Source organism: Staurois parvus, unplaced genomic scaffold (assembly GCF_062004578.1).
Source record: "Staurois parvus isolate SC_StPar_1 unplaced genomic scaffold, SC_StPar_1.0 ptg001236l, whole genome shotgun sequence".
Taxonomy (NCBI): Eukaryota; Metazoa; Chordata; class Amphibia; order Anura; family Ranidae; genus Staurois; species Staurois parvus.
The window spans coordinates 29,521-101,609 of NW_028319032.1; the positions used below are offsets into that span (position 1 = coordinate 29,521).

The 72,089-nt window shown below is 48.1% G+C and overlaps 2 protein-coding genes and 1 pseudogene across 2 annotated transcripts in view; 2 read left to right on the plus strand and 1 right to left on the minus strand.

The window, feature by feature from the left end:
- The first annotated feature begins 8,395 nt into the window (after positions 1–8,395).
- On the plus strand, positions 8,396–37,081 carry MTHFS (methenyltetrahydrofolate synthetase). The gene is made up of 3 exons (XM_089660391.1): positions 8,396–8,542; positions 21,908–22,169; positions 36,481–37,081. Exons 1-3 carry the CDS (start codon positions 8,396–8,398, stop codon positions 36,720–36,722), a joined length of 651 nt encoding a protein of 216 aa, XP_089516517.1. The 3' UTR covers positions 36,723–37,081.
- On the plus strand, positions 27,820–27,937 carry LOC149437967 (U2 spliceosomal RNA; annotated as a pseudogene).
- A 22,103-nt stretch (positions 37,082–59,184) lies between the features above and the next one.
- MINAR1 (membrane integral NOTCH2 associated receptor 1) overlaps positions 59,185–72,089 on the minus strand; it is a 15,675-nt gene continuing 2,770 nt past the window's right edge. The window contains exons 2-3 of the mRNA XM_089660392.1: positions 70,511–70,765; positions 59,185–66,869 (exon numbers count right to left, since the gene is read on the minus strand). Coding sequence (XP_089516518.1) covers positions 66,672–66,869; positions 70,511–70,765 — 453 coding nt within the window. The 3' untranslated portion in view covers positions 59,185–66,671. The remainder of the gene's footprint in view (positions 66,870–70,510; positions 70,766–72,089) is intronic.

The window sequence follows — 72,089 nt, forward strand, 5'->3', positions numbered from 1 at the left end:
GTCCTCTTCTCTGCTGACCCCTGTCCTCTGCACTGCTGACCCCTGTCCTCTTCTCTGCTGACCCCTGTCCTCTGCACTGCTGACCCCTGTCCTCTGCACTGCTGACCCCTGTCCTCTTCTCTGCTGACCCCTGTCCTCTGCACTGCTGACCCCTGTCCTCTTCTCTGCTGACCCCTGTCCTCTGCTCTGCTGACTCCTGTACTACCCTACTGACCTCACATCCTCTGCCCTGCTGACCCCCCTGTATACTACCCTACTGACCTCACATCCTCTGCCCTGCTGACCCCCCTGTATACTACCCTACTGACCTCACATCCTCTGCCCTGCTGACCCCCCTGTATACTACACTACTGACCTCACATCCTCTGCCCTGCTGACCCCCCTGTATACTACCCTACTGACCTCACATCCTCTGCCCTGCTGACCCCCCTGTATACTACCCTACTGACCTCACATCCTCTGCCCTGCTGACCCCCCTGTATACTACCCTACTGACCTCACATCCTCTGCCCTTGCTGACCCCCTGTATACTACCCTGCTGGCCTCACATCCTCTGCCCTGCTGACCCCCCCCCCCCGTATACTACCCTACTGACCTCACATCCTCTGCCCTGCTGACCCCCCCGTATACCACCCTACTGACCTCACATCCTCTGCCCTGCTGAGCCCCTGTATACTACCCTACTGACCTCACATCCTCTGCCCTGCTGACCCCCCGTATACTACCCTACTGACCTCACATCCTCTGCCCTGCTGACCCCCCGTATACTACCCTACTGACCTCACATCCTCTGCCCCCCTGACATTTTTTACTGCACCCCCACATCAGAAAGGATAGATCTGGCCCTGGTATGAGGTATCATTGAGAACGTCAGTGAGAGCAATATTTCTAGGACCATAATTCATGGTTAACTCCAAACTGACAATCTGTAGCGGCTTTTAAAGCGCCACCTATGGACAATTTTGGGTACTGTCGTTTTTTGCCATTTCACAGTTTTAGGCTCTGTTCACACTAATGCGTTTTTTAGTACTTTTTGCAGAAACGCACTGCAGTCCATTTAACATGGTTTCCTATGGGACACGTTCACATCTATGCTTTTTTGAGCTGCTACGTTTTTGGAAACAGTCGGGGACTTTTTTTAAAAGCAAAAAGCAGCATTTTTGCTACAATAGAGTTCAATGGAGAAGCTGTTGAAATTCACGGTATTGTGATTTTGCCATGTTTTGCATTTTGCATTTTTATTCTGCCCAGCAACAAAAAAAATCCACTTAAAAAAAAGAGCTGAGCAAAATGCGGTAAAAACGTGTCAAAAACACATCAAAAATGCATGTAGAAAACCGCAAAACGAACAGCAAAAAGCACTGCAAAATGGACAAAAAGCAAACTGCATAGGTGTGAACGGAGCCCTAAACCTTGGCATGTTTGGTATCTATTTAGTTGGCCAAGCCCATCTTTTTTATTCTACCTAAAAATTTAAATAAATAAATATATATATATATATATATATATATATATATATATATATTTTTTTTTTTTTTTTTTTATTATTATTATTATTATTATTTTTTTGTTTTTTCTTCACACATGTGAGATATTTTTGCAAATGTGGGAGTGAGAGCAATAGGGCTGTAATTCTAAATAGACAATTTTGGGTACTGCAGTTTCCTTACCATTTTACAGAATACACACAATTTTACAACCTTGACATGTTTGGTATCTATTCAGTCGGCCAACCACCATCTTTTTTATTCTACCAATAAAAAAAAATATATATATATATGTATACACAGTGCCTTGAAAAAACCTTCCTCCCCTTGACATATTCCACATTTTGTCATGTGACAACCAGAACCGTCCATGTATTTACCGGGATTGGATGTGATGGACCGACACAAAGTGACACATAATTGTGAAGTGGAAGGAAAATGAGAAATGGTTTCCGACATTTGTGACAATAAATCTGTGAAAAGTGTGGCAGCATTTGTATTCGGCCCCCCGGAGTCAGTACTTTGTAGGACCCCCTTTGGCTGCAATTCCAGCTGCAAGTCTTTTTGGGGATGTCTCTTTGCACATCTAGAGAGGGACATTTCTGCCCATTCTTCTTTGCAGAATCCCTCAAGCTGTCAGATTGGATGGAGAGCGTCTGGGAACAGCAATTTTCAGGTCTGGCCACAGATTCTCCATTGGATTTGGGTCTGGACTGTGACTGGGCCATTCTAACCCATGAAGATGCTTTGATCTGAACCATTCCATTGTAGCTCTGGCTGGATGTTTCAGGTCGTTGTCCTGCTGGAAGGGGAACCTCCGCCCGGTCTCAAGTCTTCTGCAGACTCTAACAGGTTTTCTTCTAAGATTGCCCTGTATTTGGCTCCATCCATCTTCCCATCAACTCTGACCAGCTTCCCTGTCCCTGCTGAAGAAAAGCATCCCCACCACATGATGCTACCACCGCCATGTTTCACAGTGGGGATGGTGTGTTCAGGGGGATGTGCAGTGTTAGTTTTCCCCCACACATAGCGTTTTGCTTTTAGGCCAAAAAGTTCCATTCTGGTCTCCTCTGACCAGAGCCCCTTCTTCCACATGTTTGCTGTGTCCCCCACATGGCTTCTCACAAACTGCAAACAGGACTTCTTATGGCTTTCCTCCAACAATGGCTTTCTTCTTGTCACTCTTCCATAAAGGCAGATTTGTGGAGTGACGACTAATAGTTGTCCTGAGGACAGATTCTCCCCCCTGAGCTGTGATCTCTGCAGCTCCTCCAGAGTTCCCATGGGCCTCTTGGCTGCTTCTCTGATGAATGCTCTCCTTGCCCGGCCGGTCAGTTTAGGTGGACGGCCATGTCTTGGTAGGTTGGCAGTTGTGCCTTACTCTTTCCATTTTCGGATGATGGATTGAACAGTGTTCTGTGCGATGGTCAAAGCTTGGGAGATTGTTTTATAACCTAACCCTGCTTTACACTTCTCCGCAACTTTATCCCTGACCTGCCTGGTGTGTTCCTTGGCCTTCATGATGCTGTCTGTTCACTAATGTTCTCCAACAAACCTCTGAGGGCTTCACAGAACAGCTAGATTTATACTGAGATCACATGACACACAGGGGGACCCTATTTACTAATTAGGTGACTTCTGAAGGCAGTTGGTTCCACTAGATTTTAGTTAGGGGTATCAGAGTAAAGGGGGCTGAATACAAATGCCGCCACACTGATCACAGATTTATTGGTCACAAATGTTGGAAACCATTTATCATTTTCCTTCCACTTCACAATTATGTGCCATATCCCAATAAATACATTGTAACAACATGGGGGGGGGGGGGGGAATACATTGTAACATGACAACATGGGGGGGGAATACATTGTAACATGAGAACATGGGGGGGATACATTGTAACAAGACAACATGGGGGGATACATTGTAACGTGACAACATGGGGGGGATACATTGTAACATGACAACATGGGGGGGATACATTGTATCGTGACAACATGGGGGGATACATTGTAACGTGACAACATGGGGGGGATACATTGTAACGTGACAACATGGGGGGGGGATACATTGTAACGTGACAACATGGGGGGGATACATTGTAACATGACAACATGGGGGTGGGATACATTGTAACATGACAACATGGGGGGGATACATTGTAACATGACAACATGGGGGGATACATTGTAACATGACAACATGGGGGGGATACATTGTAACATGACAACATGGGGGGGGATACATTGTAACATGACAACATGGGGGGGATACATTGTAACATGACAGCATGGGGGGGGGATACATTGTAACATGACAACATGGGGGGGATACATTGTAACATGACAACATGGGGGGGATACATTGTAACATGACAACATGGGGGGGATACATTGTAACATGACAACATGGGGGGGGATACATTGTAACATGACAACATGGGGGGGATACATTGTAACATGACAGCATGGGGGGGGGGATACATTGTAACATGACAACATGGGGGGGATACATTGTAACATGACAACATGGGGGGGATACATTGTAACATGACAACATGGGGGGGATACATTGTAACATGACAACATGGGGGGGATACATTGTAACATAACAACATGGGGGGGATACATTGTAACATGACAACATAGGGGGGGATACATTGTAACATGACAACATGGGGGGGATACATTGTAACATGACAACATGGGGGGGATACATTGTAACATGACAACATGGGGGGATACATTGTAACATGACAACATGGGGGGGATACATTGTAACATGACAACATGGGGGGGATACATTGTAACATGACAACATGGGGGGGGGATACATTGTAACATGACATGGGGGGGATACATTGTAACATGACAGCATGGGGGGGATACATTGTAACATGACAACATGGGGGGGATACATTGTAACATGACAACATGGGGGGGATACATTGTAACATGACAACATGGGGGGGATACATTGTAACATGACAACATGGGGGGGATACATTGTAACGTGACAACATGGGGGGGATACATTGTAACGTGACAACATGGGAGGGATACATTGTAACGTGACAACATGGGGGGGATACATTGTAACGTGACAACATGGGGGGGATACATTGTAACGTGACAACATGGGGGGGATACATTGTAACGTGACAACATGGGGGGATACATTGTAACGTGACAACATGGGGGGGATACATTTTAACATGACAACATGGGGGGGGATACATTTTAACATGACAACATGGGGGGGGATACATTTTAACATGACAACATGGGGGGGATACATTGTAACATGACATGGGGGGGATACATTTTAACATGACAACATGGGGGGGATACATTTTAACATGACAACATGGGGGACATTTCAGGGGGTGTGAATTTCAAGGCACTGTATATATATATCTATGTATGTACAGTAGTCTTTTTTAGTCTACCAAAAACATATATATATGTATTTTGGTTTTGTGCTGCCCTAGGCAAGGCTAAAATCAAGCACCCCCCCCCCCCCCCCCCGCATCTAAATTTGTCCCATCCCTTCATCTTTAACCGTTTCAATACCGGGCAATTTTCCCCCTTCCCCCCCAGGCCATTTTTCAGGTTTCAGCGCTCTCACACTTTGAATGACAATTGCGCGGTCATACAACATTGTACCCAAACTAAAATTTTATCATTTTCTTCACACAACTAGAGCTTTCTTTTGGTGGTATTTAATCACCGCCGGGGTTTTTATTTTTTGCTAAATTAACAAAAAAAGACCAAAAATTTTGAAAAAAACCCACATTTTTCTTTGTTTCTGTTATAAAAGTTTACAAATAAATAATTGTTCTTCATAAATTTAGGCCGAGATGTATTCTGCTACATGTCTTTGGTGAAAATAACCCAAATTAGGATGTATTATTTAGTTTGTAGGAAAGTTATAGAGTTCACAAACTATGGGATATATCTGATTATTGATCAATCCTGAAGTACTGACAGCCAATCTAATTTCTTGAGGTCCAAGAATGTCAGGACGGTACAGATATCCCCCAAATGTCAGGACAGTACAGATATCCCCCCAAATGTCAGGACAGTACAGATATCCCCCAAATGTCAGGACAGTACAGATATCCCCCAAATGTCAGGACGGTACAGATATCCCCCAAATGTCAGGACAGTACAGGTATCCCCCAAATGTCAGGACAGTACAGATATCCCCCAAATGTCAGAACGGTACAGATATCCCCCCAATGTCAGGACGGTACAGATATCCCCCAAATGTCAGGACGGTACAGATATCCCCCAAATGACCCTTTTTTGCAGAGTAGACAGTCCGACGTACTTCATAAGAGGAATGGCGAGTTTTTTGAAGTTGTATTTTTTTGTCATAATTTTTCCGAAAATGAAAAAAATTATTTTCACTATTTTTTTTTTTACATCCTGTCACCAGTGCAGTACAGCGTCATCATATAACTGGCATGGTGGTGAACAGGGACACTGACTGGTGACAGTATGAAAAAAAAAAAATATATATATATATATTTTTTTTTTTTTGTTATTATATTTAATTTTTTATTACATTTTTTTTTATTTTTTTTAAGATTTTTTTTCATATTTTACTATGACCAAAGTAGTACAATGTTACCATAGTAACATTGCACTACTTTGGGGAAGTGATCAGTATTTTTTTTTTTTAAACACAACTGGATTGCTTATAGCAAATAAATTTCTTTGCTATAAGCAAGCATTTACCTGAATGAAATCGATTCATTCAGCTTTTTTTTCTTTTTTTTGTGCTTAGCTGTGATTTGGTCACAGCTAATCACATGACATGTGCATGTGATTAGCTGTGACCATTCACAGCTAGGCACTAGTATACAATGGATGGCATGAATGAAGCCATCCATTGTATACAACTGTCATGTGACCTGCTGTGATTGGTCACAGCAGGTCACATGGTACTGGCAACGGGGGCCGGTACTCGGATCTGTCATCGGCCGTGTCCGAGGTACACGGCCGGCGACAGATCGCACTGCTGCGCCGCTCTGCACTAGCACAAACGGTGCATGTGCGGGAGCACGCCAAATGGCGTGCACCCGGAATGGAGGAACACATCTGAAGCTGCCAAACGGCCATTGGCCGGGCGGCTAATGGTTAAGCTCCACTCCTTCCTCTTTAGGCTTCACCTCTTCCTATTAGAGCTCCACCCACTGACAACAATGATGGGGCACTATTCCTCCCACTGACACCAACGATGGTGCCCCATCATTAATGTCAGTGTGGGAGGAATAGTGCCCCATCATTGGTGTCAGTGGGAGGAAGAGTGCCCCATCATTGGTGTCAGTGGGAGGAATAGTGCCCCGTCATTGGTGTCAGTGGGAGGAATAGTGCCCCATCATTGGTGTCAGTGGGAGGAATAGTGCCCCGTCATTGGTGTCAGTGGGAGGAATAGTGCCCCGTCATTGATGTCAGTGGGAGGAATAGTGTCCCGTCATTGGTGTCAGTGGGAGGAATAGTGCCCCATCATTAGTGTCAGTGGGAGGAATAGTGTCCCATCATTGGTGTCAGTGGGAGGAATAGTGCCCCATCATTGGTGTCAGTGGGAGGAATAGTGCCCCGTCATTGGTGTCAGTGGGAGGAATAGTGTCCCGTCATTGGTGTCAGTGGGAGGAATAGTGCCCCATCATTAGTGTCAGTGGGAGGAATAGTGTCCCATCATTGGTGTCAGTGGGAGGAATAGTGCCCCATCATTGGTGTCAGTGGGAGGAATAGTGTCCCATCATTGGTGTCAGTGGGAGGAATAGTGCCCCATCATTGGTGTCAGTGGGAGGAATAGTGTCCCATCATTGGTGTCAGTGGGAGGAATAGTGCCCCATCATTGGTATCAGTGGGAGGAATAGTGCCCCATCATTGGTGTCAGTGGCAGGAATAGTGCCCCATCATTGGTGTCAGTGGAAGGAATAGTGCCCCATCATCGGTGTCAGTGGGAGGAATAGTGCCCCATCATTGGTGTCAGTGGGAGGAATAGTGTCCCATCATTGGTGTCAGTGGGAGAAGTAGTGTCCCATCATTGGTGTCAGTGGGAGGAATAGCGCCCCATCATCTGTGTCAGTGGGAGGAATAGGGCCCCCCTGAAAAGTGCCTCCCTAGGCAAACGCCTTGTTTGCCTTGTGGCAAATACGCCCCTATATATATATATATATATATATATTTTTTTTTTAATTTTTTATTTTTTTTTTAATTGTGCAACACATGTGAGGCATCTTTGCAAACGTCGGAGTGAAATCAATAATTGTGGGGCTGCCATTCATAGTTACCTCTAAGCTGATAACCTGTAAAGGCTTTTAAAGTGTCACCCATGAAAAATTTAGCATAGCACCGTTTTTACGAAATTACACGGTCATGCGTCATTTTAAGACTTGACACGTTTGGTGTCTCTGAACTTGATGCCATCTCATCTTTTTTTCTTTATATACCAAAAAACATTGGGTACAATCACGTGTTTTGCACGACAAATCATTTTGTTGTATTTTTTTTCCCTGAAAATTATATGCTGTGAAAATATAGTGGAAAATAAAAAGTTTCTACTACCACCATCTCATTCTCCGGGGGTCTCCGCTCCCAGAAAATACGGGACGTTTGGGGGGGTTTCTACCTAATTTTCTGCTAATGTTAACATATGTGATTTTTTTTTAAAAAAATGCCCCAGAAATCAAACAGTGAAAGTAACTTTTTAGCCCAAAAAAAAATAAAACCTAAAAATTTGTCCTGGTAAACAAGTGGTTAAAATATTGTCCAATCATCCTTCACTCCTGTGTTGACTCCTCCTCCTCCGCAGGCGTCCACTGGTCACGTGACCCCAGCGGGCTCCCCCTCTCTGCTGACAGCACCGCCCTCTCTACGTCACATGGCCTTTAAATGACATCCGTGGGTGTGGGCGGAGCTGTAGCAGAGATGGCGTCGGTTCACGCTGCAAAGCGGGCGCTGAGGGCTCAGCTGAAGCAAAGGATTTCAGCCCTGAGCGACCCAGAAAAGCTTCGCCAATCGCAGTCCGTGACCCGGAAGGTGCGTGCCGTTCGGTATTGCCTCTGGTTAAGAGCGCTGTTACAGTACGCGTGCGCAGTAAGCGGAGAGATCACCGAGCGTCCATATTAAGTATGGGCAAATGGGTTTTTTTCCCCCCGAAGTCTTCAGGTTACAGTCAGAGTGTCATTATGAGGGGTGAGAGGAACTTCAGACCAATTGCAGGGGCGGGGTTAACTTTTGAAGAGCTTTGGTGTGAATTAATGTAGCTGCCCTCACACATGGAGGGTTCAGGTGTGGCCCCCAATATGTCCAGAGGGCCCCACAACAGATTACTTTCATAAATTTGCTATTATTACAACATAACCATGAGACAACACAAAGCACGCGCGAAAACGTAAGCGACAATGTTACTCTTCTGGTGGTATGGCCCCTTTAACGCTGCCGGCGCAAAGTTTTGCGCCAGTATCGAGGCGTTTACTTTCAGCTGTCAGGAGATCTCCTGGCTGGCAGCTGCATGAAGGCCAGGGAGGAGTCAGCAGTTGCTAGTATACCAGGGGCCATTCCCATATTTAGGTAGGGGCATTAACCCTTCGCCCTCCAGAGGATTCCCCCCCCCCCCCCTCGCCCTCCAGAGGATTCCCCCCCCCCCCCTCGCCCTCCAGAGGATTCCCCCCCCCCCCTCGCCCTCCAGAGGATTCCCCCCCCCTCGCCCTCCAGAGGATTTCTCCCCCCCCCCCCGCTCTCCAGAGGATTCCCCCCTCATCCTCCAGAGGATCCCCTCACCTCTCGCCCTCCAGAGGATTTCTCCTCCTCACCCTCCAGAGGATCCCCCCCCCTCTCCCTCCAGAGGATCCCCCCCTTGCCCTCCAGAGGATTCCCCCTCTCCCCTCGCCCTTAAGTGGATTCCCCCCCCTTCTCCCTCCAGAGGATTCCCCCCCTCGCCCTCCAGTGGATTCCCCCCCTCGCCCTCCAGATCATTCCTCCACCCCTTGCCCTCCAGAGGACCCCCCCTTCCTGACCAGGCCATTGCTTGCGTTACGGCGCTGCGTTACTTTAACTGACAATTGCGCGGTCATGCAACGCTGCACCCAAAATTAAATTTACGTCCTTTTTTTTTTTTTTTTCCCACGAATGGAGCTTTCTTTTGGTGGTCTTTCATCGCCTGTGCATTTTTTATTTTTATTTTTTGTGCTATAAATAAAGACCAACAATTTTGAAAAAAAAACAAACTATATTTTGGACTTTTTGCTATAAAACATGTCCACTAAAAAAATAAAAAATCAAATGTCGTCATAAATTTTGGCCAAAATGTATTCTGCTCCGTGTCTTTGCTGAAAAAAATCCCAATACGTGGAAATTAATTGGTTGACGTGAAAGCTATAGCATTTACAAATGGCGGGATAGATACTGGGATTTTTTTTTAATACTAGTAATGGCGGCGATCAGCGACTTATAGCGGGACTGCGGCGGGCATTCTGACACTGGGGGGAGGGAACTGACTTGGCGTCACTGACATCCTCGGTGACACCAATACAGTGATCAGTGCAACTAAAAAGCACTGACACTACTAATGGCACTGGGCAGGAAGGGGTTAACATCTGAGGCGATCAAAGGGTTAACTGTGTGCTGGGAGTGTTTTACTAGGGGGCTTCACTGTAAGCACACTGCTCTGGATAGCTGTGCTGTGCAGTGTGCTCGAGCCGACAGGGAGGAGGACTGTTAGTAAACAAAACAGTCCTCCCCGTCGGTGATCATTGTAACTCACCAGGCGCCGGTGAGTAATTACCGTCCGGGTCCCAGTGATTGACAGCCACGGCTGCGTATATATATATATATATATATATATATATATATATATATATACAGTGGGGATGGAAAGTTTGGGCACCCCAGCTAAAAATTTGTATTAATGTGCATAAAGAAGCCAAGGAAAGATGGAAAAATCTCCAAAAGGCATCAAATTACAGATTAGACATTCTTATAATATGTCAACAAAAGTTAGATTTTATTTCCATCATTTACACTTTCAAAATAACAGAAAACAAAAAAATGGCGTCTGCAAAAGTTTGGGCCCCCTGCAGAGTTAATATCTTGTACTGCCCCCTTTGGCAAGTATCACAGCTTGTAAACGCTTTTTGTAGCCAGCCAAGAGTCTTTCAATTCTTGTTTGAGGTATCTTTGCCCATTCTTCCTTACAAAAGTCTTCCAGTTCTTTGAGATTTCTGGGCTGTCTGTCACGCACGGCTCTTTTAAGGTCTATCCATAGATTTTCAATGATGTTGAGGTCAGGAGATTGTGAAGGCCATGGCAAAACCTTCAGTTTACGCCTCTTGATGTAATCCCCCGTGGATTTCGAGGTGTGTTTAGGATCATTATCCATTTGTAGAAGCCATCCTCTCTTTAACTTCAGCTTTTTCACAGATGGCATCAAGTTACCATCCAAAATTTGCTGAAATTTTATTGAATCCATTTTTCCTTCTACTCGTGAGATGTTCTCTGTGCCACTGGCTGCAACACAACCCCAAAGCATGATTGATCCAACCCCATGCTTAACAGTTGGACAGAGGTTCTTTTCATTCAATTCTGTGCCCCTTCCTCTCGAAACGTACCTTTGCTCTCTCCGGCCAAAAAGTTCAATTTTAACCTCATCGGTCCACAGAACTTGTTTCCAAAATGCATCAGGCTTGTCTATAATGTTCATTTGCAAAGTTTAAATGATGATTTTTGTGGTGAGGACGTAGAAGATGTTTTCTTCTGATGACTCTTCCATGAAGACCATATTTGTACAAGTATCTCTTCATAGTGGAATAGTGACCACAACTCCAGTGTCTGCCAGATCTTTCTGGAGGGATCGTGCCGTCAAACGTGGGTTTCAATTGTTTTTCTCACAATCCTGCGAGCTGTTCTGTCTGATATTTTTCTTGGTCTTCCAGATCTTGCTTTAACTTCCACTGTTCCTGATGACTGCCATTTCTTAATTACATTCCGAACAGAGGATATTGACATCTGAAAACGCTTTGCTATCTTCTTATAGCCTTCTCCAGCTTTGTGAGTGTCAACTATTTTCAGTTTCAGTTTTCTAGACAACTGCTTAGAAGAACCCATGGTGCTGATTGTTGGGGCAAGGTCAGATGAGTCTGGGCATTTAAAACCTTTGAGATTGACATCACCTGGTCTTCCCAGACGATGATTGAGAACAATCCATGACACTGGCAGGTCTCAGCTTTGCAAAGGGGGCAGTGCATGCTATAAATTCTGCAGGGGGCCCAAACTTTTGCAGACGCCATTTTTTTGTTTTCTGTTATTTTGAAAGTGTAAATGATGGAAATAAAATCTAACTTTTGTTGACATATTATAAGAATGTCTAATCTGTAATTTGATGCCTTTTGGAGATTTTTCCATCTTTCCTTGGCTTCTTTATGCACATTAATACAAATTTTTAGCTGGGGTGCCCAAACTTTCGATCCCCACTGTATATATATATATATATATATATATATATATAACGTGATTTTGCGCACCTCTGCCGCCCTGTAGCAGTATTTCTCCTATAAGGCGGTTGGGAAGCGGTTAACTAGTATCCACCCCTTTGTTTACTTTCAGCTGGCACCTAGAGAAACCCCTGGCTGGCAGCTGCATGGTGCTGAGGACTAGTCATCGGTTGCTATGATGCAGGCAGCCATTGCCATATTTAAGTGATGACATCAGCCAGCACCCAACCCCTGTGTTTTCTTTCAGCAGACTCCGGGGGAATCTCCTGGCTGGCAGCTGCATGGGGCCAGGGTGAGTCATCAGTTGCTAGGATGCCAGTTGCCATTGCCATATTTAGGTAGGGGCATGAACTGGCATCCACCCCTTTGTTTACTTTCAGCCGCCACCCAGAGAAACCCCTGGCTGGCAGCGGCATGGTGCCGAGGACAAGTCATCGGTTGCTATGATGCAGACAGTCATTTCCATATTTAGGTGATGACATCATCAAGCATCAATTCCCTTTGTTTACTTTCAGCCGACACCGGGGAATCTCCTGGCTGGCAGCTGCATGGGGCCAGGGATGAGTCATCAATTTATTTATTTTTTTTTAAGAATACACTTTATTGAATTTTAATGCATACAAACACAATATAATAATACACAATTTTTGGGTCAAATATAAGGCTCCATGCACACTATCTTTTTTTTTTTTTTTTTTTTTTTTTTTTTTTAGCTAAAAAAATTCGGATAAAAAATGCTGTTAGTAGCGTTCAGAGGGGTTTAGGAGCGTTCGCGTTTTATTCGGTCTTCTTACCAGGGGCGGACTGACAACTCATGGGAGATCATGGGGCCCCTGTGTCCTTGCCCAAACTCAAAAAAGCCTATGAAAAAGGTACCGGGGGCATCTCATGGGGCCCCCTACTGACCCCGGGCCCTCGGGCAGTGCCCGCGTTTCCAAATGGTCAGTCCGCCTCTGCTTCTTACAGTATATGTAGAGGAAAACAAGCTGCTAGGAGCATTTTAGCAGAGTTTAGCATTTTTTTTTCTGTTGGAAAACGCTCCAAAAAAACTACAAAAAAATTTTTTTCTCTGCTCCTAGATGTTGATGCTCAAAAAAAGCAAATAGCCTAAAGTAGTGTGCATGGAGCCATACGGTACATGGAGAAAAAAGCTGTTAGGAGCGTTATACACGGCTCAAAACAATGAAAGGAAGACTCTGAAAACCCATCAGATCCCAATGGGGAGGAATCTCCTGCTGGATCTCTATACTGACATGGACGGGGGATGGGTGAGGAACGTAAGGACGTCCCATCGTTGGATGGAAATGATCGACCTACAGAGGACTGAAATCAAAGACACCCCGAAAATCAAAGTGAAGAAATGATGCAGCAGGCGAGTCCATGTTGGTGAAATGTCATTGCAGCAACTCAGAATGGCCCTCAGTAGTTTGTGTGGCCCCCACGTGCTTGTATGCATGCCTGACAATGTCGGGGGGAGGCTCCTAATGAGACCACGGATGGTGTCCTGGGGGATTTCCTCCCAGATCTGGACCAGAGCATCACTGAGCTCCTGGACAGTCTGAGGTTCAACCTGGCGGCGTCGGATGGACCGAAACATGACATCCCAGATGTGTTCTATTGGATGAAGGGGCCATTCAATGGTATCAATTCCTTCTTCCTCCAGGAACTGCCTGCATACTGTCACCACATGAGGCCGGGCATTGTCCTGCACCAGGAGGAACGCAGGACCCACCGCACCAGGAGGAACGCAGGACCCACCGCACCAGGAGGAACGCAGGACCCACCGCACCAGGAGGAACGCAGGACCCACCGCACCAGGAGGAACGCAGGACCCACCGCACCAGGAGGAACGCAGGACCCACCGCACCAGGAGGAACGCAGGACCCACCGCACCAGGAGGAACGCAGGACCCACCGCACCAGGAGGAACGCAGGACCCACCGCACCAGGAGGAACCCAGGACCCACTGCACCAGCGTAGGGTCTCACAATGGGTCCAAGGATTTCATCCCCATACCTAATGGCAGTCAGGGTGCCATTGTCTAGCCTGTAGAGGTCTGTGCGCCCCCCCCCCATGGATATGCCTCCCCAGACCAGGGAGCGCGCACAGCTTGAAAATGCGGGTGCCGTTTATGAACGGCAACCCAGCCCTGTACTGCCACCGCCCTGCCGTTTATAAACAGTGGCCGGACGGGAAGGGGTTAAGTGCTTGGGTGTAACAAATGTACAAATTTATTTCCGGCACCTTTTCAACCAATAGGCTGCTTTCACACTGAGCAGCTTTTGATGCACTTTTGCACCAGAAACGCTCAAGAGAAATGCATCCCTTTAAATCCAATGTATGCCTTCACACTGGTCCGTTTGGGCTTTTTTTTTTTTGCTATTTTTTTTTCGCATGAAAGTGGAGTTACCCTTTAAGTGACTGGGATTAAAAATCCTTCTTGGTGCATATTTGGTCAATAAAAAAAAAAAAAAAAATCGCACCTTCCCATTAACCATTTGCTAACCGCTCTATAGCCCAATGACGGCTGCAGCGCGGTTTTCCAGTTGTGGGAGGGCGATGTCCTCCCAGAATGCGCTTCTCCCCCCCTCGGCCATATTGTATTTGACAGAAAATGAGAGCGATTGCAGATTGAAAAGGAAAGGAAATTTTTAATCACATCCAGTTACATTGTGACTTGTGTCGCCATTGTATATGATAGATTTTTTTTTTTTTTTTGCTTGCTATTTTTTTTCCCACCAACGTGGAGTTACCCTTGAAATGTAGTTTTTATTTTTAGATCCTTTGTTTACCCGTATGACCTGCAGGAGGCATGAGCGCGACTGAATGGATTTCTTCATATTTCATGGTTTATCCTCGGATTATAGACAGCGCAGACTTGTAACTACAACTTGTTGGGTTACTGTAAAAAAATAAATAAATAAATAAATAGACGCGGATTTTCCGATTTGTATTAAGCCGCGTCGCCTACCTGGCCTGTGACTCTTCCAGGCTCGCTTCGCTTTACGTCGATTTCCTTAGAGAGGTAATTGGTTTGGCTGCCAGTAATTGTCTTTGTTTATCGATCTCACGCATCCTCTTCTATGTGTGCCCAGCGCAGGTCGATTGGCTGGTGCTATAAGTTTAAGTATCGTTCAGCAATTAAGTGTGGATTGTAGATGATATTTATTTATTTCAGGTACTTATATATCGCCGTCAGTTTACGCAGCACTTTACATATATATTGTACATTCACATCAGTCCCCACCCCCGAGGAGCGTACAATCTAAGGTCCCTAACTCACATTCATACATAAATATACTGGGGACAATTTAGAGAGAAGCCAGTTAACCTACCAGCATGTCTTTGGAATGTGGGAGAAAACTGGAGTACCCGGAGGAAACCCACGCAGGCACAGGGAGAACATGCAAACTCCAGGCAGGTGGTGCCGTAGCTGGGATTCGAACCAGCGACCCGAGTACTGCCAGGCGGAAGTGCCAACCATTTAGCTACTGTGCTGCCCTACAATCTAAGGTCCCTAACTCACATCCATACATACACATACTAGGGACAATGTAGACAGGAGCCAATTCACCTACCAGTATGTCTCTGGAGTGTGGGAGAAAACCCACGCAGGCACAGGGAGAACATGCAAATTCCAGGCAGGTGGTGCCGTAGTTGGGGTTCGAACCAACGAACCTAGTTTACATAATTATCGTACATTCACATCAGTCCCCGCCCCCGAGGAGCGTACAATCTAAGGTCCCTAACTCACATTCACACATACACATACTAGGGCCAATGTAGACAGGAGCCAATTAACCTACCAGCATATCTCTGGAGTGTGGGAGTAAACCCACGCAGGCACAGGGAGAACATGCAGACTCCAGACAGGTGGTGGTGCCGTAGTTGGGTTTGAACCAACGACCAGAGGAAACCCACGCAGGCACAGGGAGAACATGCAAACTCCAAACAGGTGGTGCCGTGGTTGGGGTTTGAACCAACGACCCCAGTTTACATATATATTGTACATTCATATCAGTCCCTAACCCTCAAGGGGTGTACAATCTAAGATCCCTAACTTGTATTCATACATACACATACTAGGGATAATTTAGACTGGAGCCAATTCCCCTCCCAGCATGTCTCTGGAGTGTGGGAGGAAACCCACGCAGGCACAGGGAGAACATGCAGACTCCAGGCAGGTGGTGCTGTGGTTGGGGTTTGAACCAGCGACCCTAAACCCTAGTTTACATATATATTGTACATTCATATCAGTCCCTAACCCTCAAGGGGCGTACAATCTAAGGTCCCTAACTCACATTCATACATACACATACTAGGGTCAATGTTGACAGGAGCCAATCCACCTCCCAGCATATCTCTGGAGTGTGGGAGGAAACCCACGCAGGCACAGGGAGAACATGCAGACTCCAGACAGGTAGTGGTGCTGTAGTTGGGATTTGAACCAATGACCCGAGTACTGTCAGGCGGAAGTGCTAATCATTTAGCCGCTGTGCTGCCCCAATTAGGTATGGGTTGCATGCGGTTCTGGATATTAGTGGTTGAGGTCATAGACTGCGAGGAGATGAAAGTTGCCGATATCACCGAGATAAGTCACCCAATCCAGGCATTCTTTGGGGCCGGATCAGGCAGAGGCTTCATATCCATAGACCTGACCACTCTTCAGGGAGAACTTCGAGAAGATGGGTCACTTTTCTCTGACAATATTCAGTTCCTGATAGAAGAGAATACATCTGTCCCGTCTTCTAGGTGCCCTCATGGTAGCTGTGATGTTGGAGAGGGCGCCTGCCCCCCCCCCCCCCCCCCGTCCACACTGGCCCCAAGTACTACAGCTAGCAAGGAGATGTCTGCCTCTGGCTGTCTCTGGCTCCCAGCACTTGCCTGGAATGAGTACCCACACAAGGAATGCCAAGTCATGGAGAGGGCATGTCAAGAAGATGACCAGTTTGCTTGCCAGTAGCTGTCTCTGGCTCCCAGCACTTCGAACGGCAAGTACCTACATGGGCAATGCTGAGACCAGGAGGGGGCATGTCAAGGAGATGGCTGCTTTGCTAGCAAGTGCCTGTCTCTGGCCCTCAGCATTTGGCCAAGGCAAGTACCTACACTAGGAATGCTGACATTGGGGCGGGGGGGGGGGGGATGTCAAGGAGTTGGCTGCTTTGCTAGCGGGCGCCTGTCTCTGGCCCTCAGCATTTGGCCAAGGCAACTACCTACAGTAGGAATGCTGACATTAGGGTGGGGGGGATGTCAAGGAGTTGGCTACTTTGCTAGTGTATGTCTGTCTATGGCTCCCAGTACTTGGCCAAGGCAGATACCTACACAAGGAACGCTGAGATTGGGGGGGGGGGGGGGCATGTCAAAGAGTTGTCTGCTTCTCTAGTGAGTGCCTCTCTCTGGCTTCCTGCACTTGGCCAAGGCAAATACCTACTCAAGGAATGCTGAGATGGGGGTGAAGGGGGATGTCAAGGTGATGGCTGCTTTGCTAGCGAGTGGCTGTCTCTGGCTCCCAGCACTTTCCTGAATCAAGTACTTAACTGGACAATGCTGAGACCGGGAGGGGGCATGTCAAGGAGATGGCTGCTTTGCTAGCGAGTGGCTGTCTCTGGCTCCCAGCACATGCCCGAGGCAAATAACTACACAAGAAATTCTGTGTCAGGGACAGAGCATGCCTAGGCGATGGCTGCTTTGCTAGTAAATGGCTGTCTCTGGCTCCCAGCACTTGTCTGAGACAAGTACCAAGATAAGGAATGTCAAGTCATGGAGAGGGCATGTCAAGATGACAACCAGTTTGCTAGCAAGTAGCTGTCTCTGGCTCCCCAGACCTTGCCCACAGCAAGTAGCTACACGGGAAATGTTGAGACGGAGGGGGCATGTCAAGGAGTTGGCTGCTTTGCTAGCAAGTGGCTATCCCCGGCTCCCAGCACTTGGCCAAGGTAAATACCTACACAAGGAATGCTGAGATTGGGGGGAAGGGGGGCATGTCAAGGAGTTGGTTGCTTTGCTAGTGAGTGCCTGTCTCTGCCTCCCAACACTTGACCAAGGCAGATGCCTACACCAGCAAAGCTGATTTGCTAGCGAGTGGCTGTCTCTGGCTCCCAGCACTTGTCTGAAACAAGTACCAAGATGAGGAATGCCAAGACATGGAGAGGGCATGTCAAGATGACGACCAGTTTGCTTGCCAGTAGCTGTCTCTGGCTCCCAGCACTTGCCCACGGCAAGTACCTACACGGGCAATGTTGAGACCAGGAGGGGGCATGTCAAGGAGTTGGCTGCTTTGCTAGTGAGTGGCTGTCTCTGGCTCCCAGCACTTGGCCAAGGCAAGTACCTACACTAGGAATGCCAAGACAGGGAGGGGACATGCCATCTTTGGGCAAGTGCAGGGAGCTGGAGACAGCCACTCACTAACAAAGCAGCCATTTCCTTGCTAGCTGCGGTTTCGAGTGGCCAGGGATAGGATGGTATGATTGGGGATAGGATGGTATGATTGGGGATAGGATGGTATGATTGGGGATAGGATGGTATGATTGGGGATAGGATGGTATGATTGGGGATTGTATTGTATGATTGGGGATAGGATGGTATGATTGGGGATTGGCTGGGAGGGTCGAGACTAGATTGGGTGACTTATCTCAGTGCTATAGTCAACTTTATTCTTTTAGCAGTCTAATGCCTGAACCAGTAATATATAGAACTGCATGCAGCCCATGCCTAATTGCTGGTACTGTATGCTTTATTTTGTTGTGAAAAAACTTTGAAACCCCCCCGCCCCCCTTCCCCCCAGCATTTCTAGCCGTGGCCATCTTGAGTAAGGGCAGATAATTCATAAAGCATTTACTTTCTGGAATTCGTCTGTCCTTAGCTCAGTCATTCAGGCAGGACGATGTACTTAGCTGAGAAAGCCCCTCCCATGAAGACTCCTGGGATGTATGACATCATTTTGGCCTAGCCTTGAAACCAGGAAGTAATTGAAGAAATCTGGAAAAAAAAAAGTATAAAATACTGTCAGTAGATATAATATCCACTTGAAGACCGAGCATTTTCTGGCACGTTTACATTTTGTATTTTTTTTGCTAGAAAATTACTTATAACCCCCCAAACAGTATATATTTTTTTTTTTAGCAAAGACCCTAGAGAATGAAATGGCGATTGTTGCAATTTTTTAATGGCACATGGTATTTGCACAGCGGTTTTTCAAACACAACTTTTTGGAAAAAATACACTTTAGTGAATTTAAAAAAAATACAAAACGCAATATATACCACGAATAGTTTTTTTTGTAAAATATGAAAGAGGACATTGCGGCGAGTAAATAGATACCTAACATGTCACGCTTTAAAATGGCGCATGCTCATGGAATGGCGACAAATTGCGCTACTTAAAAATCTCCATAGGCGACGCTTTAAACATTTTTACAGGTTACCAGTTTAGAGGTAGAGGCGTTCTAGCGCTAGAATGATTACTCGCGCTCTAATGCTCGCAGCGATACCTCACATGTGTGCTGCAAACACCATTTACACATGCGTGCACGATTTACGTATGCATTCGCTTCTGCGCGTGAGGGATGGGAGCGCTTTAAAAAATGTTTTATTTTTTTTTTATTGTCTCTTTATTTATTTTTAATCATTTTTATTCCTATGACAAGGAATGTAAGCATCTCATGTACCAGAAATATGCATGGCAGGTCCTTAACAGCGCGGTCACATCAAACCTGACTTTGAAATTGCGCGACTTACAGTGAAGTCGCACGATTTCAAAGTCGGGTGACATGCCGATTTCAGGTGCGATTTGCAAGACGTCTGACACAGAGGTCTATGCAAATCGCACCAAAAGTAGTACATGGACTACTTTAGAAATCGGTGCGGATCCGACCAAGTCGGGACCGCACCGATATCACCGCTCTTATTGCGGACAATAGGGTGCGACTTGGCATGTGATTTGCAAGCCGCAGGGTATGACACGTCGCACCCAGTGTGACCGGGGTGTAAAAGTCCGCAGCTTAAAAACCAGCCACTTACCTGTCCCTCGGTCCCGTGGTGTGTCCCCTGCAGTCAGTTTCACCGGCCGTCCTGTATTCCAGGAGGCCGGCATCTTCAGTGTGGGCCCCCGGCTGTGACAGCTTGCGGCTTCACAGACGGGTGCCCAGTGCGCATGCGCGAGAAGCGCTGCGCTTCCTGAATGGCCCCGTAGTCTTCTGGGACCTGTCACGTGTCCCAGGAGACTACAGAGAGGGAGGGGGGGGGATGAAACTTCCGTTTCGATCGCCTAGCGATTGCAGCAGAATTTGAGAGCGGGTATCTGTCAATTTCGGGTACCCCCCCCCCCTCCTGCTCCCCAAAGGTTGCCAATCCTTAAAGGGGAGCGGGGGACCAGTCTTTAAAGCGGAACTTCCCCTTTTTGGTGGAACACCACTTTAAGGAGCGATCTGAGGGTAAAAAAAAAAAACCAATCTCTTCTTTACCTTTCCAAGCAACACATCAAAAAATATATATTTTTTTGAACTTTTGCTGTAAAAAAAGAAAAAAAAAAAGTTTTCTTCCGCCGCCGACCGGATGTGACGTCATGATGTCGCTCTGGTACTCCATCATGAATGATAGAGGCAATCAAAGACCATAGAGTCTCTCATCGCCTCCACCTTCAGCCAAACACACAGTCAGATCGTTTTTTTTTTTTTTTTTTAACGGTAGACCAGCAAGTGGCAGGGGGGGGGGGGTGAGCTTTGTAACTGTAAGTTACAAAGAGAAAAGTAATGAGCTGCATCTGCAAGATTCAGGTCACTGCAAGATCCCCGCTACGAAAAATATTGACTCTGTATTTGTTTCTGCATACCATCCTATCACCAATCCTATCCCCTATCATACCATCCTATCCCCAATCATACCATCCTATCCTCAATCCTATCCCCAATCATACCATCCTATCCCCAATCCTATCCCCTATCATACCATCCTATCCCCAATCATACCATCCTATCCCCAATCATACCATCCTATCCCCTATCATACCATCCTATCCCCAATCATACCATCCTATCCCCAATCATACCATCCTATCCCCAATCATACCATCCTATCCCCAATCCTATCCCCAATCATACCATCCTATCCCCAATCCTATCCCCAATCATACCATCCTATCCCCAATCCTATCCCCAATCATACCATCCTATCCCCTATCATACCATCCTATCCCCAATCATACCATCCTATCCCCTATCATACCATCCTATCCCCAATCCTATCCCCTGTCATACCATCCTATCCCCAATCATACCATCCTATCCCCAATCATACCATCCTATCCCCTATCATACCATCCTATCCCCAATCATACCATCCTATCCCCTGTCATACCATCCTATCCCCAATCATATCCCCTATCATACCATCCTATCCCCTATCATACCATCCTATCCCCAATCCTATCCCCTATCATACCATCCTATCCCCAATCCTATCCCCAATCATACCATCCTATCCCCAATCCTATCCCCTATCATACCATCCTGTCCCCAATCATACCATCCAATCCCCAATCATACCATCCAATCCCCAATCATACCATCCAATCCCCAATCATACCATCCAATCCCCAATCATACCATCCTATCCCCAATCATACCATCCTATCCCCAATCATACCATCCTATCCCCAATCATATCCCCTATCATACCATCCTATCCCCAATCATACCATCCTATCCCCAATCATACCATCCTATCCCCAATCATACCATCCTATCCCCTATCATACCATCCTATCCCCTATCATACCATCCTATCCCCAATCATACCATCCTATCCCCAATCATACCATCCTATCCCCAATCATACCATCCTATCCCCAGTCCTATCCCCAATCATACCATCCAATCCCCAGTGTCCTCCTATTCTGATAATGAAATGTCCTTGCAGTTGCTGTCTCACGACCGATACCGGGCCGCTCAGCGCATCGCAGTGTTCCTGAACATGCCAGATGAGATCCAGACCGGGGACATCCTACGGGACATCTTCAGGCAAGGCAAGTCCTGCTTCATTCCACGGTACCAGCGTGGCACCAATCACATGGACATGGTGAAGCTCAGCTCGGTGGAGGAAATTCAAAACTTGCCAGTGACCACGTGGAACATCCGCCAGCCCGGGGAGGAAGAACGCCGGGAGGAAGCTTTGTCCACGGGTGAGCGAGAGGTTTCTGTGAGCGTCTAAGTGGAATGGGTACGGAGTGTAGATTAATGAGAGAAAAAAAAAGAAAAGCTGGAAAAAAAAAGAAAAGTCAGCAGCTACAAAAACTGTAGCTGCTGACTTTTAAAATACAGCCACTTACCTGTCCCTCGGTCCCGCGGTGTCCTCACCACAGCTGGTTTCACTGGCCATCTTCTCTCCCCGGCATCTTCAGTGTGGGCACCCGGCTGTGACAGCTTGCGGCTTCACAGCCGGGTGCCCACTGCGCATGTACGAGAAACGCTGCGCTTTGTGTACGGCCCCGTAGTCTTCTGGGACCTGTCATGTGTCCCTGAAGACTACAGGGAGGGGCGATTTCCGCCTCCGATCACTTAGGCGATCGCAGTGGGAGCGGGTTCCTGTCAAATTCAGATACCCTCTACCCGAAGGTGCCAATCCTTAATGGGGACCGGGGGACAAAGCATTAAAATAGAACGTCCCCCTTTGGGTGGAGCTCCGCTTTATACAACTGTAGTATCAGGCTGCAACATAAAATTAAAAAAATTGAAGGGGGTCTGAATACTTTTTGAATGTGCTGTACATGGGTGCAAGCTGGACCAATGTAGCTATGTAAAAATCTACTAAGCCTGGAATTCGCCTTTAACCCCTTTCGCTGCCAGGTCTGACAGCAGGCGGCTGCAGCTACCGGGATGGTGTGTAAATCTGACAAGCAGATTCCTGCCTGTCAGGTGGAAGCAGTCCAGCAGCTCCGCTGCAATCGATTGCTTCCACAGCCCCCTGGTTCCGGTCGTCCCCCCCCATCCCGTGGGAACGCTCCCGCCAAGTAATCGGGCTCCGCTTGCCCATCTGTGGGCCCGGGGAGAGCTATGGCGGGTAGAGGGAGAGAGAGCGGACAAGTGTGCACTCCCCTCATCTTCTTCCTGTGACCTGGAAGGCGGCGTGTGACGTCACTTCCAGGGTCACGGTTGCCACTTTCTCAGCTAGAATAGATGGGGAGAGATGTATTGCAATGGAATCTGCATTGCATTACATCCAGTGGAGCCCAGAGGAAACATTGGTGGTCTTTTAGACCCTGCATATCTCATTAAAGAGAACCTGTCACCAAAAAATCATCACATTTGTGTCCCCTATGTGGTGAAAACAAAGTGAAGTAAAAAAAAATTTTTTTTACTATTTTTTAAAAATATTTACACCCAAGCACAGAACATTCCTTCCCCCCCAAAAAATAAATTTGATCACCCCCACATAGACGCACATACGAACGTAAACGCACACGTTGGGGCGCCTACGCGGGAAAACGTCAATTGCGATAAACACGTTACATATGACCGCGCACACCGGAGTGAGAGCGATCATTCTAACACATGACCTCTTCCGTGACACTAAACTGATGACCTGTCGGGGTTTTTGAAGCGTCGCCTATAGAAAATATCGGCACTGAAGTTTGTTGCCATTTCACAGGCGCACACAAATTTAAGGTTTGACATGTTGGGTATCGATTTACTCGGCGAGCCTTGTCTTTTATATTTTACCCAAAATTTGGGTAAGTTATTCTGTTTGTCCTAAAATTCACTTTAGTGTGATTTTTACTGACATTTTGCATTTCCTAGACCTTTGCAATAATATCGTGTGACCTAAAAAAATTGGAACTACCGCTGTTTAATTCTCTATGGTGTCTGCTTTCAGAAAATATATCCTGTTTGGGGGGATTGTGTAATCTCCGGCCTAAAAGGATTTTTTTAAAAATATGTGCAAAAAATGGCAAAACAGCCCTGACAGTGAAAGGGTCAACCATTTCATATAATATTTGTAAAGCAGGGTTCTCAGTCCAGGATTCCATGGAAGTCTCTAGGGTTCCTTTGGAGGGGTTGTAGGGGTTCCTTGAGCGATGAGCAATTTCTGCCTCTCAGGTAAGTTGCCACTGACACCATTGATCTTTTTAGCTATCAATAAGGGGGTAATTCTTCCCACTGACCACCAATGTAAGGGACATTCTTCCCACTGACCACCAATGTAAGGGACATTCTTCCCACTGACCCCCAATGTAAGGGACATTCTTCCCACTGACCCCCAATGTAAGGGACATTCTTCCCACTGACCCCCAATGTAAGGGACATTCTTCCCACTGACCCCCAATGTAAGGGACATTCTTCCCACTGACCCCCAATGTAAGGGACATTCTTCCCACTGATCCCCAATGTAAGGGACATTCTTCCCACTGACCACCAATGTAAGGGACATTCTTCCCACTGACCACCAATGTAAGGGACATTCTTCCCACTGACCCCCAATGTAAGGGGCATTCTTCCCCACTGACCCCCAATGTAAGGGGCATTCTTCCCCACTGACCCCCAATGTAAGGGGCATTCTTCCCACTGACCACCAATGTAAGGGGCATTCTTCCCACTGATCCCCAATGTAAGGGACATTCTTCCCACGGACCACCAATGTAAGGGACATTCTTCCTACTGATCACCAATGTAAGGGACATTCTTCCCACTGACCCCCAATGTAAGGGACACATTCTTCCCACTGACCCCCAATGTAAGGGACATTCTTCCCACTGACCACCAATGTAAGGGACATTCTTCCCACTGACCACCAATCTAAGGGACATTCTTCCCACTGATCACCAATGTAAGGGACATTCTTCCCACTGACCACCAATGTAAGGGACATTCTTCCCACTGATCACCAATGTAAGGGACATTCTTCCCACGGACCACCAATGTAAGGGACATTCTTCCCCCTGACCACCAATGTAAGGGACATTCTTCCCACTGACCCCCCATGTAAGGGACATTCTTCCCACTGACCCCCCAATGTAAGGGACATTCTTCCCACTGACCCCCCCCCAATGTAAGGGACATTCTTCCCACTGACCACCAATGTAAGGGGGATTCCCTGATGAAGCCACGTGACCCGGTGGTGTAACGTGTAGGGGAGGGGCTCTGACGTCACGACGCCATACCTATCGACATTCACGGCGAGTACAGACAGGGTGCCTGAGAGCACACACTGAGGCATATCATACAGTTTGTTTTCGCTTCCTATATGTGAGTGCGCAATTTTGAGGTTACTAATAAAGTAAATTTATAAAGGATAAGGCACTATATATCTGTTCTTTTGCATGATATCAAACTTGGTGGAGAGGCGGAGATAGACACTTATATCCCCGAAGAAGGAGGAGATTTACACATCATCCACTGAGGCATAGATTGCCAGTCAAGGAGAAAGGGCGACCCCCAGTGGAAGAAGGGTGTTAATACGTCTGTATCCTGGAAAAGAATCCTCTTTATACAATTATTGTCATCTGATCCCTTGAGGACAGAAGCGTGATCAGCCTTACTTAACAGTTTGGCTATAAAGTGAGGTGAGCGCGTATATTTATCAGCACAGCAAGAGTGGCACTGCACGTTTATTTGGCACATCAAGATTTATATATTCACAGAGTGGACTTATACTTATTTCCAATTTTTTTCAAATTTTATTTATTATTTTTTTAATCTATGTACACAGATTTTATGCATACTGAATAGATTTATTTTGCATTCTTCACAAGTATATCTTTTTTGCACCTTTAAGTGTGGCACGTTCACTATTATTTGATGCACTTACAGTCAGGTCCATAAATATTGGGACATGGACACAATTCTAACATTTTTGGCTCTATACTCCACCACAATGGATTTGAAATGAAACGAACAAGATGTGCTTTAACTGCAGACTGTCAGCTTTAATTTGAGGGTATTTACATGCAAATCAGGTGAACGGTGTAGGAGTGACAACAGTTTGCATATGTGTCTCCCACTTGTTAAGGGACCAAAAGTAATGGGACAGAATAATAATCATAAATCAAACTTTCACTTTTTAATACTTGGTTGCAAATCCTTTGCAGTCAATGACAGCCTGAAGTGTGGAACGCATAGACATCACCAGACGCTGGGTTTCATCCCTGGTGATGCTCTGCCAGGCCTCTACTGCAACTGTCTTCAGTTCCTGCTTGTTCTTGGGGCATTTTCCCTTCAGTTTTGTCTTCAGCAAGTGAAATGCTCAATCGGATTCAGGTCAGGTGATTGACTTGGCCATTGCAGAACTTTCCACTTCTTTGGTTGCTTTTGCAGTCTGCTTTGGGTCATTGTCCATCTGCACTGTGAAGCGTCCAATGAGTTGTGAAGCATTTGGCTGAATATGAGCCGATAATATTCCCGAAACACTTCACAATTCATCCGGCTGCTTCTGTCAGCCGTCACATCATCAATAAATACAAGAGAAGCAGTTCCATTGGCAGCCATACATGCCCACGCCATGACACTACCACCACCATGATCACTGATGAGGTGGTATGCTGAGGACCATGAGCAGTTCCTTCTCCATACTCTTCTCTTCCCATCACTCTGGTACAAGTTGATGTCGGTCTCATCTGTCCATAGGATGTTGTTCCAGAACTGTGAAGGCTTTTTTACATGTCGTTTGGCAAACTCTAATCTGGCCTTCCTGTTTTTGAGGCTCACCAATGGTTTCCATCTTGTGGTGAACCCTCTGTATTCACTCTGGTGAAGTCTTCTCTTGATTGGTGACTTTGACACACATACACCTACCTCCTGGAGGGTGTTCTTGATCTGGCCAACTGTTGTGAAGGGTGTTTTCTTCACCAGGGAAAGAATTCTTCGCTCATCCACCACAGTTGTTTTCCGTGGTCTTCCTGGTCTTTTGGTGTTGCTGAGCTCACCGGTGCGTTCCTTCTTTTTAAGAATGTTCCAAACAGTTGTTTTGGCCACGCCTAATGTTTTTGCTATCTCTCTGATGGGTTTGTTTTGTTTTTTCAGCCTAATGATGGCTTCACTGATAGTGACAGCTCTTTGGGTCTCATCTTGAGAGTTGACAGCAACAGATTCCAAATGCAAATAGCACACTTGAAATGAACTCTGGACCTTTTATCTGCTCATTGTCATTGGGATAATGAGGGAATAACACACTCCTGGCCATGGAACAGCTGAGAAGCCAATTGTCCCATTACTTTTGGTCCCTTAACAAGTGGGAGGCACATATGCAAACTGTTGTAATTCCTACACCGTTCACCTGATTTGGATGTAAATACCCTCAAATTAAAGCTGACAGTCTGCAGTTAAAGCACATCTTGTTTGTTTCATTTCAAATCCATTGTGGTGGTGTATAGAGCCAAAAATGTTAGAATTGTGTCCATGTCCCAATATTTATGGACCTGACTGTAGGTCTATATATTTAGTTTTGGATTTTTAAATGATCTATATTGATGTATATATTATATATGGTGGAGCGCGACACATAATTGAATTGTTTTTTGTATTTTGCACTATTTATGAGTAAGTGTTTTAGTGTTGATGCACCACTAGTATTTTTACTATTAATATTTTTTACACAATTTGTATATATTTGTTTTGAAAAATATCACATATTGGCTCACAAGTACACACTTTTATAGTATTCTGTCCTCCTTTCTGCTGTAGGTTGCTTAGACAATGTGGGGGCGGAGACGAGGGGGGTGCCGCAGCTGAGGAGAGGTGTGAGGGCCATGTGAAATGGCTTGGAGTGGCAGATTCGGCCCGGGGGGCCTTGTGTTTTCACACCCTGTGCTCTTCAGGATTGTAAATAACATAGGCAAGATCGCTTCTCGGCCTTTTGGCTAAGATCAAGTGTAGTATCTGTTCTTATCAGTGTCCAGCAGGGGCGCTCCACGGCCATTCTAGCTTTGCGGGGATGGCTGGTTGTATAGTACCCCTGCTGGAATGATGGGGGTCTGGACGGCTAGTACCGGCTGGAACAGAAAGCGTGGCGCCCACGAGTAGTAGCTGGGGCCCGGGAGTAATTCTCCCGGGAAGACCGGAAGGACCCAGTTCCTCCTGATTCGAGCGGATCTACCTTGTCTGGCCAGGGGTCGGGAAGGCAGAAAGTCCACAAACCAGTTCCCCCTGAGTGGTCGCCTCAGGGGTGCCCTTAGTAACACCTGGGTGTGGGACCCCACAGTGTGAAAATGGCACATGGTCACTGTGTTTACCGCTTTTCCTGCACAGCTCCCTCAGGACCAGGCCTTCTGGCTAAGTTCGGGGCAATTTTTGCTACAGGCCTCAGGGCCTGGTCTGTGCACAATTTGGCACGACCACTTTTTTTATTTTCTATTTATTTAATTTATTTCACCTCCCACGTTTTGTCACTTTTTCTTTCTTATGTGTGTGTTTTTCTCACAGGATGGAGGGTGTGGGTCCTCAGGCCTGCCCTGAAGTCTAGGGGGAGGATGTGTGGCCTTTTGGTTCCTTCCTCCCCTGTCCCTGGGGGGTTTTCTCTTCGGGAGAGCCCCCTGACCAAGTACTGGGTGTCCGGCTTCGGCTGGCCACAAGGAACGGTGGTCCACCAGGCCTTTTGGCCAGGAGGACCAAATGGGAACCTTGTCCTTGTCAGGAGCTTCGTGCCCCGGGGGAACAGAGTAGTGGTCCATCCCCTTCGGGGGAAGGACAAAGCACACCCCTAAGTGCACTTTTTCGTGTGGTGTTTTGCACTTGCACTTTTTTTGTGAACACTTACGTGTTTTTCGTTAAAATAAAAAAATAACGTAGGCAAGATAGAACTACAGATGCATCTCTATAAATTTGGAATATCATCAAAACGTTAATTGAAGTAATTCAAAAAGTGAAACTTATATATGATATAGATTCATTACACATAGAGTGACATATTTCAAGCATTTCTTTCTTTTAATTTTGATGATTATGGCCTACAGCTAGGGAAAAATATCAGAAAATTACAATATTGTGAAATATTTCAATATTATAGATTCATGGTGTCCCACTCTAATCAGGTAATTCACTCCAAACACCTGCAAAGGGTTCCTGAGCCTTTAAATGGTCTCAGTCTGGTTCAGTAGGAATCACAATCATGGGGAAGACTGCTGACCTGACAGTTGTCCAGAAGACAGTCATTGACGCCCTCCACCAGGAGGGAACGTCACAAAAGCTCATTGCTAAAGAAGCTGGCTGTTCACAGAGTGCTGTATCCAATCATATTAATGGAAATTTGAGTGGAAGGAAAGAGTCCGGTGGAAACGGTTGCACAAGCAACAGGGATAATCGCAGCTTTGAGAGGACTGTGAAGAAAAGGCCATTCAAGAATTTGGGGGAGATTCACAAGGAGCGGACTACGGCTGGTGTCAGTGTTTCAAGAGCCACCAACACACAGATGTATCCAGGACATGGGCTACAACTGTCGCATTCCTTGCATCCATCCACTCCTGAACCAGCGACAACGTCAAAAGCGTCTTACCTGGGCTAGGGAGAAAAAGGACTATTACTCGGTGGTCCAAAGTCCTCTTTTCAGATGAAAGTCAAATCAAGGTCCGAGTCTGGAGAAACAGCTGAGAGGCACAGAATCCAAGCTGCATGAGGTCCAGGGTGAAGTTTCCACAATCGGTGATGATTTGGGGAGCCATGTCCTCTGCTGGCGTTGGTCCACTTTGTTTTATCAAGTCCATAGTCAGCGCAGCCGTCTACCAGGACATTCTAGAGCACTTCATGCTTTCCTCTGGTGACCAGTTTTATGGAGATGCTGATTTTGTTTTTCAGCAGGACTTGGCACCTTCCCACACTGCCAAAATACCAATACCTGGTTTTAATGATCATGGTATCACTGTGCTTGATTGGCCAGCAAACTCGCCTGACCTAAACCCCATAGAGAATCTGTGGGGTATTGTCAAGAGGAAGATGAGACACCAGAGCCAACAATGCAGAAGAGCTGAAGGCCGTTATCAAAGCAACCTGGGCTTCCATAACACCTCAGCAGTGCCAGAGGCTGATCACCTCCATGCCATGCCGCCAGTGGTGTATGTAGGTTTTGTGCTTCCCTAGGCAATACAAACATTGTCTGCCCTGATGGACACCAACCAAAACAACCCCCCCTCCCCCCCCCCCACGAAGAGAGCCTGACATTGACCAACAACATCCCTGCTCCCCACCCGGGAGAGCCTTCCACTAACCTTTCACCACGATAGAGAGACACTCATCTTCACAGCCCGGACATCCCCGTGAAAAAGAGCCAGGCTCTACATACACCATCAAGCATCCCGCAACCTCTCTCAGATCCCATCTGGTTCCCATGGTGCACGCTTCCCTTCTTTCATCTTTTCTTCTGGGGGAGGGGGGGTTCTTCCCCCTTGAAAAATGCCACCCTAGGCAAGTGCCTTGTTTGCCTCGTGGTAAATATGCCCCTGCACACCGCATTGATGCAGTATGGAGCCCCGACCAAGTATTGAGTGCATACTATACTGTACATGGACCTACTTTTCAGTATTACAAATCCTTTTTTTTAATTTCTTTTTTATTGGTCTTATGTAATATTCTAATTTTCTCTGTTATCGAATTTTGGGGTTTTCCCTGGCTGTAAGCCATAATCATCAAAATTAATAGAAAGACATGCTTGAAATACATCACTCTGTGTGTAATGAATCTATGTAATATATGAGTTTCGCTTTTTGAATTGAATTACTGAAATAAATTAACTTTTTAATGATATTGTAATTTATTGAGATGCACCTGAATTACATACAGCTACTGAGCGCATGTTCTACCCCACCCTCCCTCAAAAGGATAACATTTCTTTTTTGCATCAGATCTATGAAGGCCATTAATGCTACGTATGGTCTGAAGACGTTCAGATGAGCACCCCCAGTTTAGTGCATTATAAGAGATCTGATATTTAGCAATAGCCCCTGAAAATCACTGAAGACAATTCAGGGAAGGAGGCCTGAATGGGAAGTAGGCCTGAATGGGAAGTAGGCCTGAATGGGAAGTAGGACTGGATGGGAAGTAGGCCTGGATGGGAAGTAGGCCTGGATGGGAAGTAGGCCTGGATGGGAAGTAGGCCTGGATGGGAAGTAGGCCTGGATGGGAAGTAGGCGCGACTGGGAAGGAGGCGCGACTGGGAAGGAGGCGCGACTGGGAAGGAGGCCTCTATGGGAAGGAGGCCTCTATGGGCAGGAGGCCTCTATGGGCAGGAGGCCTGGATGGGAAGGAGGCCTGAATGGGAAGACGGTATTGTTACACCATGGAAGTCTGATCCACTCTGTAGAGTTAAACATTTGAAAAGGAAAATGAGTTTGCCAGCGACTTGGCCGATTTCCATTTGCAGATGACATATCGGGTTTCTTTGGTTGTTTTAAGATTTTTGTTAGCACACATTGAGTGCTTGGACGTGCTCATTGGCATTTACAATAGTAGATCAGGTTCATATCTATGACAAATGTTCTCCTCCTGTCTGCAAGAATTGTGTACCTACAATCCTTCATAAAAAACAGAAAAAATACGACCAGAAGGTCAAGAGAACCCCATGGGACTTTGAGGGCAAAAAAGTATAAAACATGCAATATATTAAAAGACCAATAGTCAATCTTTATTTTTAACAACAAGTAATGGCCAAACGGCCAGTACAATTACGGTATTTTTCCTCCATAAGCTGCACCTAGGTTTTAGAGGAGGAAAGCAAGAAAAAACATTTCTGAACCAATGGACTGCAGACATGGTACAGGAGGTGATCAGAGACTGCGGACACAGTACAGGAGGTGATCAGAGACTGCGGACATAGTACAGGAGGTGATCAGAGACTGCGGACATAGTACAGGGGATGACCAGAGACTGCGGACATAGTACAGGAGATGATCAGAGACTGCGGACACAGTACAGGAGATGACCAGAGACTGTAGACACAGTACAGGAGATGACCAGAGACTGCGGACATAGTACAGGAGGTGATCAGAGACTGCGGACACAGTACAGGAGGTGATCAGAGACTGCGGACACAGTACAGGAGATGACCAGAGACTGTAGACACAGTACAGGAGATGACCAGAGACTGCGGACAGGGTACAGGAGATGACCAGAGACTGCGGACACGGTACAGGAGATGACCAGAGACTGCGGACACGGTACAGGAGATGACCAGAGATTGCGGACACGGTACAGGAGATGACCAGAGACTGCGGACACGGTACAGGAGATGGCCAGAGACTGCGGACACGGTACAGGAGATGGCCAGAGACTGCGGACACGGTACAGGAGATGGCCAGAGACTGCGGACACGGTACAGGAGATGACCAGAGACTGTGGACACGGTACAGGAGATGACCAGAGACTGCGGACCTTTGGGGAGCGTGGGGGGGGATTTGACAGGTACCCACTTCCGCTGCGATCGCCTCTCTCCCCGAAGTCTTCTGGGACACGTGACAGGTCCTGGAAGACTACTGGGCCATTCACAAAGCGCAGCGTTTCTCACGCATGCGCAGTGGGCATTCGGCTGTGAAGCTGCAAGCTGTCACAGCCGGGGGCCCACACTGAAGATGATGAGGTGATGACACCGCTGGACCGAGGAGCAGGATCTGCTGCACAGAAGAGCCGAGCGGCCGGCCTGGTATCGGGATGATGCCCGCAGCTTGTAATAGCATTCCGAGCGACTAAGTAGCTGCTGGATTGCTATTACAAGCAGTGGGAGGGGACATTCTCCCCACCCCTGCCTTTCATGGGCTGTCCCACCGGACACCCAATCGACCAGCCAGCATTTCCACCGGCTGGTTATAGAACCGAAGAAAGAGCTGAATCGCTATAGGCTACCGGGAGGGATGAACTGACATCACTTCTGGTTTACGTGGATATAAATGGTGCCATTTTTAAAAATGGAAAGCGTTCAATCACAGCGATCTTGGTGTCATTGATTGCTTTTCAGGGCAGAGGAGGGATTTGGGGGTCTTATTGACTCCAGATCCCTCCATACAGAGGACCTGTCACAGGCCTATCGCTTTCACGGGGGGTGTTTACAATGTATAAAAGTGCTAAAAAAAAAATGTAACCACTTTAGCTCCGCCCCATACTGCTACAGGGCGGCAGCTGTGCGCAAAATCGTGTATATATACGTGATTTCGCATTTCCGGGTAGGGAGTGTGCGCCCCACCTGCGCCGCCATTCGCGGCCGTGGCTGGCTGTCAATCACCGGGTCCCGGCCGGTGATTACTCGCCATCGTCTGGTGATTGCCGAGGATCTGCGACCGGGGGGGGGGGGGGGTTACTGTTAGTAAACAATACAGTTCTCCTCCCTGTCATTTCCGGCACACTGCTTTGCATGGCAGATCATGATGTAAAACACACACAGTTAACCCTTTGATCTCCCCAGATGTTAACCCCTTCCTGCCCAGTGCCATTAGTACAGTGTCAATGCTTTTTATTATCACTGGGGATGTCAGTGACACCAATTCCTCCCCCCCCCCCCCCAGTGTCAGAATGCCTGCCGCATTCCCGCTATAAGTCGCTGATCGCTGCCATTACTAATATGAAAAAAAAAAAAATCCCAGTATCTATACCGCCATTTGCAGACGTATCGGGATTTATTTTTTTTAGCTATATATATGTGATTTTGCATTTCTAGGTAAGGCCATTCGTGGATGTGGCTGTCAATCACCGGGTCCCTGCCAGTGATTATTGCCGACGCCTGGTGATTTCCAACGATCTCCGACTGTTAACAGTCCTCCCTTTTGTTGGCTCGGGCACACTGCACAGCACAGCCATCCAGAGGAGTGTGATTACAGTGAAGCACACAGACCCCGCCACCTAGTAATATACTCACCCCCCCCGCACACAGTTAACCCTTTGATTGCCCCTCACATTATTCCCTTCCTGCCCAGCGCCTTTAGTACAGTGTCAGTGCTTTTTATTAGCACTGATCTCTGTATTGGTGTCACTGGGGATGCCAGTGACACCAAGTCAGTTCCCCTCCCCCCCCAGTGTCAGAATGCCCGCCGCAGTCCCGCTATGAGTCGCTGATCACTGCCATTACTAGTAAAAATGTAAAAAAAAATTTTAATAACCCCAGTATATATACTGCCATTTATAAATGTTATAACTTTCACATAAACCAATTAATTTACACGTATTGGGTTTTTATTTTTTTAGCAAAGACACGGAGCAGAATACATGTTGGCCGAAATTTATGACGAAATTTGATTTTTGTAATTTTTTACTGATCATGTTTCTTTTACAAAGAATTTTATTGTAAATGGAGCAACGATAAACAAACATTCGGAACATAGAATCCTTGACCAATACATAGAAAATTGTACTGTATGCTTGAGAAATAATGTAACGCGTACATTGGAGAGAAAAAAAAAAAACTCAAAACATCAGCTATAACTTATAACAGAAATGCCCGGTACAAAGGGTACGATTCACAGTCTTTGATGGTCAATGATAGTGTAGATTCTGAGAGAGAAAATTGCTACATCGAGAAATATTGGACAAGAGTATAATAAAGACACAGACCAGGAGGAGAGAGAAGAAGAGATATAAAAAAAAAAAAAAAGGGGGGGGGGGGGGAAAGTAGGGCTCCGGGGAGATCCTAGCAGAATCCAACCTCATATCGACAGAAGGGACTGGTCTAATCTTGATGGTTGGGCTATATCCAGCCAGGGACGCCATATCTGCAGAAATTTAGTTTTACTGGTCATGTTTAATAGCAAAAAGTCAAATATATTGTTTTTTTTTCCCCAAAATGGTCAGTCTTTTTTTGTTTATAACGCAATAAATAAAAACCGCACAGGGGATCAAATACCACAGAAAGAAAGCTCAATTCGTGGGAAAAAAGAGGTAAATGTAATTTGGGTGCAGCGTCGCATGACCGTGCAATTGTCAGTTAAAGAAACGCAGTGCCGCAGAGCAAAAAATAGCCTGGTCAGGAGGGGGGGGGGGGGAATCCTTTGGAGGGTGAGGGGTTAACAGCGGTTTTTTTTCATCCAGTGTTTTTTGAGTTTGAAAAAACACTAGTGTGCATGTAGCCTAAAAGATGACATTACACCAAGAAAATCGATAACAAACATGTCACGCTTTAAAATTGTGGAACAGCAACAAACTACGTACATTATATGATCCATCGGTGACGCTTTCAGATCCTTTCCAGGTTCCCAGTTTAGAGTTGTGCTGGCCATACACAGGGAAGAATGCCCCTTACATTGGGGGTCAGTGGGAAGAATGTTCCTTACATTGGGGGTCAGTGGGAAGAATATCCCTTACATTGGGGGTCAGCGGGAAGAATGTCCCTTACATTGGGGGTCAGCGGGAAGAATGCCCCTTACATTGGTGGTCAGTGGGAAGAATGTCCCTTACGTTGGTGGTCAGTGGGAAGAATGTCCCTTACATTGGGGGTCAGTGGGAAGAATGTCCCTTACATTGGTGATCAGTAGGAAGAATGTCCCTTACATTGGTGGTCAGTGGGAAGAATGTCCCTTACATTGGTGGTCAGTGGGAAGAATGTCCCTTACATTGGGGGTCAGTGGGAAGAATGTCCCTTACATTGGGGATCAGTGGGAAGAATGTCCCTTACATTGGGGATCAGTGGGAAGAATGTCCCTTACATTGGGGGTCAGTGGGAAGAATGTCCCTTACATTGGGGGTCTGTGGGAAGAATGTCCCTTACATTGGGGGTCAGTGGGAAGAATGCTCCTTACATTGTGGGTCAGCGGGAAGAATGCTCCTTACATTGGGGGTCAGCGGGAAGAATGCCCCTTACATTGGGGGTCAGCGGGAAGAATGCCCCTTACATTGGGGGTCAGCGGGAAGAATGCCCCTTACATTGGGGGGTCAGCGGGAAGAATGTCCCTTACATTGGTGATCAGCGGGAAGAATGTCCCTTACATTGGTGATCAGCGGGAAGAATGTCCCTTACATTGGGGGTCAGCGGGAAGAATGTCCCTTACATTGGTGGTCAGCGGGAAGAATGTCCCTTACATTGGTGGTCAGCGGGAAGAATGTCCCTTACATTGGGGGTCAGCGGGAAGAATGTCCCTTACATTGGGGGGTCAGCGGGAAGAATGTCCCTTACATTGGGGGTCAGCGGGAAGAATGTCCCTTCCATTGGGGGTCAGTGGGAAGAATGTCCCTTACATTGGTGGTCAGGGGGAAGAATGACCCTTACAGTGGGGGGTCAGTGGGAAGCATTACCCCCTTACAGAAAGCTAAAGGAACCCCTAACAACCTCTGGAGGAACCCTAGGATTCCATGGAACCGTAGTACAGGGTCCCTGGTGTAAATGAATGAAATTGCGGGTCTGTCCAATGGAAAGCGTCCGTATACCCCTACATTTCCCATACTTTGGGCCGGACAGTGTTGCAGCAGACCGGTTTTGACCCATGGGCAATGATTTGGAGAGCTCGGTGTTGGACGATACATTTTATATTGCTCATAAACATATTTGGTTTGATAATCGTGAACCCTGACTTACCTTATGTAACCCAATTCTTACAGGAGGACTGGACCTTGTCCTTGTGCCGGGACTTGGATTTGATAAGGACGGCCATCGCTTGGGGCGGGGTAAAGGATATTACGACACATTCTTAGAACGCTACAACCAACAACTTTCTTCCAGACCACACACCATCGCTTTGGCTTTCCAAGAGCAGATATGTCCCTCCATCCCCGTCACTGACAGCGACTTTGTCATCGATGAGATCCTCTGCGCTGGAGATCTGGAAATAGTTACAAACTGAAAAACGCTACCGACAGAGGCGACCGGCCACTCTATGGGAAAGCAATAACATGAAATTCCAGGTAATTTATAAATCAAATACAATTCTCTATCTCGGGATTTATCATTTCTCACAATATTTCTCCTCTGAGGTCCTCAGGCCTCTTCCTCTGCTCGGGATCCAATCTCATCTACCAAGAAAATCAGCTCATCCCCTCCGGACTGAATAATTGAACCGTTCTTCAGTCAGAAATGGAACCCGTTCAATCCGTGGCCTAAAGATCTTCCCCTTCTCTCATTCCTAGCTTTCAGAATAGACTGGCATTAATTAAAGTCATTTTATACTTTTGTAACACCTAATAATAAAAATGATAAGTTGTTTCTGTTGTATGTTGCTTGCTGCTTCTCCATCTCATTCTATTCAGTCATTATTTATTTATTTCAGGTACTTATATAGTGCTGTCAATTTACTCAGCGCTTTAGATATATATTGTACATTCCCATCAGTCCCCGCCCCCGAGGAGCATACAATCTACGGTCCCTAACTCACATTCATACATACACATACTAGGGCCAATATAGACAGGAGCCAATTCACCTACCAGCATGTCTTTGGAGTGTGGGAGGAAACTGGAGTACCTGAAGGAAAACCCATGCAGGCACAGGGAGAACATGCATGCTCCAGGCAGGAGGTGCCGTTGTTGGGATTCGAACCAACGACCCGAGTACTGCCAGGTGGAAGTGCTAACCATCTAGCCACTGTGCTGCCCATTATTAGTTATTATGTGGTTTGCTTCACCCAAAGGTCCAGTGATCCCAGTGGCTGTCAAGCCATGAGCTAAAGGGGGTCTCAAATGCGGCCCCTGTCATCACCAGAGGGCCACGCATAATGTTCAATATGTAATGCTTAAGAGGACTATCAGAGACTGCAGACCTACTAGAGCCAATGAGGGTCAGAGAGTGTGGAACAGAGATGTGCACGATGGGAAAATTCGTTTAGTTTCGGATTCATTCGTTAAAGTTGGTTCTAAAGGCTCCATTTTTTTTACCTTCACATATTCTATGTAAAAAACTTCTGTGTGTAGCAGCCCCCCTTACACTTACCTGAGTCCCATCCCCATCCAGCAATGTCCATGAGAGCTTCGGCTCTCTGGAGACTCTCACTCCTGATTAGCTGAGGCAGCAGCGGGAGCCATTGGCTCCCCACTGCTGTCAATAACAGCCAGTGAGCCAATCAGGAGTAGGATTGGGCATGGCCAAGCCGCGGCTCTGTGTGTGAATGGATATGCAAAGCTGTGGCTCAGAAGCTCGCCTGCTTTGGTGCCCTCATAGCAAGCTGCTTGCGGTGGGGGCACCTGACAGGAGGGAGGGGCCAGGAGCACCGGTGGAAGACCCGAGAAGAGGAGGATTGGGGCTGCTCTGTGCAAAACCATTACACAGAGCTGGTAAGTATAGACATGTTTGGTTTTTTTTTTTAAACAAACAAACAAGACTTCTCCTCTCCTTCTCTTTCCTTTTCCTCATCCTCTTCTCTTTCCTCCTTCTCTTCCTTCTTCCTCCTCTTCCCTCTTCCTTCCTCCCTTACACAGAGCATTGAGGTCGGCTTGTAAGTTGGAGACATCCTGTAAGGATGTTATTCCCCGGCACAGTTTGGTGTCATCTGCAGAGACTGGAATGGGATTTATAATCCCAGACCTGATATTGTTTATAAGTATATTAAACAGTAAGGGTCCCAACACTGAACCTTGGGGTACCCCACTAATAGCACTGAACCTTGGGGTACCCCACTAATAGCACTGAACCTTGGGGTACCCCACTGACACCCCTAGACCATTCAGAGTATGAATCATTAACCACTTCTCTCTGAATACAATCTTTTAGCCAGTTTTCTATCCATTTACATTCGGATTTTTCCAGCCTGTAAACTTTACCTTACACATTAGCTGTGTGTGGGGGAACTGTGTCAAATGCTTTTGCAAAATCCAAGTATACCACGTCCACCGCCACCCCTCTGTCTAAGTATACCACGTCCACCGCCACCCCTCTGTCCAAGTATACCACGTCCACCGCCACCCCTCTGTCCAAGTATACCACGTCCACAGCCACCCCTCTGTCCAAGTATACCGCATCCACCGCCACCCCTCTGTCCAAGTATACCACGTCCACCGCCACCCCTCTGTCCAAGTATACCACGTCCACAGCCACCCCTCTGTCCAAGTGTACCGCATCCACCGCCACCCCTCTGTCCAAGTATACCACGTCCACCTCCACCCCTCTGTCCAAGTATACCACGTCCACCGCCACCCCTCTGTCCAAGTATACCACGTCCACTGCCACCCCTCTGTCCAAGTATACCACGTCCACAGCCACCCCTCTGTCCAAGTATACTGCGTCCACCGCCACCCCTCTGTCCAAGTATACCGCGTCCACAGCCACCCCTCTGTCCAAGTATACTGCGTCCACCGCCACCCCTCTGTCCAAGTATACCACATCCACAGCCACCAATCTGTCCAAGTATACCACAGCCACCCTTCTGTCCAAGTATACCACGTCCACCGCCACCCCTCTGTCCAAGGTTTTGCTCACCTCATAAAAAAAAATCAGATTTGTTTGACAACTTCTGTCTTTCATGACTCCCTGCTGTCGGTTGCTTAAAATATTTTTTTTCCAGCAAGAACTCCTCTATTTGGTCGTTTATTAAACTCTCCAGTATCTTCCCAACTATAGAAGTTAAATTAACAGGTCTGTAATTACTTGGTAATTGAGTGATGTACCTGTGCATCGCAAACTTATTTCCAGGTGTGAGCACGCATGCGCATGCAACCCTCCACGCTGACCCCCTTGTTATTTGCTGCAGGAGCAGTTCATCAGCGGGTCTCGGCCAATGATTTTTGCCAGGGCACTGCTGATCTCCTGCAGCGAATGGAGAAGCTGGTTCTCCTCTTCCTGGACCCTTTTTCGGTCCAGGGAGAGACAAAAGCTGAGAAGGAGGGAGATGGAGTGATGGAGGAGGGGGGAGATGTAGGGGAAGGAGAGAAGGAGGGAGATGGAGGGGAGGAGAGAGATGGAAGGGGCTGAGAAGGAGGGAGATGGAGTGATGAAGGGGGGGAGAGAAGGAGGGAGATGGAGGAGTGGGGCAATGGAGGTGGGAGAGAAGGAAGGAGATGGAGGGGGGAGAGAAGGGCAATGAAGGGGAGAGAGATGGAGGGGGAAAAGAAGGGGGTCAATGGAGGGGGGAGAGAAGGTAGGGAGAAAAGAAGGGGGCTATGCAGGGAGGAGAGAAGGGAGGGGGTGTGAGGGACCGCCGAGCGGCACCACTAGCACTCCACCGGTCAGGCGTGCCCAGAGCGCGGAATCTAAGCCCCAGGGTACTTGTTCACCAGGGCCCCTGATGGTGGGGATGGACTTGTAGTACCCTGAGACCAGGTCGCCTCTACTGAGCACACCTGTCAGTGGTAGGGGTGTCCGCCAGGGGTTCCAACCAGGGAGAGCCAAATGTGAGGAGGTCGGGTGACCCTGATGGGATGGATGGATGGCTGAGCAAGTGCGTAGTCAGACAGGCCGAGTCTGTAATGTAGAGGACGGTAAGGTACAAGGGAGCAGGCAGAGAATCGTCGGGTCACACGCCAGGTCAGCAACAGGAGGTCAGATCTACAGAGGGGCATCCAGGGAGAGAGGTCAGGCAAGCAAGGGTCTGGGCAGGAGAAATCAGCAAGGTCAAGAGCAATCCGGGTCAATAACTTACAGGATACAGGTTCACAGGATCAGGAATGCAGGTAAGACCAGAAGGCAACGAAATGACAGCTCAGGGACCTTTAAATATCCCGCCCTGCGCTGCCATTGGTGCCCAGCGGGCGGCCGCGGCTTCTACTGCGCATGCGCGAACTCGAACGCCGCGGCCGGCCCGGACCTAGTGCCCGTGTACTGGGAGGAGCAGTGCGCCTGCGCCGGGACCATCGAGGGACGGATCGCGGGGATCCCTGACATTGCCCCCCCCCTACGGGCAACCTCCGGATGCCCACCCGATCTCTCCACCACGGGTGATCACAAAGAAACCTCCGGACAAGCCTAGGTGCATGGACATTATGGGCTGGTTCCCACGAATTGTCCTCAGGGCCGTAGCCCTTCCACTTGATGAGAAATTGGGTCTGGCCCCCCCTTCGACGGCACTTCAAGATTGCCTCCACCTCGAATTCCTCTTACTCTTCAACCGTTATGGCCTCCGGGGGCCTGGATTCCCGTTCCGGGAAGGCATCAGGGACTACCGGTTTCAACAGGGACACGTGGAAGACAGGGTGGATCTTGAGTGTGTCAGGGAGAACAAGTTCATAGGCCACCTCATTGACCATCCGTTTGACGCAAAAAGGGCCTATGAATTTAGGTCCCAACTTCTTTGACGGGCAAAGCATCCTCAAGTTTGACGTAGCCAGCCAAACCTTCTCTCCGGGCTGCAACACCAGGTTCCCTCTTCGCTTCCTATTGAAAGCCCTCTTGTAGTCTTCTTGGGCTTGACGGATGGCTTCCTGTAATTTCTTATTGTTGGAGGTGAAGAAGGTCAGTGCATCCTGCGTCGCTGGAATCGGGCATTCCGGGACCAAGTCCGGGAGGAAGACCGGATGAAACCCATAGTTGGCGAAGAACGGGGACTGCCCAGTTGCTGAATGGCAAGCGTTGTTGTACGCGAATTCTGCCAAAGGGAGGAGTGGCGCCCAGTCGTCCTGAGAGAATGATGTGTAGCATCGCAGGTATTGCTCCAGGGTCTGATTGGTCCTCTCGGTCTGGCCATTGGTCTGAGGGTGAAATGCCGAGGAAAGAGACAGCTTGATATCCAGGGCTTTGCACAGCGCCCTCCAAAACCGCGAGGTAAACTGCACCCCTCGGTCCGAGACGATGTCTTCGGGAACCCCATGCAGTCTAACGATCTCTCGAATAAAGACTTGTGCCGTCTCGGCTGCAGATGGAGTCTTCCGTAAGGGGATGAAATGGGCCATCTTGGATAAGCGGTCCACAACCACGAGAATTGCTGTGTGGTCCAGCGAAGGAGGGAGCTCGACTATGAAGTCCATGGAGATTCTCTGCCAGGGCCGTTCAGGGATGGGCAATGGACGTAGCAGGCCCCATGCCTTGTTCCTTGAAGGCTTGTTCCGCTGGCAGATGGCACAGGAGCCCACGTAGATCTTACAATCCTTGGCCATGTCCGGCCACCAGAAGGAACGCCGGAGAAGTTCCAGGGTCTTGACCGGTCCAAAATGTCCTGCCAGTGGGTGATCATGGTAATGTCCCAAGACTAAGGTTCGGGCATCCTCTGGCACCACAATCCGGTCCTCCCTCCATAGGAGTCCCTCCTTGTTCTGGAGGGGGGCCCCATCGGAGGTAGACATTGCTGTGGACGCCCTCAGGATCTCGGAGCGAAGGTTTGTCTGAAGGGCCAAGAAATTCCCTGCCGGAAGAATAGTGTCGGGCACTGGGATCTCCTTGGTGTCCTCATACATGCGCGACAATGCGTCAGGCTTCGTGTTTTTTGAGCCGGGCCTGTATGTGATGTGGAACTGGAACCTCGAGAAAAACAATGCCCATCTTGCTTGTCGTGGGCGTAGACGTTTGGCCGTCCTCAGATATTCCAGGTTCTTGTGGTCCGTGAATATCAGGATGGGATGGGAGGCACCTTCCAGCAGGTACCTCCATTCCTCTAAAGCGGTTTTGATAGCCAGTAGCTCGCGATCCCCAATGTCGTAGTTCCTCTCCGCCGGGGTAAGTTTCCGTGAAAAGAATGCTACTGGGTGAAGTAATTCCTTGGCGCCCTTCCGCTGGGAAAGGATGGAGCCAACCGCGTTTTCAGATGCATCTACTTCTAAGATGTAGGGCAGGGAGGCGTCGGGATGACCCAGAATGGGTGCCGAGGTAAATAACCTTTTTAGTGCCTCAAAGGCTTCCTGTGCCTCGGGCGTCCATCTGAATCGCGTCCCAAGCTTAGTTAATTGAGTGATAGGGGAGACCAGACCCGAGAAGTTCTTGATGAACTTCCGGTAGAAATTTGCGAACCCAATAAAACGTTGGACACTTTTCCTGTCCGTGGGTTCAGGCCAATCTAGGATCGCTGAGACCTTCTGAGGGTCCATTGCGACCCCCGTGGTGGAGATAATCAGACCCAGGAATGTAACGCTAGTCTGTTCAAAGCAGCATTTCTCTGCTTTAGCGTACAACCCGTGCTGCCGCAACCGCCCCAACACCTTTGTTACATGTACCCTGTGCTCCCCCAGGAAGGATGAGAAAATCAAAATGTCGTCTAAGTAGACGATGACAAAGATGTCCAGGAAGTCCCTAAAGATGTCGTTTACAAAGTGCTGGAAGGTGGCTGGCGCATTGCATAACCCGAAAGGCATGACCAGGTATTCAAAATGGCCGAATCGGGTGCGGAAGGCCGTCTTCCACTCATCCCCCTCCCTTATGCGAACCAAATTGTAGGCTCCCCTTAAGTCTAACTTGGTAAATACTACCGCAGCCTTTAAGCTCTGGAACAATTCAGGTACCAGAGGTAATGGGTAACGATTTTTAATGGTGACCCTATTCAGCTCCCGATAGTCAATGCATGGCCTCAAAGTCTTGTCCTTCTTTTCTACAAAGAAGATCCCTGCACCTGCTGGGGAAGTGGAGGGACGGATGAATCCCTTACGGAGGCTATCCTCAATATAGTCCTTCAGGGCCCCTAATTCCAGCTCAGAAAGGGGAAAAATTCGTCCGAACGGGATTTCAGAACCGGGCAACAGATCAATCGGACAGTCATATGGGCGGTGGGGGGGTAGAGCATCTGCTCCCCGTTCACTGAACACGTCAAGGAACTTGTGATAGGCTGCAGGAACCACTTGTTTCAGGCTGTCTTCCCCTTCAGAGCACAGAAGAACCTGGGGGACCCCCGGGCCCGAAGTTCGACACAGTTCCCGACAATATGGGGAAGGGAACGAGACAACCCCAGTTTCCCAGTCAATTTGGGGGTTATGGGCCCGCAACCAAGGGAGCCCCAGAATGACTGGGAAAAGGGGTGATGCAATAGCATCCAGGCGGAGGAGTTCCCGGTGCTGACCGGCAATGGAAGTCATAATGGAAGGGGTCTCCTGGTTAACCACCCCTGACTTTATCCGGGAACCATCAGCTAAAAAGATATGAAACCCCTTCTCCTTTGGGCGGAGGGGAATACCCTGCTGGTGAGCAAAATTGATATCCACAAAACAGCTGCATGCCCCCGAATCAACTATGGCCGACACCTCCACGGTCCTTTCGGAAAGCTGAAAGGAGAGGGGAACAACTAAGTACTGGGACGGGGTCATATCGCCAACAGATAAAGAAGATGAAGTGAACTTACTCAGTTTCTGCGGGCAGGAACGCACCATGTGACCAGCTTCGCCGCAGTACAGGCACAGATTCTGGGAGCGTCTGCGCTGGTGTTCCTCAGGCGATAGTTTAGGCCGAGCCAGGCCTAGCTGCATGGGTTCGGGGGCATCTTCAGCCGGCAGGTTCTGGATGCTTGGCCTAGTATGTTGACCGGATCCCTGAAATGACCCCCAGGGATTTCCGCGACCCTGACCAGACCTCTCCAATCTGCGCTCCCGTAGCCTACGGTCAATTTTAATAGTGAGTGCAATCAAGTCCTCTAATATCTCGGGCACCTCTACCCGGGCGAGCTCGTCTTTCAGAGCCTCAGATAGGCCCATACGAAACTGGTGTAAAAGGGCGAACTCGTTCCAACGAGTGTCACCCATCCAGCGCCTAAAGTCAGAGGCGTATTCCTCAGCCGTCCGCCGACCTTGTCGGAGTGCGTATAACGTGGCCTCGGCCGAGGCCGCCCGTTGTGGGTCATCATATAAGATGGCCATAGCGTTAAAGAAGCTGTCGACCGAAATCAGGTGAGGGTCATTGTTTCCCCTTAGTCGGTGGGCCCAGTCTTGGGGTTCACCCTGCAGCAGGGAGACAACAAACCCCACTTTCACTGACTCTGTCAAAAAGGTCCGTGGCTGTAGTTCAAAAAAGAGCAGACAAGAGTCACGAAATGACCGAAAACGTGTGCGATCCCCATGGAAGCGCTCGGGTAAGGGTACTCGGGGTTCCGCCATAGGGAGTGATGTGGGAGGCCCAGGAGCCGGCTCGTGGGCTGCTGCGACTGGAGGTGCAGGAGCCGGGGCCTGTGAAACAGGAACAGATATGGTGCAGGCCTGAAACCGATTCTCAATCTGCAGACATCTGTCCTGTAATGTGTTTACAGCTTGCGTCAGGGTAGACAGGTGCCTGCACACCTCGTCCAACGGGGTGAGTCCTCCTCGAGGCTCAGTCATGGCCTTCTGGTACTGTGAGGGACCGCCGAGCGGCACCACTAGCACTCCACCGGTCAGGCGTGCCCAGAGCGCGGAATCTAAGCCCCAGGGTACTTGTTCACCAGGGCCCCTGATGGTGGGGATGGACTTGTAGTACCCTGAGACCAGGTCGCCTCTACTGAGCACACCTGTCAGTGGTAGGGGTGTCCGCCAGGGGTTCCAACCAGGGAGAGCCAAATGTGAGGAGGTCGGGTGACCCTGATGGGATGGATGGATGGATGGCTGAGCAAGTGCGTAGTCAGACAGGCCGAGTCGGTAATGTAGAGGACGGTAAGGTACAAGGGAGCAGGCAGAGAATCGTCGGGTCACACGCCAGGTCAGCAACAGGAGGTCAGATCTACAGAGGGGCATCCAGGGAGAGAGGTCAGGCAAGCAAGGGTCTGGGCAGGAGAAATCAGCAAGGTCAAGAGCAATCCGGGTCAATAACTTACAGGATACAGGTTCACAGGATCAGGAATGCAGGTAAGACCAGAAGGCAACGAAATGACAGCTCAGGGACCTTTAAATATCCTGCCCTGCGCTGCCATTGGTGCCCAGCGGGCGGCCGCGGCTTCTACTGCGCATGCGCGAACTCGAACGCCGCGGCCGGCCCGGACCTAGTGCCCGTGTACTGGGAGGAGCAGTGCGCCTGCGCCGGGACCATCGAGGGACGGATCGCGGGGATCCCTGACGGGGAGAGAAGGGGGCTATGGAGGGGGAAGAGAAGGAGGGGGAGAGAGAAAGAGAAAAGAAGGGGGTTGATGGAGGGGGGAGAGAAGGGAGGGGGAAAACAGGGGGGTCAATGGAGGGGGGAGAGAAGGTGGGTGATGGAGGGGGGGAAAAGGGGGAGAGAAGGGGGGTGATGGAGGGGAAAGAGAAGGAGGGAGACAGAGAGGGGGAAAAGAAGGGGGTTGATGGAGGGGGGAGAGAGGGAGGGGGAAAATATGGGGTCAATGGAGGGGGGAGAGAAGGGAGGGAGATGTAGGAGAGAGAGAAGGGGGCTATGGAGGGGGGGGAAGGTGGGTGATGGAGAGAAGGGAGGGAGATAGAGAAGAGATGGAGGGGGGAGAGGGAGGGGAAAATATGGGGTCAATGGAGAGGGGAGAGAAGGGAGGGAGATGGAGGGGGGAGAGAAGGGGGTTATGGAGAGGGGGAGAGAAGGGGGCGATGGAGGGGGGAGAGAAGGGGGCGATGGAGGGGGGAGAGAAGGGAGGGAGAGAGATGGAGGGGGGAGAGAAGGGCGGGGGGCGATGGAAGCGGGAGAGAAGGAAGGAGATGGAGGGGAGGAGAGAAGGAAGGAGCTGGAGTGATGGAGGAAGAAGTTTGAGGGGTGGAGAGAAGAAAGATGGAGGGAGAGAAGGGGGGTGATGGAGAGAAGAGAGAGAGATGGAGGAGGAAAGGAGGGGGAAAGAAGGAGGGAAATAGAGGGGGGAGATGGAGGTGGGGCAGGGGGCAGATGGAGGGGAGGAGAGAAGGAGGAAGATGGAGGGGCGAGAGAAGGAGGAATATGGAGGGGAGGGAGATGGAGAAGAGGGAGAGATTTAGGGAGAAGAGAAGGGGGGAGGAGGGAGAGAAGGAGGGAAATGGAGGGGGGAGAGAAGGAGGAATATGTAGGGGGGAGAGAAGGGGGGTGATGGAGGGGGGAGATGGGAAGAGTTCAGCTGTAGTGCAGAGCTCGGCTCACTCACCCAGGTTAGTCTCTGCAGGCTCAGGCTCAATCTTACAGCCTTGATCTAGTTGTCGGCTGCAGTGCTTGAAATTTCCCACCCACACATCTTCTGAGGCCCACACATCTCTCAGGGGGTGATGGAGGGGGGAAAGAAGGAGGGAGATGGAGGGGGGAGAGAAAGTGGCAGATGTAGGGAAACAGGAAGATGGAGGGGGGAGGGAAGGAAGGAGATGGTGGGGGGAGAGAAAGTGGGAGATTGAGGGGGGGGGTGATGGGGGCAGAGATGGAGGGGGAGAGAAGGGGGGTGGGAAGAGTTCAGCTGCAGTGCAGAGCTCAGCTCACTCACCCAGGTTGATCTCTGCAGGCTCTGGCAGAGGAATCAATCATGCAGCCTTGATCTAGTTGTCGGCTGCAGTTCTTGAAATGTCCCGCCCACACATCTTCTCAGGCTCAGCACTGGTTAGGAATTGGAGTGTGGGCGGGGCAGGCAGGAGGAGAGGGGCGGGAGGCGGCAGTGTACATGATCTCTCTCCTCTCTTGTCCATGCAGGGAAGGGGAGAGGGGAGTGCTGTCTTGGCTATGTAAGCTGCTGCAGACAGCTTCTCTTGGATAAAGTCTGCCTGGGGGGCGCAGCTGAAATTTGGGGGGTATAGCCCACCTCTGCACTCCCTAGATCCGGCCATGAGTGTCATTGTCATTTCTGATCACTGTCACCTGTGATACATTGCACACAAAACTGCAGCGTTGGAAGAATCAGGTCTGATCTTTGCTAGCACTAGCAGGTGAATTTTATTGGTAGTGGTTCAAGCAGTCCCTGACAGCCAGGAGCTCTTTTTCCCATAGGTCACACTAGGTACCTTTACATTTAGTGGCCAAAATGTCCAAAGAGACATGCACTAGTGAAGAGGCGTACAGGATTCTGAGCATGATAGCGAAGGGGAGTTCTCTGACAGAATCCACCTCTAAATACAAACCTGTAGACAGCAGCATCACCCAGTCAGGTAGCTCGGATGATGGAGAAGAGGTCCCTACTAAGATCGGGGTACTCGACCTATGTAGCTAAAGTGCTAGGAACTCATGACTTGTCTCATATGCAGCAGGGAGAAAGTACTAGTGCAGCACTACCTTTTGCTGACCTGGCGAGCACCAGTGGCCTAGTACATCCTGGCATTGTACACATCAGCACTGCAGTACCACTTGGTGAGGTGGCGAGTCCCATAAGTTCAGTACAAGCTGGTGCAGTGGCGAGCACAATTAGTGTCCCACAGCCATCAAGAATTCGAGCACAGGTCCACAGAACCCTTTGCAGGAACACCATTCAGCTGCTGCAGCGATCTGGTTATTCTGACAGCAGCAGGGTGTGCTTTAAGAATATATACGCCAGTGCGTGCAGCTGCAGGCATCATCCTGGTGTTTTTTTCAGCCGATGGTCGGCTGTCATGTAAAAGCAATCGTTGTGGCTAATTAGCTGCTTGATTGCCTTCACAAGCAGCGGGAAGGGATGTTTCCCCCCTCCCTGCCTTCTACGGCTTTCTCAGGCTCTCCTGTCTCTCCGGGGAACCCGAGAATGCAGCCGGTGGTTCTGTCGGCTGACCAGAGATTGGAACAATCATCATATGGTCTAAGAAAGCGGAAGCAACGAGCATTTCATCACTTCAGTTTTGAAACACCATTAGAGTTAGGGATAGCGATAATTGTTAGTGTTGAAACCCTAACCCTGAACCCTAACTCTAACCCTGAACCCTAACTCTAACCCTGAACCCTAATTCTAACCCTGAAACCCTAACTCTGACCCTAACTCTAACCCTAACTCTGACCCTGAACCCTAACTGAAACTCTGACCCTAACTCTAACCCTAACTCTAACCCTAACTCTGACCCTGAACCCTAACTCTAACCCTAACTCTGACCATGAACCCTAACTCTGACCCTAACCCTAACTGAAACTCTGACCCTAACTCTGACCCTAACTCAAACCCTGAACCCTAACTGAAACTCTGACCCTAACTCAAACCCTAACTCTAACCCTAAATCTGACCCTGAACCCTAACTCTAACCCTAACTCTGACCCTGAACCCTAATTCTAACCCTGAAACCCTAACTCTGACCCTAACTCTAACCCTAACTCTGACCCTAACTCTAACCCTAACTCTGACCCTAACTCAAACCCTGAACCCTAACTGAAACTCTGACCCTAACTCTAACCCTAACTCTAACCCTAACTCAAACCCTAACCCTAACTCTAACCCTAACTCTGACCCTGAACCCTAACTCTAACCCTAACTCTGACCCTGAACCCTAACTCTAACCCTAACTCTGACCCTAACCCTAACTCAAACCCTAACCCTAACTCTAATCCTAACTCTTACCCTAACCCTAACTCTTACCCAAACTAATCCTAACTCTAATCCTAACTCTTACCCTAACTCTTACCCTAACTAATCCTAACTCTAACCCTAACTCTTACCCTAACTAATCCTAACTCTTACCCTAACTCTTACCCTAACTCTAACCCTAACTCTTACCCTAACTCTAACCCTAACTTTAAACTCTAACCAAAACTCTAACTCTAACGCAAACCCTAACTAAAACCAAAACCCTAACTCTGATCCTAACTCTACCGCTACCCCTAATTTGAACCCTAACTCTTACCCTAACTTTAACTCTAACCCTAACTTTAATCCTAACTCTTACCCTAACTCTAATCCTAACTCTTACCCTAACTAACCCTAACTCTAATCCTAACTGAAACCAAAACCCTAACTCTAATCCTAACTCTTACCCTAACTAATCCTAACTCTAATCCTAACTGAAACCAAAACCCTAACTCTGATCCTAACTCTACCGCTACCCCTAACTCTAACCCTAACTTTAACTCTAACTCAAACCAAAACTCTAACTCAGACCCTAACGCTAACTCTAACCCTGAACCCAAACTTTAACCCCAACTCTAGCTCTTAACCCTAACACTAACCCTAACACTAACCCTTGCTCTTAACCCAAACTTTAACCCCAACTCTAGCTCTTAACCCTAACACTAACCCTTGCTCTTAACTCAAACTTTAACACTAACCCTTAACCAAAACTAACATTTGATTCTGGCCCTTAACCCTAACCCTAGCATGTTCAAAAATGATTTATTATTTATTTTTTTACTTATATAGCGCCGGCAATTTATGCAGCACTTTACATATACAGTATATTGTACATTCACATCAGTCCCCGCCCCCGAGGAGCGTACAATCTAAGGTCCCTAACTCACATTCATACATACACATACTAGGGCCAATTTACACAGGAGCCAATTCACCTACCATTATGTCTTTGGAGTGTGGGAGGAAACCGGAGTACCCGGAGGAATCCCACACAGGCACAGGGAGAACATGCAAACTCCAGGCAGGTGGTACTGTGGTTGGGATTCTAACCAACGACCCGAGTACTGCCAGGCGGAAGTGCTAACCAATCAGCCACTGTGTTGCCCCAAAATTAAAAAAAGGCATCAACTGCAACCTGCATCGATGTGAACCTAGCCTTAACTAGCCATTGCACCTAGTGCAGTTCAACCTAGCAGCGGCTCCTCCCCTCTCCACGCAGAACTGTCATTTTCCCCCATGAGTTTTTGGGTAGTTGCTGGCTCGTAATCCTAAAACTCTTCTGAAGTTCACAACTGAAACTGAGAATTGCAAACCCAAATCGTGTTACAAATCCCAGTTATTACCTCTCGTCCTCATTAGCGTGTTCCATTAAAATCGCAGCCTGCGGACAATAAATCCCCCCTCCCCCCTTCCTCCCTATAATCACCATCCTACATCACAGCAGCGAGGAACTATTACGGGTCACAGGAGCACCCCATGGCCCCATCCATGTCCCCGCTGGAAATTGTGGACTATGCGGCGAGGGACAGGTTTGTGTTCCCCGATGAATTGCGGGGATGGGACGGCGGTCACACGGTCATGCGGCTCAATCATACATTGTATGAGAAGTCGTCTCTTCCTCATGTGAGGGATCCGTGATTTATGCATCTGGGACATCCAAGCTTATGTTTTCTCTTTTGAAGTTTTGTTTATGTCTTTATTATTTTATGTTCAGTAATTCCCCCGTGGTCTCGCTGTGAACAGCTTGGTGCGCGGATAAAATAAATCCTGTTTATTAGTATATTCATCCTGCGCTGATAGCAGCGGCCGTATCCGAGGATTGCTGGACTGCGAGTGATGATGTCCAATGAACGATAAGCCGAGGATCACAAATGAGATCTTTAAGTCTGAATGCTGTTGAAACACTTTTGTTTCTTTGGTTATTATAAGTTACTGCATACAGCGACACCGATTTAACCACTTGCCCTCCAGAGGATTTACCCCCCCCCTCCCCCCTATCTTTTGCGATACGGCACTGCGTTATTTTAACTGACAATTGCACGGTCATGCAACGCTGTACATGAATGAAATTTACGTTGTTTTTTCCCCACAAATAGAGCTTTATTTTGGTGGTATTTGATCACATCTGCGTTTATTTTTTGCGCTATAAACAAAAGAAGACTGACAATTTTGAAAAAAAAAAAAAATTTTTTACTTTTTGCTATTAACCCCCCTGGAGGTATTCCCGAGTGTAGCTCGAGGTTAACTTTCAGCACCACAAGCGGTAACCCCCCCGAGCTACACTCGGGAATACACTGCAGCGTTGCTCCGGAATCCCTCCAGCACTTACCTTGTCCTGCGCTCCCGCGATGTCCCCCCTGCAGTGTCCCCGGCCATCTACTCCGGTCGATGCCGACATCTGTCCGTTGCCTGCGACGTCGGGACGTACGGGGGACGGAACTGGCGGGAAATTAAAAAATGTAAAAATGTGACATTCACTCAATACACTAAAATCTGATAGTATTCCATTCCTGTATCAAACCACAGTACACAGCACAGGGGCTAAATGGGTAGCACTTCCACCTGGCAGTACTCGGGTTGTTGGTTTGAATCCCAACCACAGCATCACCTGCCTGGAGTTTGCATGTTCTCCCTGTGCTTGCGTGGGTTTCCTCCGGGTACTCCGGTTTCCTCCAACCCTCCAAAGAAATGCTGATAGGTTAATTGGATCCTGTCTAAATTGGCCCTTGTATATGAATGTGAGTTAGGGACCTTAGATTGTATGCCCCTTAAGGGGTTAGGGACTGATGTGAATGTACAATATACTGTATATGTAAAGCGCTGTGTAAATTGACGGCGTTATACAAGTACCTGAAATAAATAAATAAATTTCACATACATTTTGTCCCGAGTGCTTTGTCCGGCGCCCTGCCTGCATTTTTACTGTTCTTTCTGCCTGGAAACTGAGAAACGTCCATGGCGTCCAAAAAGCGTCCCTTTAGGTCAGACGCGGTTTTAGACCGGCTAGAGAACAGCGATAGTAAATCAGAACCACTTGCAGAATTGAGTGATAATGATTGGTGGGGGAAATTCCTCATCAGACACTGAAAACGATTCTGCGACTTTGCTCAGCGATGTGCCAACTTGGCGCTATATTTCACATTTCAGTGTTTTTGGTTTGATTATATTATTGAATTAAATTTATTATTATTATATTATTATTTTTTAAGATTATTATATTATAATTTGTGATTTCGTGTTTCAAATTTTATCATCCCCGGGATGTTTACTAGACTCTTGTCCGGACAGATTTCAGTGAGTTATTCCTAAGAATAACAGCCTACAATAAAAAAATAACACATTTCCATTGAAAACAATGTGCCTCTTTGAGCACAGAAATACTGACATCATCAGACCGCTAGGGAGGTTAAACACGTCCAGTAAAAAAAAAATAAAAATCTAATTTCGTCATAAATTTAGGCCAAAATGTATTCTCCGTGTCTTTGCTAAAAAAAACAAAACCCCAATACGTGTAAATTAATTAGTTTACGTGAAAGTTATAGCATCTACAAATGGCGGTATAGATACTGGGATTTTTTTTTCATACTAGTAATGGGGGCGATCAGCGACTTATAGCGGGACTGCGGAGGGCATTCTAACACTGGGGGGGAACTAACTGCCACTGACATCCCCAGTGACAGCAATATAGTGATCAGTGCTAATAAAAATCACTGACACTATACTAATGGCACTGGGCAGGAAGGGGTTAACATCTGGGGTGATCAAAGGGTTAACTGTGTGCTGTGTGTTACTAAGGAGACATGCTGTGCAGAGAGATACAAAGGAGAGAGGCCTGTGTTGTTTCCATACAGATCTCTCCCCTGTCAGTGTTACTCAGCGATCACCGGGTGCCGGCGGGGAATCTCTGACTGGGACCGGTGATTGACATCTGTAGCTGCCAATGGTGACGCGGGTAGGGCGGTGTGCACGCGTGTGCCTCCTACCCAGGATTGCAAATCATATATATGTGTGATTTTGCACAGCCGTGACACCCTTTAGCAGTACTTCTGTTATAGGGCGGAGGGGAAGCGGTTAATAAAGCAAATTGCAAGATGCATTTAGGGTGCAGTGATCCATATTGATTGATGTTCAACACTCTAACCACCTGCCCTCTGGAAGGTTTTACCCCCTTCATGGCCAGGACATTTTTTGCTATTCGCCACTGCACTGTGGGTGGGAGGAAGGAAGGGGTGGGAGGAAGGAAGGAAGGGGGGGATGGAAGGAAGGGGTGGAAGTAATCAAGGATGGAAGGGAGGGGTGGATGCAAGGAAGGGGTGGAAGGAATCAAGGATGGAAGGGAGGGGTGAATGCAAGGAAGGGGTGGAAGGAATCAAGGATGGAAGGGGTGGGTGGAAGGAAGGAAAGGTGGGTGGAAGGAAGGGGTGGATGGAAGAAAGGAAGGGAGGGGTGGAAGGAAGGGAGGGAATGGTGGGTGGAAGGAAGAGGCGGGTGGAAGGAAGGAAGGAGGGGTGGGTAGCAGGAAGAGGTGAGTGGAAGGAAGGGTGGGTAGAAGGAAGAGGTGGATGGAAGAAAGGAAGGGAGGGGTGGGTGGAAGGAAGGGGTGGTGTAAGGAAGGGGTGGTGTAAGGAAGGGAGGGGTGATTGGAAGGAAGGAAGGGGTGGGTGGAAGGAAGAGGTGGATAGAAGGAAGGGAGGGAATGGTGGGTGGAAGGAAGGGGTGGGTGGAAGGAAGGAAGGGGTGGGTGGAAGGAAGGAAGAGGTGGGTGGAAGGAAGGACGAAGTGGGTGGAAGGAAGGGAGGGATGGGTTGGTAGAAGGAAGGGAGGCCAGACTCAGATGCATCAGCATTGTCAGCTGCTGTGTTCAGTTTCCCGCCCACACCTCCTCTGAAGCTACATGGACTGGAGTGTGGGCGGGCACAGGGGGAGGCAGAGCAGCCTCTCTCTCCTCTTCTCCAAATGGTGTGGAGGATGGAGGGAGGGGCTGGGAACTGAGAAGAACACAGCAGCGGAGGGGGGGGGGCCAGAAAGAAAACGGAACGATCCGGTATGTTCTGTGCACGGGTGGGTGCTGTGACAAGCAATGATCTCCTGTATGGCTTTCAATGAAGCAGCTGGAAGCCGCTTCTCCTCTCCTTCCCACGGCTTCAAACTTGTCACCGCCCTGACTGAAGCCCCTCCCACACACCCCTAATACCGGCACTTTTCACTGCCTCCTACCTTATTTTCACTTGCGGGTGAGTGGAAATTTCGAGGGCTGCAGGGATGGTTGGCAACTCTCCTCTGGGGGGTTCAGTCCCCCTGAAACCCCTTATCTACGCCCCTGAGTGACACTAATACTGAGATATAATACTGTACACTGTACTAATGACACTGGCTGGGAAGGGGTTATCATCAAGGGGTTAATTGTGTGCCTAACAATGTGTAATGTGTGCTGCGTTTACTCACAGATCTGGCTGCTTTTTTCTCTCTGAACAAGAGTTGATTTCAGGGAGTAGAAACAGCCAGATAGCTGTTCTGTGTACAGCAGGGCTCGACAAATCCCAGGCGTCAGGTGCCATGGCAGCTAGAAATTGCATCCTGGAGCCTGGGTTCACACACTGCCTCTTATTGACTTCAATGGACAATCACACCCCACAGACTTCACTGGAAGTTCAGCCCCAACAACGCCACGCTAAAAAATAATCATTGGCTCTTAGATTCAAAGCAAATGTGTCCAGCCTCGGTGTAGAGTCCTGTGTGTTTATAGACACAGAACTTTATGCTGTGATTGGCTACACCCGATCAGCAGGTATACAGCCAAAATCATTCGCTGAAACCAGCTGACAAACTCGTGCTGTGTCCAATCACAGCGCAGATCAGGAGGGGATCCGGAAAACCCGGAAACAGGTGGTGACGTGCGGGTTCACCGCCTAGCCTGTAGCTGCTGCCCGCCCACAGTAAATGTACTGCGGGCAGGCGGCAAGCGGCCAACCCCTTGCCCTCCAGAGGATTCCCCCCCTCCCTCCAGAGGATTCCCCTACCCCCTCGACCTCCAGAGGATTCCCCCTCCCCCCTCGCCCTCCAGAAGATCCCCCCACTCCTCGCTCTCCAGAGGATCCCCCCCCTCCCTCCAGAGGATTCCCCTCCCCCTCGCCCTCTAGAGGATTTCCTCCCCCCCTCGCCCTCCAGAGGATTCCCCCTCACCCTCCAGAGGATTCCCCCCCCTTGCCCTCCAGAAGATTTCCCCCCCCTCGCCCTCCAGAGGATTTCCCCCCCCCCTTCCTGACCAGTCCATTTTTTGGGTTACTTTGACTTACAATTGCGCGATCGTGCAACGCTGCAACTCAAATGAAATTTATGTCCTTTTTTTCCCATGAATGGAGTTTTCTTTTGGTGGTATTTGATCGCCTGTGCGGTTTTTATTTTTTGCACTATAAACAAAAAAAGACTGACAATTTTTGGGGGAAAACAACAATATTTTTGACTTTTTGCTATTAAACACGTCCAGCCTGATACTACAGTGGTTTGAAGCGGGGGACGTTCCATTGCAATGCTTTGTCCCCCGCTCTCCATTAAGGATTGGCACCTTTGGGTAGCAGGTATCTGAATTTGACAGGTACCCGCTCCCACTGCGACCTCCTAGGCCAGGGGTGGGCAACTGTGGCCCTCCAGCTGTTGTAGAACTACAAGTCCCATAAGGCATTGCAAAACTGACAGTTACAAGCATGAGTCCCAAAGGCAGAGGCATGATGGGACTTGTAGTTCACCAACAGCTGGAGGGCCACAGTTGCCCACCCCTGGCCTAGGCAATTGGAAGTGGTCCATCCCCTCCTCGTAGTCTTCTGGGACACGTGACAGGTCACAGAAGACTACGGGGCCATTCATAAAGCGCAGCGCTTCTCGCACATGCTCAGTCGGCACTCGGCATGAAGCCGCAAGCTGTCACAGCTGGGTGCCCACACTAAAGATGCCGGGGAGAGAAGACGGCCAGTTAAACCAGCCATGGTGAGGACACCACCGGACCGAGGGACAGGTAAGTGAGCGGTGGTGAGGGCAGCGCCGGACCGAGGGACAGGTAAGTGAGCGGTGGTGAGGGCACCGCCGTACCGAGGGACAGGTAAGTGAGCGGTGGTGAGGGCACCGCCGGACCGAGGGACAGGTAAGTGAGTGGTGGTGAGGGCACCGCCGGACCGAGGGATAGGTAAGTGAGCGGTGGTGAGGGCACCGCCGGACCGAGGGACAGGTAAGTGAGCGGCGGTGAGGACACCGCCGGACCGAGGGACAGGTAAGTGAGCGGCGGTGAGGGCACCGCCGGACCGAGGGACAGGTAAGTGAGCGTTGGTGAGGACACCGCCGGACCGAGGGACAGGTGAGTGGCGGTGAGGGCACCGCCGGACCGAGGGACAGGTAAGTGAGCGGTGGTGAGGGCACCGCCGGACCGAGGGACAGGTAAGTGAGCGGTGGTGAGGGCACCGCCGGACCGAGGGGCAGGTAAGTGAGCGGCGGTGAGGACACCGCCGGACCGAGGGACAGGTAAGTGAGCGTTGGTGAGGACACCGCCGGACCGTGGGACAGGTAAGTGAGCGTTGGTGAGGACACCGCCGGACCGTGGGACAGGTAAGTGGCTGTATTTTAAAAGTCAGCAGCTACAGTATTTGTATCTGCTGACTTTTTTTGTTTTTTTTCAGGTGGAACTCCGCTTTAACTCCTTAATAACCCTTAGTTTACCCAAAGCATTCCTAAGTAACTCCTTCTTCCCCTTCTCCAAAACTATCATTTTCCAGCCTTTTTATTTCCTCTTTTTTAAATATTAATATCTCAACTTTTTGTTTCGCTTTTTAATTTTTTTGTGTGTTCATTTTTTTTAGTATCACACTAGAAAAAAGTGAAAAATGGAAAGGGGACCTTTTTTTTGCAAGACAATATAACCCAAAGAAAGTCTTGTTTGTCCTTAAAAATCAATATACATGTTACTTTGTTATTTTAAAAGAGAAGTACAGGATGGATTTTTTTTTCCCCATATAATTGGCTCAGAGGATGTATAGTTTTATATATATACTTTTTTTTTTAATATAGATTTTCTTATATTATTATAGAATACAATTCATATTCTTATACATTCACATTGTATATTTCATACTTAGCTAGGTGGATGCAGCATCTGCTCCCCCATCGGCTCTAATGCAGGCCATACATTGTTGGAATCCCGAATGATTTTTCGTCCGAAAATCGAAAACGTTGTTCGCTCGGTAATCCGATGGCACCATCAATGATTTTGAAAATCAGCCAACCGAGTCATTAAGTTCACCCCATATAACAGGCGAAACTTCTGTTCCTTCCAGGTCACGGCTGATGCGCATATTGCTTTTCAGGAAAATGATCGTACGATTTGACCATCATTGAGTCTAAAATTGGTAATTGTTCACGAGTTTTCAAACATGTCAACATTTCCAACATCAGTGAAAAGGGGAGGAACCACGAAAATCGGCCGGTGCCATTGACCCCACTAACAGAGCGAAAATCGGACGATCAGTCTTAGGTCTGATTTTCGGATGAAAAATTGGCTGAATTACGACCCGTGTATGGCCGGCCTAAGTGTGAGAACTCAGCGACCACATGATCACTAAGTTCTCACCGCCACTGTGTGAAGAGAGCGATGACTATCAGTCACCGCTCTCTGCCCCCCTTCCCGGGGAGAGCCTGACATTGACCAACAACATCCCTGCCCCTACCCACCCGAAAGAGCCTTCCACTAACACACATCCCCCCCAGAGAGAATGTCACTCACCTTCACAGCTCTGGACATCCCCAGGAACGAGACTCTGCATACAGCATCAAGCAGTCCGCAGCCTCTCTCGGCTCCCGCCTGGTCCCCATGCCGCAAGTGTCCCTTCTTCCATCCCTTCTTCCAGGGGGCAGTGCCGCCCCCTCTGAAAAATCCACCCTAGGAAACTGCCTTGTGGTAAATATGCCCCTGTGCACATAGGCGTTGCTGTGTGGCCAATGCCAGAGACCGAGCTGAGAAAGACAGGTCTTGGTGCCCGCCAAGGATTGGTAGCTGGCGGAACCGGCTCCCAGTCACGTGACCACTGTGACAGCCAATCGCGGCGGTCACACGATCGGCCAATCTTTCCCACCCAGTAGCGTTCAGAATTTTTTTCAGACAGCTCTTGGTCCCCGCCAAGGATTAGTAGCTGGCGGAACCGGCTCCCAGTCATGTGACCACTGTGACAGCCAATCATGGCGGTCACACGATCGTCCAATCTTTCCCACCCACTAGCGTTCAGAATTTTTTTCAGACAGCTCTTGGTCCCCGCCAAGGATTGGTAGCTGGTGGAACCAGCTCCCAGTCATGTGACCACTGTAACAGCCAGTCACAGCGGTGGTCACACGATCGTCCAATCTTTCCCACCCACTAGCGTTCAGAATTTTTTTCAGACAGCTCTTGGTCCCCGCCAAGGATTGGTAGCTGGTGGAACCGGCTCCCAGTCATGTGACCACTGTAACAGCCAATCGTGGTGGTCACACGATCAGCCAATCTTTCTCACCCACTAGTGTTCAGAATTTTTTTCAGACAGCTCTTGGTCCCCGCCAAGGATTAGTAGCTGGCGGAACCGGCTCCCAGTCATGTGACCACTGTGACAGCCAATCATGGCGGTCACACGATCGTCCAATCTTTCCCACCCACTAGCGTTCAGAATTTTTTTCAGACAGCTCTTGGTCCCCGCCAAGGATTGGTAGCTGGCAGAACAATCTCCTAGTCACCACTGTAACAGCTCTTGGTCCCCGCCAAGGATTGGTAGCTGGTGGAACCGGCTCCCAGTCATGTGACCACTGTAACAGCCAATCGTGGTATCACACGATCAGCCAATCTTTCTCACCCACTAGTGTTCAGAATTTTTTTCAGACAGCTCTTGGTCCCCGCCAAGGATTGGTAGCTGGTGGAACCGGCTCTCAGTCATGTGACCACTGTGACAGCCAATCACGGCGGTCACACAATCAGCCAATCTTTCCCACCCAATAGCGTTCATAATTTTTTAAAGAGAGGCAGAAAAGGGTTAATATAAAACGTCAGCCATCATTATTTTTTTATTTTAAGGAATGACCAGCGCATGCGTCTGTTTCAAATATATTTTAATTAAATAATATATTTCCTATACATTCATCTTGTCCAGTGATATTACATAATCTTTAGAAAGGTTCCAAAAACGGTTCTCGGTGGGCATAATTGTAAGTCCCGCTGGCTTTCTCTTCCAGATAGGTACCGCGGACCTTCTAGGCGGGGCACTACTTGCCTCTTCATTCCATTCATTCATTAACAGTCACATCTCCTGCCATCCTGCTCAGCTGAAGGCAACAAGGAGCTCTGCCATTTGGATGACTCCCAATCCAGCCAACCGCGTCTGAAGAACTGGCTCAGAGGATGTATAGTTTTTTATATATATATACTTTTTTTTTTTTAATATAGATTTCATGCTTATATTAATATAGAGTACAATTCATATTCTTATACATTCACATTATATATTTATATATGTATATATTTATACCATATATATTGTCCACATTTCTCAAGGCCCGTAAAAGTCTTGCAAATATCAGAAACAATATTCTCTGCAGATCTATTTATTTTTTTTCAAAGATCATCAAGTGTAAGAAAATAGTTTGCCCTTTTAATCCATATGACTCTGCCTGGAGACTATGAGGTGAAGCCTCGTATGAAAATGCCACTTATAAAAAACTAGAAATACATGTTTCTTATGGTATTGCTTTAAATAATAAATTTGATTCTGTGAAGCAGCCGATGATCGAAGTCTTGAGCGAAGTTGTGCGACCTGTGCGCTGGGAGAGGCGAATGGTCATTTCTTATGTCCACCAATGAGGGCCAGTCCTAGAAAACCTCCTTCGCTGATGCACATAATAATCAGTTCATGGGATTGTATTCCGGAATGCAGTACAAAAGTATAACACTTTTATTGGAGGATAAGGGAACTAAACCAAACTACTCTCCCTGCATTCTGCATATTTTATAAATACAGCTGGTGCTGCTCTATGGGGCACCATTAAAGGGGAATTCCAGGCATGGATGTTTTTTTTCCATAGTGTGATGGTGCGAGGCCCTGCCACTCCGAAAATGTAGGAGAGAATGACACAGGATTCACATTAAGGCTGAATGCGAAGTTCCAGATCATCGTTTCTGAGTGGAGGAAGATGTGTATTTGGATTTCTCCAGATTTTGTAGTCCCAGATCAGGGCCTGGAGCTTGAAGGCTACAAAGTGTCTTGGGAGGGACAGAGCCTTAAATCCTGTGTCCAGATTTTACTGGAAGCCTGCAGCCTGTAGGAGTACACAGGTGTGTAGGAGGGTCGTTATATACCCAAAACTGAGGATAGCCCATGGCTTCCAGTTTGGAGACAGCTCCTATATTGGATACAGGAGGTCTCAACCAGGAGTCAAGAGACAGGAAGCCTCAACTAGGGGTCAGAGGTGCCCCAGCCAGGAGTCAAGAGACAGGAGGTCTCAATCAGGGGTCAGAGGTGCCCCAGCCAGGAGTCAAGAGACAAGAGGTCTCAATGAGGGATCAGAGGTACCCCAGCCAGGAGTCAAGAGACAGGAGGTCTCAATCAGGGGTCAGAGGTTCTCCAGTCAGGAATCAAGAGGTCTCAACCAGGGGTCAGAGGTGCCCAGCCAGGAGTCAAGAGACAGGAGGTCTCAATCAGAGGTTCCCCTGCCAGGAGTCAAGAGGTCTCAAACAGTGGTTAGAGCTGCCCCAGCCAGGAGTCAAGAGCTAGGAGGTCTCAATCAGAGGTGTCCCAGCCAGGAGTCAAGGGACAGGAGGTCTCAATCAGGGGTCAGAGGCTCTCCAGCAAGGAATCAAGAGGTCTCAACCAGGGGTCAGAGGTGCCCCAGCCAGGAGTCAAGAGACAGGAGGTCTCAATCAGGGGTCAGAGGTGCTCCAGCCTGGAGTCAAGAGATCTCAATCAAGGGTCAGAGGTGCCCCAGCCAGGAGTCAAGAGGCAGGAGGTCTTAATCAGGGGTCAGAAATGCCCTAGCTAGGAGTCAAGAGACAGGCATTCACATCCCAGGAGTCAGGTGGGCTCCTAATGAAAGGTCATGTTTTGTTGTTGAAGAACCCCTGCGTGGTCAACTGATGTCTACTTGAACTTTTACTTTGTGTTTCAATAAAAGTTGGCTGTCATGCCCTAAAATGATGTTTGGACAGGTACAACGCATTGGAAAAAGCACCTACCACATGAGCATATCACCTCAATACCACAATGGTTACCTTGGTCCAGCTTGGAGCACTGTAACTATGCATATCCCATACCTGTGGGATCCCTCTAGAAACTGTAAATCACTGTAGTATACAATGCTATTTAAGTGACTTCCACTAACTTCTGGGTCCTGTGTCGAGCGCCTGCCTTGCTGCATTGTGAGCACAGGTCGACTACTAGGCACTGACGCCATTCATTTTCTTAATGTATGCAAAGTGTTCTCTGAATGGATGAGGTGGAGAGTTGGGGTTATGACATCACGGTCTCTACCTCGTTCAAACAGAGAATGCTTTGCATTCACTGAGAAAATGCAAAGAATTTTCTGAATGGTGCCCGGGTAGACAGTTGACCTCCTGTGTTCACAATACAGCATGGCAGCTGCTCGGCATGGGACCTGGAAGCCAGTAGAGATCACTGTAGGATGGGTGCCTACTACAGTGATTTCCAGCTTCTATAGCAGCCATTCTAAACCCGGGTTCTACGGAGCCCTAGGGATCCCCCAGAGGTTGCTAGTGTTTCCTTGAGCTGTGGGTTGTTGACCTCCCATCTGATGGTGCCTACACAGTTTCGGGGTCATTGCCACTTGACAAAGTCAACAGCATAACACAAGGATTGCATTCTTCCTACTGACCATCCATGTAAGCGGCGTTTTTCACCATTGACCTCCAATGAATTGGCTTTAGTAAGGGTTTCCCAATGCCTAAAAAATATTTTAGGGGTTCCTCCGGGGTTGAGAAAGTCTGCTGTAGAGGGATCCCACAAGGAAGGTATATGTATAGTTCCATTAGTCCAAGCTGGACCAATGTAAATATGCAAAAATATCCATACCTGAAATTCTTCCGTTAAAACCTTAACTACAGAACCCAAAAATATATATATTTTTTTTGGTTTGGATAGAGCGAGGAAGGGTTAGAACTTATAACAATGTTTTATTGCTGCCTGTCCTGTCCTGGTGACACAAGAAAAGGAGGTAGAGGAAAATCTCCCCAGTGGCATCAAAGCCAGAGGCACAAACCTAATAGAAAATGTAATTCTTTCCCAATCTGACCCTCAAAAATGTTTTCAATTGACTGGAGTTAGGCATTAAAGTGACTTTTTGTTGCTAAAAAACCCCAAACTGTACTATAAAAGGCTCCCTGCAAAGACGACATTACGTTTTCACATCTCGTATTGCACGCGCCGCTGATCTCAGTGGTAGTGAAGAAAAACTGCTGTTTGAAGTTCCTGCAGAATCCATTATTTATGGCTCCCCACAATTTCTTGCCCCCCCCCCCATTGGGATCATCGAAAGGTGAACAGAGTTGGAAAAGGCAAAACAGATTGGAATAGAAGGTTCCAGATGATGGGGGAATCTCTGAAGAAGTCCTGGAGATGAGTGTAGGAGGAGGTGACGAGGGAGCTAGATAGCAGGAGGTCTTGGGAAGAGTGGAGCGGATGGCTTGGGCGATATTTTGGGATACGGTCAGTGATGTACCTTGGGGCAGAGTTGTGGATGACTTTGTATGTTAGAATAAAAACCTCCTGCGCTGTCAACACTCGGTCTGGCATATGTGGAGAGATCTTAGTGAATTATTGTATTCAATTCAGTCTGGCAAAGCTGTGCAGCCCCCTGAGGGCTGCGGTAGCCCAAAAAACCACTGGAAGATAAGAAAAAGAAAGGCGCACAAGCCTCGTGCATTACCTCACACACAAATCTTTTATTTTGGAAGTAACAGATATATACTCACAAATGGCAAGTAAAAACAAACATGTTATGATCCTGAATGGTCCATAGTCCGGAGTACTGCGGGAGTCCCATACAGAGATGGACACATAGAGCATGGCTGACACGTTTCAAGGGGAGATCCCCTCTTCCTCAGAGCCACTTGGCATTTGTGAGTATACATATGTTACTTCCAAATAAAAGATTTGTGTGTGAGGCAATGCGCAAGGCTTGTGCGCCTTTTTCTTTTTCTTATCTTCCAGATACTTTGTATGTCCTCAGAGTTTTGAATTTAATACTTTGGGTGATCGGAAACTAGTATAGGGCTTGGCAGAGAGGGGTGGAAACACTGAATGGAGGTCAGTGGAGGGATTGGAAGAGAGGGGTGGAAACACTGAATGGAGGTCAGTGGAGGGATTGGAAGAGAGGGGTGGAGGACACTGAATGGAGGCCAGTGGAGGGATTGGCAGAGAGGAGTGGAGGACACTGAGTGGAGGTCAGTGGAGGGATTAGCAGAGAGGGGTGGAGGACACTGAGCAGAGGTCAGTGGAGGGATTGGCGGAGAGGGGTGAAGGACACTGAGCGGAGGCCAATGAAGGGATTGGCAGGGGGGAGGACACTGAGCGGAGGTCAGTGCAGGGATTGGCAGAGAGGGGTGGAGTACACTGAGCAGTGGTCAGTGGAGGAATTGGCAGGGAGGGGTGAAGGACACTGAGTGGAGGGCAGTGGAGAATTGGCAGACAGGGGTGGAGTACACTGTGCGGAGGCCAATGGAGGGATTGACAGAGAGGGGTGGAGGACATTGAGCAGAGACCTGTGGAGGGATTGGTAGAGAGGGATGGAGGATACTGAGCGGAGGCCAGTGGAGGGATTGGTAGAGAGGGGTGGAGGACACTGAGCGGAGGTCAGTGGAGGGATTGGCAGAGAGGGGTGGAGGACACTGAGCGGAGGTCAGTGTAGGAATTGGCAGAGAGGGGTGGAGGACATTGAGCAAAGGCCAGTGGAGGAATTGGCAGAGAGGGGTGTAGGACACTGAGCAGAGGTCAGTGGAGCAATTGACAGAGAGGGGTGGAGGACACTGAGCAGAGGTCAGTGGAGCAATTGACAGAGAGGGGTGGAGGACACTGAGTGGCGGTCGGTGGAGGGATTGGCAGAGAGGGGTGGTGGACACTGGGCGGAGGCCAGTGGAGGGATTGGGAGAGAGGGGTGGAGGACACTGAGCAGAGGTCAGTGGAGGGATTGGCAGAGAGGGGTGAAGGACACTGAGTGGAGGGCAGTGAAGGGATTGGCACAGAGGGGTGGAGGAAGCTGAGCAGCTGGTAAGGTGGATGAGCCTGGCAGTAATGTTCATGATAGACTGGGGGAGGATTCTCCTTCCAGCCTGTAGAGCAATTTAGAACACAATATGGACTTAGAGACTGGCTGCTTCAACCCCTGAACACAGCAGGGAACCAGAAATGTGACACTTTCAGAATTGTCAAAATGTCTTCCTGTGATACTGCAATAACCAGTGGTCTGGGCAATGGAAGAGATGAATATTTAATAAGGGAAGAAAAATGTCCCAAAAGCCGAATATCACACAAAACCCCATGTAAGAAGTAGGAGCAGCCTCAGCTTAGACTCTGTCCAGGCCACACCCTCCAACTCCACCCACGGGGTTTAGTCATGGGGATAAAGATTCCATGGACAAGGGGAATAAATGCATCATTGGTTGTCGCTTTATTAAGAAGAATGAGTGTCAGGCGAATGTCTGCCAATCATAGGGATAATAAAACATGAAAATCCGGCACATGGCCATTCAAAGAAATGTCCACCCTCAGTTCTTGTGTAGGTTCACAGTGAATTTGAATGCCTTTCTTTGCAGAGAGCCCTTTATTGTACGGCTTTATCAAGCAACAGAGGTGCTTTAACTGTGAATACCCAACAGATCACAAGTGACTATCCATCCCCTGCCTGCAGGTTGTTTCATATCTGGGTTTTTAGCTACAACATTCATTTTTTGGGGGCTATCTTTGGAAACAACATCTTGGATCCCAGACCAAAGTCAAAATGTAATGGTTGACACAATGACAATGGGAAATCACTGTTTTATATCTCAGGGTTGGAGCATTCAGAGGTAAACTGAGACCCTCCATCAGTTGGAGAATGACATGTCCCTTTATACCTAATCATAGAAGACTGGAAGGATTTGCTAAGCTATTTAGCTCTTCAATGGCTGGGAAGCCAAAGGTTGCCTTGGCCAGCAATGCTTATTACCTCTTTCCCCTTGACTGAGACGGGGATCTAACATCTCCATTCTCCTGAGGCTGTAAGTTCTCCAAGCCGTAATTCCAATGATTCTGCACAGCTATACTTTGTCAAGCTGAACATGTAGACCAGCCAGTCTCAACCGTGGTTCCATGGAACCATAAAGTTCCTTCAAAAGTCACTAGGGGTTCCCTAGCTGTGGATGATTGCCGTTCACTTTGATGGTGTCTGCATAGTATTCCAGGGCCAATGCCATAAGTACAACACCAATGGTCATTTTTGCTGTCTGGAAGGGTGGCATTCTGACCAACACTGGAAGGGTTGCATTCTTCCTACTGACCACCAAAGCGGGGGGTGTTTTTCCACTGACTCCAATGAATTTGGTTTAATAATGGTTCCCTTAGACCTAAGGAATTATTTTAGAGGTTCTCCTGGGGTAAAAAGGTTGTGAAAGGCTGATATAGACATTGCAGCCATGACTGAAGATCTCTGTGGCCAACATTAGTCTTTGCTTCCATGCCAATGCTCATTATCCTATGTTTGTTAACTTCTGCTATTCAGACTGGTTGCATCTCTTGCAAGACCCCCAAAATATACATGTTGCTGAAAAGAATTAGACCAACATGAGTTACATAATCAATTCTGTGCATTGCAGTTTCGAAGTCCCATTCTTTCATTGCCATCATGCAACGAATGTTTCCTGAAATCCTTTTTATCAGACATAAGCAAGGAGCAAACTAGGGATGAGTGAAAGTCTACGCTCTATCTCTACAAACCTTGGGTTCAACAGAACACTGAAAGAGTTTACTGGACCTACCAATACTCTACACAAGTGTCTTCATACTTTCCAGAAGCCCAACCTACTAACATCCATTAAAAACATGGAATGCAGAAACTCAAGAAATGCTGACAATGTTTCGAAGAAAGGCACAAAAGATGAAATGGTTTTGTATTGCTGTTGAAAGGATGCTTTGTCATCTCTTTGGCTGTTCATTTTTTTGTCCTCTACTCGTCCTGATTCTTTTTTTTTTTCTCGAGTACATGGTGAACCAAGTCTTCGGGGACCATGTATGTGTGTCAGCCTTATTGTGTGATGACTGTCCAAGAGGGTCTCTAGAGGGAGGAGGATTTCTCTAATGCAGTTACATACAGAAAAGGGACAGACCATACTGGAATCCATACTTCTTTTATCCGAGTCCACAGAAAACGTCAGCATGGTATTGGCAATATGTGCGTTGTGTTTGTGTGGTGCTTTCAGGGTAACGTCGTGCTGAGCCTTGCTGCACCCGCTGTTCATGTAGTCTTTCATGTCAGGTCCTAGTCACCATGAACAGGATGCCTGGGGAGTGCAAGTAAGGATCTTCTGCTCATTGCTAGAGATTAGGACTTCATGGTGCAAATGGGAACAACAATGACCAGAATGACTGTGCAGGCAGCTGCCGTGATGAGTGCCGCCATTTTACAGACCTTGGCTCGTCGAAACTTGGCTTCTTTCCTCTTTAACAGAGAATCGTAACCTGGAGTGTAGATGTCCTCCATCCAGAACTCCAAATTGTTTGGATTCAGGGATTCTTGAGCCTGTTAAATACAAGATGGATCATGACAATGTTACCAGATTGTGCCCAGTTGGTTACAATTCAATACACAACATGATTTCTGCTAAGATCCCCTAATATCTGCATATATTATGAAGTGTTCCTGCATGGCGACCACTTCCTGTCATCTCACATATATATTCTTATTATAGCCAAATTTACCACCCTAACTCCTCCCACAGTTTTTACAGTACATAGACAGTAATATACCGAAACGTGCGGATTGTTCCTGATTGGTGCGCTATTACTTTGTGGTGCGTTTTTGCCAAATGGTTCACAAAATATTGGCGTTTTTGTGGTGAAATTGGTCCCATAGGAATGAATGGCGGAATGTTCAAAACTACAGTGTGAGCTGACAAAAGCTAGAGTGTGAGCTGAAAAATCAGGACATGATTTCTAAACTGCCATCACTCCCTCATTTTCAAGCCCACCTACACAATTTTATATCCAAACGTTCAGCTATCCATGCTGCCACTAAAAATGTCCACGGCTAAGCCATAGTCCTGATAGTTTTCACAATATGACCATTTGTTTGCAACTCACGCCGCCCATTGACATTCATTGAAACTCTACTCTAGCCACCTCAAATTTGAAGGGCAATTTCTAAACTGCGACTGTGCCTTCATTTTTAATATTTCAGAGACATACTATGCATCAAAATGTAGGTCTGGGTCTTGTGATTCGCACAATATAAAGCTCTTCAGTGTAGGATTTATAATTGTTAAACTACAACCATTTGAAGATGGCAAGTTGGAGCAGTTTGTTTTTAACCGCTCTTCTCTGCCCTTGCTCTAGAGTGAGTTGCCATAGGAACCCAGGGGTGTGAGCAGGCAGCAGAGTGACAAGCCACTCCACCCAGTTACTCCGCCCGCTCCAGTTGTAGACTACTGGTGGAGGCAAGAACACTTCACACAATTTTCCCAGAAATTGTAGCTTTTCTAGTTATTATTACTATACAGTATTTATGGCGCCAACAGTTTGCTCAGCAATTTACAATATAACAGGAGACAATACAGCAACAATACAGTTCAATACAAGAGGGGAAGGAGGGCCCTGAACCTGGGAGCTTACACTCTAGGAGATATTATTGGATTAATCTAGTATGATAGTGTGGTGTGCTCATGACCTCTAGGGCGTGTACATATTTGCATACTTGTTTATTGTGATCAGGGTAAAAAAAAACGGTCAGTTGCAAGAAAAAGTATGTGAACCCCTTGGGATTACGTGGAGTTTTGCATGAATTGGGCATAAAATGTGCTCTGAACGTCATCAAAAATGTTAGCATCTGCCAGTAGTGCTGTGGAACATCCAGGTGCTCTTTTGCAAACTTCAAACGTGCTGCAATCTTCTTTTTGGACAGCAATGGCTTCCTCCGTGGTGTCCTCCCATGTACTCCATTCTTGTTTAATGTTTTCCTTATTGTAGATCTGTCAACAAAAATGTTAGCATGTGCCAGAGATTTCTGTAGGTCTTTAGCTGACACTCTGGGATTCTTCTTTACCTCATGCAGCATTCTGCGCTGTGCTCTTGCAGTCATTTTTACAGGACAACCACGCCTAGGGAGAGTAGCAACAGTGCTAAACTTTCTCCATTTGTAGACAGTCTGTCTTACCGTGGACACATGAACATCAAGGCTTTTGGAGATACTTTTGTAACCCTTTCCAGCTTCATGCAAGTCAACAATTTTTGATCGTAGGTCTTCTGAGAGCTCTTTTCTGCGAGGCATGGTTCACATCAGACAGTGCTTCTTGAAACCAGTAAACCCAAAACAGGTGTCAGCAACACATCCAATATCATCACACTGATTGGAGTCAAGGTTGTCTCACTCCTGGCTCCAATTAGCTCTGGGAGAAGTCATTAAGCTAGGGCCTCACATACTTTTTCCTCCCTGCACTGTGAATGTTTACATGTTATGTGCAATTAAACCATGGCAACATCTAATGTTTGTGTAGTATTATGTTCAGCAGACTGTGTTCTTCTATTGTTGTGACATAGATGACGTTCAGAGCACAATTTAGGCCCAATTCATGCAAAACTCTTTTAGGGCGCACATTAGTGTGTTTGGTGTATTCATCAGCCACTAAGCCAGGTATGGGCAGCATGAAGGTTTCCGGGTATTGTGTACAGCTCATCCGGGGAGGAATCTTCATAGAGATTATTATTATTATTGTTATACAGGATTTATGGCGCCAACAGTTTGCTCAGCACTTTACAATATAACGGGAGACAATACAGCAACAATACAGTTCAATACAAGAGGGATAGGGGGGCCCTGATCCTGGGAGCTTACAATCTAAGAGGGAGGGGCTGGTGGTACAAAAGGTAGTAACTGTGCGGGATGGACTGGTTGGAAGAGTAGAAGATTCCATTATTAGCTGAGGGCAGGATAGGCTTCCCTGAAGAGAGGTTTTCAGAGATCGCCTAAAAGTGAGCAGAATAGGCGATAGTCTGATAAATTAGGGTAGAGAGTTCCAGAGGATGGGGGAAGCTCTGGAGAAGTCTTGGAGACAAGCATGGGAGGAGGAGACAAGGGAGCTAGAGAGTAGGAGGTCTTGCGAGGAGTGGGGAGTACGGTTTGGGTGTTATTTAGAGACAAGATCGTGATGTAATTTGGGGCGGAGTTATAAATGGCTTTATACGTTATTGTTAATGTTTTGAATTTTATCCGTTGGGCAATGGGAAGCCAGTGGAGGGATTGGCAGAGAGGGATGGAGGACACTGAGTGGAGGCCAGTGGAGGGATTGGTACAGAGGGGTGGAGGACACTGAGTGGAGGTCAGTGGAGGGATTGGCAGAGAGGGATGGAGGACACTGAGTGGAGGCCAGTGGAGGGATTGGCAGAGAGGGATGGAGGACACTGAGTGGAGGCCAGTGGAGGGATTGGCAGAGAGGGGTGGAGGACACTGAGTGGAGGTCAGTGGAGGGATTGGCAGAGAGGGGTGGAGGACACTGAATGGAGGCCAGTGGAGGGATTGGCAGAGAGGGATGGCAGATATGGAACGGTTAGTAAGGTGGACGAGTCTGGCAGCAGCGTTCATGATAGACTGAAGAGGGGATAGCCTGCGAAGAGGTCGGCCAATGAGGAGGGAGCTGCAATAGTCAAGGCGAGATATAACAAGGGAGTGAATAAGTTGCTTAGTGGTTTCTGTGGTTAGGAACAGCCGTATCTTGGAGATGTTGCGGAGGTTGGAGATGTTACGGAGGTTGGAGATGTTGCGGAGGTTGGAGATGTTACGGAGGTTGGAGATGTTGCGGAGGTGAAGTCTACAAGATGTGAACAGGGATTGGATTTGGGGCTGAAAGGACAGATGGGAGTCTAGGATTACACCTAGTACCCTGGCATGAGGGGAGGGACTGATGATTGTGTCGTTGATCTTGATGGAGAAGTCGGGGGAGGGGGCACGGGCTGAAGGGAATACTAAGAGCTCAGTTTTGGAAAGATTGAGTTTGAGGAAGTGGAGTGACATCCAAGATGATATGTCACTTAGTAGGTTAGTAATGCGAGAGGAGACTGAAGGGGTGAGGTGAGGAGGAGACTGAAGGGGTGAGGTGAGGAGGAGATTGAAGGGGTGAGGCGATGGGTAGAAAGATAGATTTGTGTGTCATGAAGTAGATGACCACCCACCTGAAGATCTAGTGCAGTCAGCCGGCCTTTCTCCCCTGAGTTGTGTGTGTATTCCTCTATGGTCCATGAGGGTTGGCCCCGTTTGATCTCTGCCATCTCCGTCAGGCGCATGTCAGTGTAGATGGGATTGCTCTTCATGTGAGACTTGAGAGAGGCTGGGTATGGGTGAGGACTGAACACCTGCTCCACCAAATACGAATCCCTGGATGACTTGGGAATTCTGTGCAAATGAGGTATTTCATGTTGGCGGTCCACCTGATCAGCAGGAGAACAACACAAAAATAAACAAAAAATAATAATTTGTAATTTGCACAAAGTAAAGGAGTACAACGTCACATCGTCACGCCTCCTGTGTTCCTGTTAATGTGTATCTATCTGAGCTCGTACATCGAAAAAAAATGATGGGGGAACATAGAAATGGCCTTTCCAAAGATCTCCCATTATGGGAATAGGAACTGGTCAGGCTGAGGATCAGAATATCATTATGAACCCCAGGAGATTGGAAGGTTTTCTGGAAGACTTCAGGAAGTTTTTTTATCGAAGATTTTGCTACAAGTAAACTTCCCCTCTTGCTGGATTGCAGTCTGGCATCAATTGTTGCAGGGGCGGACTGACAACTCATGGGGCCCCCGGGCAATAGGGGATCATGGGGCCCCTGTGTCCTTGCCCATACTCAAAAAAGCCTATGAAAAAGGTATCAGGGGCATCTCATGGGGCCCCCTACTGACCCCGGGCCCTCGGGCAGTGCCCAAGTTTCCAAATGGTCAGTCCGCCCCTGAATTGTTGCCTTTCAACTGCAATTACTAGAGGTATAAACAGTGAGCAGAACTCAGAGAGAACTGAGTATCTGCTATCATGGCTTCCTGCCATTAAGGAAAAAGGGCAACCAATCAGTGTCTATCGCATACACCAGGGGTCTTCAAATTTTTCTGCACAAGGGCCACCTTCTACAAATATAGCCCCCATCAAGTCTTCCCTTACATCAGAGCCTCTTTTTACTTCTGGGTCCCCATCAGAGTCCTGCTTACATCAGGGTCCCCTTTACATTGACATCATATTGTCAGGACCAGGATCACCTACTGGTGGCACTTTGGAAGGTTATAGTTCCAGTGTCCACCAGCGTGTGTCTCCCAGCAGCCAGAAGATCCCAGTAATCAATTTCCACCTAATGCTGGGTCAAATTTGGGTCAGGGCTGAGAGGCTCTGCAGATCGGTTCCTTGATACCTCCCACTGCTCTGGAATCTTGGAGAAGATTCTAGAAGTCGGGGGGGGGCAGCTCTGCACTCTTAAGGTATCCTGACCAATCCCCAAGTAGGAGGTTCGGCATGGGGTCAGGAAAGCCCTTAAAAGTGATTGTGCCTGCTCAGTGGCAGGGAGAGTTCGGCTGGAAGATGTGAGGAAGCTGAGATGCAGGAGCCTGGGAGGGGGCCCAGTGGGAAGTGGCCTACCTACAGGCGGGACACTGGAAAGGAGGATCACTGGCTCCCAGAGCGAGAACCACCTGTAGAGCCAGGAAAGGATCCAGCCCAGGAGAAGGCCTGAAGGCAGCCACCTACCTACAGTAAATCTGCCTGCAGG

What these genes read in the sequence shown, in the direction of transcription:
- MTHFS (XM_089660391.1), top strand. Translation starts at nt 8,396, where the DNA reads ATGACATCCGTGGGTGTGGGCGGAGCTGTAGCAGAGATGGCGTCGGTT. An exon ending in CGCAGTCCGTGACCCGGAAG is followed by an intron (nt 8,543 to 21,907) that starts GTGCGTGCCGTT and finishes ATGTCCTTGCAG; the next exon opens with TTGCTGTCTCACGACCGATA. An exon ending in GGAGGAAGCTTTGTCCACGG is followed by an intron (nt 22,170 to 36,480) that starts GTGAGCGAGAGG and finishes CAATTCTTACAG; the next exon opens with GAGGACTGGACCTTGTCCTT.